The 60,948-nt window shown below is 41.8% G+C and overlaps 1 protein-coding gene across 1 annotated transcript; it reads left to right on the forward strand.

Moving 5' to 3' along the window:
- Positions 1 to 48,077: 48,077 nt before the first annotated feature.
- On the forward strand, positions 48,078 to 58,823 carry LOC139309936 (vomeronasal type-2 receptor 26-like). The gene is made up of 3 exons (XM_070934117.1): positions 48,078 to 48,344; positions 48,457 to 48,574; positions 57,913 to 58,823. Exons 1-3 carry the CDS (start codon positions 48,078 to 48,080, stop codon positions 58,821 to 58,823), a joined length of 1,296 nt encoding a protein of 431 aa, XP_070790218.1.
- Positions 58,824 to 60,948: the final 2,125 nt, after the last annotated feature.

Here is a 60,948-nt window from a genome sequence, read left to right on the forward strand (position 1 = left end):
TGCAAGAAAACAGTTGATCTCACAAAGCAATAAGGACTCATTCACAGCAACCCCACTCATTTTGCCAGATAGAGAAACACACACGAACCTGTGGGACTTTGTGGGATCCTACTAATGTTGACATCTGAATGGAGATGTCCCTCTTAGCTCCATCCACAAGAGCCAAAAGGTTCTCCTTCCTTCCACAGCTGTAGTTTGGAACATTGGCTTCTCCAGTAGAGAGCATGTCCATCAAGGCTTCTGAAGTGCCAATGGTGTTTAAATAGTTGTCATGGATGTTGTAGCCAAGTGTGAGATTGTGCAGCAACTGGGGATCCTTGTTGACCATTTGAATGGCAAAAATCAGGATTCGCAGTTTAAAATTATTTACTGCACTGTAATGAATGTTCATGTTATTATCATCATCATCAACAGGAACACTGTTTTTTTTTTTTACAGTTTCAATTTTTAACCCTCTTTGTCTCCACAAACTTACTGAGGGTTAACACAATACAAATCAACAGCCAAAGGCAAATAATAGCTACCCATGAGCATGCAATTCCTATGAACATGGAGAAGATGGGATGAACATTGAGAAGATGGGATAGAGATAGTCCTCCACCATGGTTAAGAATCACATCATTATTTGTAGCAGTCCTAATTTTCATTTGCCCAGTAACCTGTATGCAAAATCTTTCAATCATTAAAGTAGAATAACCATCGAAAGAAGAGAATGTTTCATAAGTGACCCAGAAAAGCAAATCTAAGGATCAGACATTTAATATCAGTATCAGCAGTTATATAAATATGGAAGTGGGCTGGGCAGATACATCTATAACTCTTTCGATCACTGCTTTAAACCAAACTCAGAATTCAAGTGATGAGCTCAGCATTGCAGGGAATTGGTTAATAATGTGAACTCCTTTCAGGTTTTATTTGCTTCATGTTTGGATTTGAATCTATTCTACAAAGGAGGAAAGCTTAGAAATCCAGACATTTCAAGAAATTAGACAGGTCCTGCAATATAGGAATAAGTGAAATAAAAAGAAAATAAGTTTAGTATAACCGCAAATGGAGGGAATGCAACTCCATCACACTGAATAACTTACGAAAGAGACTGACTAGTAGGAGCCATGTTGAAAGGCAACATTTTATGTGATACTTTTGTCATAGAGGTGACTATGCCAATGAGATGGTCTCCTGGCCTGTAAAAGCTCCATGGTTTTTTCCCATCCCGGATCTCAAAATTCAGCGGGCACTTCATTCTAAGCTTCACAGTGACTCCCTGAGACGCCAGCACCATCAAAAGCAGAAGATCCATAGTTTATAGGGCTGAATCAATCCCCTTCCTGTTTCTAAACAAAAGCAACAAGAAGGATTAGAAGATTTCACAGCACTCTCACTTTCCTGATTCAGACAAACCAATATACACCTGAATAGGAGAGAAAGGTACACTCAAGAACACAATCTCTGGCTGTCCTTAAATTCGTGCCACACAAAATATGACCTGAAGCATTTATCCTTTTATACTTTTCTGAGCCTGCAAGAGCCTTTCATATTGTTTCAGTCTTGATGTTTATACGGAGAAGTAGCATATTGAGATCTCAAAAACCAGGATGATGATAATTACAGTGAGAAGCAACATTTCCTCTGGGGATCCTGAAGTTCTTTCATGACTCCATGTGCAGAAGTTCAGCTGGGCAATAGCAGGTAAGTGAAAAGTCACAAATATATCCCTGGGGGAGTTGTGGTCCTTCTTGTCAGGACATGTGGCAGAAAGTGATCCTGGAGGAAAACAGTTCAACCCCCAGAGTATTGACTTCTGCTGTCCTTCAATGTGGTATCACCAGAGTGCTGAGGAAGGTCACCTCCAATGTGGCATGGTGCGAGAAGGAGGTTGCGGGGCTTTTTAACCAAATTTTTAGGTAAAATTTTAAGGGGTTCTGGGAGGGATAATTTATGGGGGATTGGGACCAGCCTGGTGGGGGGCAGTGTGATAGGGGGTGCGGGGTCAGGGGTTAAGGAGGGGGCCAGTGTCCATATTGTGGAGGGTTGTTCCATCGGTACCGTGGTTGGGAGGGGCAGATATGGTGGGAGCAGGGGGCCATATCATGTTCGGGGAGTGCGCACTCGCCATCTCCAGGCGATTGCGTGCTCCAGCCCTCAAGGCTTTTCTTGTTCCCTGGGTAGTCCAGACCCTCAGGGCCCAGGTTTTCGGCTAATGTTATGCAACGCCAGGTCCATGGTAAATAAAGCCCCCCTCATTTGCGATCTTATACAGGAGGGGGTGCAGACCTGGCGGGTGTTACAGAGACCTGGTTGGGGCAGTACGGAGGGTCCCCCTTGCTGAACTGTGTCCACCGGGTTTCTGTGCGTTCCATCGGCCGAGGGCTCAGGGTAGGGGCGGTGGGTGGCGGTCATTATTAAAGAAGATCTAAGTCCGAGAGAGGCCACTGTTCCTCAGATAGCCAGATGTGAGTCCCTTTTTGTGAAGTGGGGTCATGGGGTTCAGATGGGCCTGCTGACTGTGTACCTGGCTCCCTGCCATGTAGCAGTGGCCCTGTCCGAGCTGCTTGATGTGATAGCCGGGGTGGTGGTGGAGACCCCCAGACTTTTGGTCATGGGGGATTTCAACCTGCCATCTGTCGGCGAGACATCGGAAGCAGCTCGGGAGTTCATGGCTTCCATGACGGCTTTGGACCTGACCCAGGTAGTTCATGGCCCAACACACATCGGGGGACACGCTCTGGACTTGATTTTTGTCTCAGATCAGTGCCTGAATGATCTAGATATAGGGGATGTAGTCATTGAACCCCATGTAGTCATGGTCTGATCATTCGCTCCACCGACTGGACTTCTGTACCACTGCCCCCCGCCGCAGGGAGGCGGAACCGGTCAGGTGGTTCTGCCCCAGGCAGCTGATGGATTCCAGAGGAGCTTAGGCCATTTCCTGGCTCACGACTCAACCGAGGACCTGATGGCTGCCTGGGATAGGGCGGCCGCCAGAGCCTTGGATCGGGTCATGCCTTTGCGGCCTCTGACCCGATGCCGATCCCGTGTGGCTCCCTGGTTCTCCGAGGAGCTTAGGGAAATGAAGCGCCGGAAAAGATGCCTAGAGAGCGGTTGGAGGGCCAGCCGATCCGAATCTGACCGAACACTGGTGAGGTCTTATATTAAGACCTACCTAGTAGCGATAAAAGCGGCAAAATCGGAGTATTTTTCCGCTTTTATTGTGTCATCAGATAATCGCCCAGCCACCCTGTTTAGGGTGACCCACTACCTTCACCATCAGGGAGCAAGGGAAGACCCCTTGCAGGGCAGAGCTGAGGACTTTGGTCAATATCTGTATGACAAAATCGCTCAGATTCGGGAAGGATTGGACTCTGACTGGGTAGTTTCAGACGGGGTGACAGAGGCGGGCCTTGAGAATGTCATTTGGAAGGAGTTTGACCCTGTGGCTCCTGAAGACGTGGACAGGATTCTGGGTAGACTTAGTGCGGCCACATGTTTAATGGACCCGTGTCCCTCCTGGTTGGTACTGGCCTCCCGGGAGGTTACACAAGGCTGGCTCCAGGGGATTATCAATCCTTGTTTGAGTGAGGGTAACTTCCCCGCCGCCTTGAAGGAGGCGGTGGTGAGGCCCCTCCTTAAGAAGTCTTCCCTGGACCCGGCTGTATTAGCTAATTACCGTCCTGTCTCCAACCTTCGCTTTGTGGCGAAGGTTGTGGAGAGTGTGGTGGTGTGACAGTTTCCCAGGTACCTGGAGGAAGCGGTTTATCTAGATCTGTTCCAGTCGGGTTTCAGGCCTGGGCACAGCACAGAAACGGCATTGGTTGCATTGGTTGATGATCTCTGGAGGGCTCAGGACAGGAGTTGTTCCTCTCTCCTGGTCCTATTAGATCTCTTGGCGGCTTTTGATACCATCGACCATGGTATCATGTTGCGCCGATTGGAGGGGTTGGGGATAAGGGGCACCGTTTTATGGTGGTTCTCCTCCTTCCTTTCTGACCGGTCGCAGTTCGTGTTGACAGGGGGACAGAGATCGACATCGAAGCACCTTGTGTGTGGGGTGCCGCAAGGGTCGGTTCTCTCGCCCCTCCTGTTCAACATTTATGTGAAGCCGCTGGGTGAGATCATCCGTGGTTTCGGGGTGAATTGTCATCTGTACGCTGATGATACTCAGCTGTACATCTCCATCCCGGACCACCACAACGATGCCCTTGATGTGATGTCCCGGTGCCTGGAAGCCGTACGGATCTGGATGGGGAGAAACAGGCTCAGGCTCAACCCGTCCAAGACCGAGTGGCTGTGGCTTCCAGCATCCCGATATAGTCAGTTGGTACCAGCACTGACTTTTGGGGGCGAGTCGCTGGCCCCCACAGAGAGGGATCGCAACTTGGGTGTCCTCCTGGATTCACGGCTGTCCTTAGAAGAACATATGATGGCTGTGGCCAGGGGGCCTTCTATCAGGTTTGCCTGATTCACCAGTTGCAGCCATTTCTGGATCGGGATGCCTTATGCACAGTCACTCATCCCCTCGTCACATCCCGCCTGAACAACTGTAATGCTCTCTGCATGGGGCTCTCCTTGAGGAGCACCCAGAGGCTCCAACTGGTCCAGAATGCGGCTGTGTGGGTGGTTATGGGGGCGACTCAGTGCTCCCATGTAACACCTCTCCTGCGCAAGCTGCACTGGCTCCTGGTGGTCTTCCGGGTGCGCTTCAAGGTGTTGGTTACCACCTTTAGAGCACTCCATGGCTTAGGACCCGGGTACTTACAAGACCATCTTCTGCCACCGGTAGCCTCCCACCGACCAGTACACTCCCACAGAGAGGGCCTCCTTAGGGTGCCGTCGGCCAGACAATGCCGGCTGGTGGCCCCCAGGGGGAGAGCATTCTCTGTGGGGGCACCTACCCTCTGGAACGAGTTGCCCCCAGAGATATGACGGATCCCTGACCTTTGTGCTTTCCGAACTGCCCTAAAGACGTTTTTGTTTCATCAAGCCGGGCTGGCCTGACCTACTCTTTTTAAAAAGAATTGTTTTAAAAAATTAGGGGTTTTAATATAGGGTTTTTAACTATGGGCCAAATTGATTTAATTGGATTTTAATATTGTTTTAAATTTTGTTTCTGTGTATTTTATTTGCTGGCTGTTCACCGCCCCGAGTCCCTCGGGAGAGGGGGCGGTATATAAATATAATAAACTAACTAACTAACTAACCTAGAGTAATGAAGTTTGATTAAACTCTACGTTGATGACACAACCCTAGTCTTTCCTGTCTTCTAATGCAAAGGAGGCACTCAGTATCCTTGAACCCTCCCTAATGTTAAGAGTAGGATCTTTTTATGCTGTTCTTTTCAATGAGGTCTCCATATATTAACCCTAAATTGGAGCTTAGTTTATAATTCTTGGTGTCAGAAGTAAAATTTCATTTCCCATCTGTTCTAGAAATATATTATTATTATTATTATTATTATTATTATTATTATTATTATTATTATTATTATCAACCAAGACAGCCTGATACAGAGAACCTGGACAAGAATTACCCTTCTAAGCCTCCCAGAAAAGAAGACTGACATCCTGCATAGAATATTTCCATTAATCACTGCCTGGATGGCAAACCTCAGGGCCAGGGAAATGACAAATGCCCCTGCTGCACCATTTCAGACAAATGGTTATCCAAAATCTTCTTAAAAACGTCCAGTGTGGAAGCATTCACAACTTCTGGAGGCAAGTTGTTCCACTGATTAATTGTTCTAACTGTCAGGAAATTTCTCCTTAGTTCTAAATTGTTTCTCTCCTTGATTAGTTTCCACCCATTGCTTCTTGTCCTACCCTCAGGTGCTTTGAAGAATAGCTAAACTGCCTCTTCTTTATGGCAACCGCTAAGATATTGGAACACCGCTATCATGTCTCCCCTAGTCCTTCTTTTCATTAAACTAGACATACCCAGTTCCTGCAAATGTTCTTCATGTGTTTTAGCCTCCAGTCCTCATCTTTGTTTGTTTGTTTGTTTGTTTATTTAGTCATATTTCTATGCCGCCCACTCTCCGTGGACTCTGATGTTGCTCTTCTCTGCACTCTTTCTAGAGTCTCCACATCTTTTTTACATCGTGGTGACCAAACTTAATGCAATATTCCTAGTGTGGCCTTACCAAGGCAGTTTCAGTTAACTTTTATTAATCAGCCTATAGGCCATATCAAAGCACAAGGTGCAAACACATCTTACCAAGGCCTTATAAAGTGGTCTTAACACTTCACGTGATCTTGATTTTCTCTTTTTGTTTATGCAGCCTAGAACTGTGTTGGCTTTTTTGGCAGCTGCTGCACATTTCTGGCTCATATTTAAATGGTTGTCCACTAGGACTCCAAGATCCCTCTCACAGTTACTACTATAGAACGAGGTGCCACCTATACTGTATCTGTGCATTTTGTTTTTCTTGCCTAAATGTAGAACCTTACTTTTTTCACCAGTGAATTTCATTTTGTTCGATAGCGCCCAATGTTTAAGTCTGTCAAGATCCTTTTGTGTCTTGAGCCTATCTTCTGAAGTGTTGGCTATTCCTGCCAGTTTGGTGTCATCTGCAAATTTGATGAGTTCCCCATCTATCCCCTCATCCAAGTCCTTGACAAAGATGTTGAAGAGTACTGGGCCTAAAACAGAGCCTCGTGTGCCCCACCTGGTGTGCCATGCCCAACGAAACACAAACTGAGGTGGAGATTGCAAAGACTTTATTCTGGACAGAAGAAAGGACACAGGGGTATCACTACCACGAGGCCACTCCTTCAACCGTACAGTTTTCATAGTTATGTCTCCATAAGTCTACCTTGAGCCAACCCTTTTAGGCAGTGGTGGGTTCCTCCCGGTTCGGTCCGATTCGGCCGAGCTGGTAGCGGTGACGATATGACATCACCGAGCCGGTTCTCCCCCCCGCCCTCCCACCCCCCCACGTTATTCTTACCTTTTATTTGGTCAAAACCCCCAATCTATTGCTGCCTCCTGAGTCCCAGCTGATGACTAGAGGGAAAAAAACTGTTTAAACTCTTGCCGCGGGGCTTCAAAGGGCCATCGTACAGCTGATCAGTGTTAAAAGCAAACAAATGAGTTGGGTTGTAAGTGCGAGGGCTGGTCGTAAGTGCGAGGACCTTCCAGAAATGACTCTGACCAGCTAGCCACGCCCACCTAGTCACATGACCTCCAAACCACACCCACAAAATAAGCCACACCCACAGAACCGGTAGTAAAAAAAATTAGAACCCACCCCTGCTTTTAGGTCATTCTATGACTTCATCCATATTACCTGAGTTCAGCCAATATTGCTTAGCTAGCATCAGCATTATCTAGTAACAATCAGCACATATGTCCCAAATTTCCAGTAACACTTAGCCCACCACACCATAATTATTACACTGACCCCATGTTCCTTTTTCCCAAAACTGTTGCCCTTTCCTGCGATTTGTTTGGGGTTTCACTTGAACAAGCATTCTCAATGACTTTTCTTTTGTAAGCATTCTTGCTAGCAAATTACTAAGTATCAATTAGAAAGTATCTAGGAGCAAATCATGATTAGCAGGTCTCTTGTTCACCTTGTTTCAGCTGGATATGATGAGGTGCAGATCTGTTGGGTTGCTACAATTTAATATCGAGGTTTATCCATTTATTTTCTATGCGTTTTGTTCTCAGTGTTCCTCACCTGCTTTTTGTACTCTGTATTTGGCCCTCAATGCTTTTAATCTTCCTATTTAGCCCTTTCCCAAATCCAGGTGTGTGGAAGGTTGCCCAGTAGGATTCTTCAAGGTGTCTCAAGGAGGAGACCACACCTTTTCAATTTCCTGTTTTATTTTTGCTATTTATATCCCCCTCTCCAATTCCAAAAAACCAAGGACCTTGGAAACAATCCTTCCCTGTCACACCACATGCCCTCTAGAACAGGGGTCAGCAACCTGCGGCTCTGGAGCCGCATGTGGCTCTTTCATCCCTCTGCTGTGGCTCCTTGTTGCTGGTCGGCTCCACAATTGATAGGACTTTCATTTAGGACTGGCTGAGGAAAAAGGACGCTGCATTAGGGGGAGACTCTATAGTGGAGGAACTGGACTTCCGGTCGGCTCCAGAATTGAATGGGGAGCTTCTGGTTAGGACCTTTGTGGCTCTTTGAGTGTTTAAGGTTGCCGACCCCTGCTAGAACAACATCCTCCCTGAGACTTGTTGAACTCCAATCCTGATCTTCTTTAAAAGATCATTTAAATGTTGGCTGTATCCCCAGGCATTGCATTAGAGTGGATCTGAACCCTTATGTATACTATGGCTCTTTTAAAGCATTGTGGATTTTAATTAGAAATCTGCTAGTCTTTTCAAATTATTTTAAGAAAATAGGCTGGGTATTGTCATAAGGGAGTCAGATAGATTTATAAGATCATTATTTTTATTTATGTTGTTAAATGTACATGCTGCCCATCACCCAATGACTCTACATACTTCATAAATTCAGACATTGAAAACAAGGATCAGTATAATATGAAGAAGATTGCAAGGATAACACAATCCAGGGTAGAAACCAAACAGAAAGCCACGTATTCCAGGAATGGTGATCACTTATCTCCCCAATGTCCTCTTGTACTAAAAACCACAATCAAAATAATGGAATTTGAGCCCCTTCCCCCATTATATATTTCTGGCATAATAACAAGATTCCCATTGCACAGGTGTTATGATTAAAAAAAAATCTGGATGTGCCATCTCAGACCTTGATCTGCATTGGCAGATATTCTGCCTTAAGGATTCAAGAAAGCTCAGTGGAGAACATTGAATTATACTTTATAGAGTTGGGGACATTATCTTCTAAACAAACTTTAAAAATATTAAAAATATCGGTTTACTTATGTATAGAGAACAGTTTGGACCATCTTTTTGGTGTAGAGTTGGAAAAACCTAAGTTCTCCTGTCTCACATTTCTACATTTCTTCTGGTTGTAAGCTGCTCCTTTGTGTTCAGATTTGGCCTCAGAATGATAATGTAGCACTTGGGGATGAAGATGCAGCCCAGCAGAGCAGCATTGGAGGACAAGATGGAGAAGATCTGAACAGTCACCATGTATTTCCCTTTGGTGCTCAGGTAGGTGGGTACAAAACTCACCCAGACACTGCAGAAGACCAGCATGCTGAAGGTGATCAGCTTGGCTTCATTGAAGGCCCCAGGGAGATTTCTGGCTAGAAAAGCCACGGTGAAGCAGATGGCAGCCAGGAAGCCCAGGTAGCTGAGGGTGATGTAGAACATGACAACAGAACCTTCATTGCATTGCAGAATGATCACTCCAGGCTGGGAGTGAAGGTCAAAATCAGGGAATGGTGGAGAAACTCCCAGCCAGATGGAGCAGATGATAATCTGGACAGCAGAACAAGAAAGGATGATGGAGTAGGCCAAACTCTTGCCCAACCATCTCTTCACTCGGTTTCCTGGTTTTGTGGCCAAGAAAGCCAGCACCACTGTGATTGTTTTGGCCAAGAGAGAAGAAATGGCAACTGAGAAAGTGATGCTGAAAAGTGTTTGTCGGAGAAAGCAGGTGACTTTCTTTGGTTGACCAATGAAGAGAAAAGGAGACAAAAGGCAAAACAGGAGGGAGACCAGGAGGATGTAAGAGAGGTTCCGGTTGTTGGCTTTCACAATATGTGTTTCCTGGTATTGAAGGAATAGGATTAACACAAATCCTGTTATTAAGAACAAGAGGAGGGCAAAAGAGACCAGGAGGATGCCCAGATGTTCTTCATATAACAGGAAGGTTATAACTTTGGGGATGCAGAGAACTCGAGCCTCATTTGGATATTTATCATCAGGACATTTGGTGCATTTTTCTGTATCTGAGAAAACCACAAAGCAACATTTCCTCAACATTCTGTCCTTTTAAATTTCAAGAATTCTTGGAGCAACAGCTGATACCACAAGCACTTTCAAAGAAGTATTGGTTAACATTTGAAGTAAAAAAAATATGAAAAGTAAAATTGTCTGTATCTGTCTGTCTGTCTGTCTCTGTCTGTCTGTCTTTCTGTCTGTCTATTTAGTCTGTCTATCCACCCACCCACCCACCCACCCACCTATCTATCTATCTATCTATCTATCTATCTATCTATCTATCTATCTATCTATCTATCTCCTGTGAAATATGAAGAACCTCCAAGGGAACCTACAGAATTATAAATTAATAATGAATCAGCTAATCTTTGTAGACACTCCTGAATCCTGCACTATGGCACTTCCTACTATAATGGACTCAAGTGATGTGTATCTTGTGAACGTTACTAAACTGGCAGAGAAAGTTGGTCATGGAAATAATCTGGAATGGCTAATGAGAGCAATGGTAATATGGGTGCAATGAGGTGTAACTGTCTAGAGCACCTCACTGTGGATGAGTGGTGCCTTCCTAGTGATCCTCATAGGGAGGCCCATATTGAATACATAGCAATAATCCTTCCCATAATTATCCTAACACAATTCCTCAAGTTTCAAAGAAATCAGATGTTGTCACGCCCTCTTGGAACTTGCACTTCCATTGAAATGCTCTGGATGAATTCATCTCCTCAAGGCCTGACCTTTTCTATGGTGTCACCCACCTTCCTGAGTGGAGATGGTCCCCTCTGGACAAGGAACACAATCATAGCAGCAAATTGGCTCTCCTTCTCGAGCCCTCTTGACAAATCCAGGATGACATTTTTCCACACATTTTGATTCAGGTAGAGACTAAAGAAAAAACAAACAAGAAACGACAAAGAAAATATGTTAGGGCAAACCATCTATAGAAAATAAAGGTCAAGATGAAGATTAACCAAAGATCCGTGATGGCGAACCTTATGGCACATATGCCACAGGTGGCACGCGTAGCCATATCTGTGGGTACGTGAGCATTGCCCTAGGTCAGATCCAGTGCACATGCATGCGCCGGCCAGCTAATTTTTGAGCCTTCGGGGCCCACCGGAAGTTGGGAAATTGGCTGTTTCCAGCCTCTGAAGGGCCTCAAGGGAGGTGAGGAAGGCTGTTTTTGCCCTCCCCAGGCTCCAAAAAAGCCTCTGGAGCCTGGGGAGGGTGAAAAACAGGCCTACTGGCCCCACCGGTAACTTTTTTGCCAAAAGCAGTGGAAGCATGGGGGAGAGGGAACACGCACATATGCAGAGGAGGGGGCAGGGGGTTGAGCATTGACTTATGGGTGTGGGCACACACAAGTGTAACCCTCCTGCACTCCCCCCGCTTTTGGCACACAACGGCGAAAAGGTTAACCATCACTGCCATAGAGTTTCTGGCTTTCAGTTAGAGAAGTATGAACTCTCTAACGAGTTCCAGATAGTTTCAGGAGATACAACTACTGACAGATTCTTTGTTTAGTCCATCTCTTTTGCTTTTGGAATATTTCATTTCAATAAGAGACTTTTCTGGAGGGATGGAGAGATGGAAAGTCTGGAGGGATGGAATTAAGAAAATATTTAAGCATTAATTGGCAACCAGTAGGTTCCTTCTCATGGCTCTATGAACATAAATTCTTATATATCCCTGATTTTAAACAACATTAAATTCTCAAAGGTATATTAAAGTTTTATTCTATTAGATTTATGAAAATAGAATAAAACTGTGATGAAGAAAGAAACTGGCGACTGGTAGGAACTGCAAAGGTTTTTTAAAGACAACATAAAACATTACAAACCTTGGAAAATAGTCAAACATAGTCTCCCGGGTAAGATACATAGGGAAAAAATTCCTTACAAACCAAGGCTGTCAACTTTAAAGGAGTTGTCACTGCGTTAAGTCTTTGCCAGCTGAGCTTCCATTCTAAGACTTACAGTAGATGCTGAGAGTCTTATCTCTAAGCTACTGGGCATGTCCACATTTTTTTCTTTCTTCTAACTTTCTTTTTTTGTCTGTCAGAACTTCTGCTGGCAAGGCAGGGAAGTTTGCCAAGATGTAATTAATAGCTAGTAAGATTGTTTTTACTTCTTTATAATAAAATGTGTTTTATTAGAATGTATCTCGGGTTTATTTTCTTTTAGGGTATGCACCATGGAAAACAAGATCCAGTCACCTCTAATTAATTACAGTTTTCCCAAGGGGGGAAACGAAGCTGATTCACGCTTCGACATCTTTGTTTCATTGTATTTCTTTTCTTTAATTTATATGACTGTCACCTTGGTCAAATGAGATTAAAACTGATGGCCTAAATTTTAGAACCATAGTTAGATGACATGGAGGTAAAGTCATAAGAACATGTCCCTCAAAAAGTTAAACATCTTGAGCCCTTTGCTGAGAAAAGTTATTTCTATGGCCCCAAGAAAATGTCAGAGGTGGTATTCAACCAGTTCAGACCAGTTTGTCTGAACTGGTAATGAAAATCATGGGTGGGCCCACCTGCCCACCTGTCTCAGCTCTATGCCAGCCTATTTAGGCAATTTTTTGAGGCTGGGTGTATGCACAGAAGGCACACGTGTGAGGAAAGCATGTGCGCAGAAGGCCAGTGCATGCACAGAAGGCAAATGTGTGTGCCGCGAACCGCTAGTAACATAATTACAAGCGGTGAAACCCACCGCTGGAAAAGGTCCTTTCTGTCGAAGAACTACAATTAGATGACATCAATTGCCATGAAAAAACAGAACCATATATGCCATAATCTGAATCCCAAGATATTTATTTATTTATTTATTTATTTATTTATTTATTTATTTATTTATTTATTTATTTATTTATTTATTTATTTATTTATTTATTTATTTTATTAAATTTCTATACCACTGTACTCCCGAAGGACTCAGGGCGGTGAACAGCCAGAGGATAAAACACATATATATTTGCCATAGGGACCAAGAGGGTACATATTTAATTTAATTTAATTTAATTTAATTTAATTTAATTTAATTATTTAATTTATTATTTATTTATTTATTTTCGTAAGCATGTAACAGATAAGAGATATAAGTATAAGCATGATTATGAATACATGAAATGGATACTAATAAAATGAAACATTAGGACAGGGACAGTAGCCACGCTAGTACGCTTATGCACGCCCGTTAAAGACCTCTTAGGAATGGGGTGAGGTTGACAGTAGACAGTCTAAGGTTAAAATTTGGGGGGTTTGGGAAGAAACCACAGAGTCAGGTAGTGTATTCCAGGCATTGACCACTCTGTTACTGAAGTCGTATTTTCTGCAAACAAGTTTGGATCAGTTTACCAAGAGTTTGTATCTATTGTGTGCTCGTGTGTTGTTGTGATTGAAGCTGAAGTAGTCATTGACAGGTAGGATTCAGTCTAATTCAGTCTAAACCTGAACTTGGGAACTGTTTAATAGAATTGCTTTCTCCTTTGCTATTTTAGAACAAGGAACAAGTAAAGTTGAGTCTATCAATACCACAATGGTTGGCTTTTGAGGGTCTCTCTCACCAGTTTTATGGAGATACCAGATTGCACAGGATGTACAAAAGGGTCATTTCACTTGGATCCTAAAAATTTGCCACCCAGCATTCCAAGTTGAACAGTGCAGAATCAGCTTAAAAAACAGTGCTCCCTATTTTAGCATGTAGAGGTCAACTTGATTAATAACATTAAAGCCTTCCAGATGTCTATGGAGATTCTCAGTCACCCAGGTCATGGTTGTCCTAAAAGTGCTTTTTCAAGAGGCAGCTGGACTTTTTGGTTTAAGCCAGAAAATCCAGTTGCCTCTTGAAAGAGAACTTTTGGGATTAAGTTTTCCAAGCAATCTAAGTAAATTGGGAGATTTCCACTCCTCATATTCAGTACTCAGTGAAGGCCAACCACCTCGGTGATGGGGCATAGCTGACTTGAAATGACTCCTCAGGCTTTAGGAAGTAGAGAAAGGACATCAATATTTCTCCTACCTTGTTGTGCAAGTTTAGCCATAATAGAGTAGCTTTATTGATAATAAATTTCTGCCTTTCAAAACTCCCCATTTCTTTGTCGATGGGATCCCTTCTTGGAAGGAGCACCCAGTTTATGGCATTTAGATCTGCTGCTACATCTCCATTTTGATCCAAATGCAATTTCTGATGGGAAATATTGGAAAATTCATTCTTCTCCAGAAATGGATGGAACTAGAATAGAAACATTGAGGAATCTTAAAACCAGAAATCTTAGTTGTTTCACACTTGAGTCTTCCTTCTACAGTTGTCTAACTTGCAAACATTGTGAGTTAGGAAAAGTTACTGTCACATCAGGGTTGTGTTTGACCTTGGGGGGCTGGGGTAGGCATGGCCAGGGTGGGCATGGCCAGCTCAACATCACTCGTGTCAGGGGCACCTGTGGTGGTCCAAGCAATCTGCCAGATTAAATGGACCTCAGGAGGGCTGCGTGCTGAAACACTGCTGGCCGGTCCTTCATTGTTTATAGGGCGGACCTGTGGGCCAGATCTAAGCACCCTGTGGGCAAAATACAACCTGCAGGTCGAGTTTGACACCCCTGCTCTAAAGGCCCCAGGAACTGCCTGTGCCACTTCCTTCTCCATCAATTGTAGCATGCAAGTGCTCTTCAAGGGTAACGTCATGTAGAATTCATTCAACAGTCTGAATGGGAGGGCTTGAGTGCTTGAACATAAAGTCTCGTGATCCAAGAAAAGGCCCTGCTGATGCAGAACATGAAGTTGTGCAAAGGCTATCCTAACTGTGACTGTCACCTGCTCCTTGAGCAGGAATTGCAAGTCCAGGAGATACCCAAAGTTGTGGGCCAGGTCTTTCAAAGTTAGTGCAACCCCATCCAGAATTAAATATGTTAAATTATGGTATTCCTACAACCCTTGCAGCTAAGGCCATTTGCTTTTGCCAGGGTTCAGCCAAAACCTCTTGCCCCTCCATCCCCACAACATTATTCCCTGAGTGATTAAATTGGCTCTTCTCTGTCTCCTGTGGTGCTTCATGGATCCTGGTAGGGACTCCCTACCTGCCACGGCTGCAGCCTTGGTGCCCCCAACCACTCTTCACCCTTCTTGCTTCCCCTCCTGGATCTGGAGGAATACGCAGCATTCAAGGCATAGGCCAGAGTCTTAATAACACTGTGTAAATGAAGATGAAAAGGAATCCATATCCTCCTCCATTCCTCCTCAGACTTCAGTGGTGCTTTCTGGGTGCATATTTTCTGACCTTTGACAGAAAAAACATGCTTTGAAAAAGAACACTGAAAACACCGATCCTCAAATTTTCCAAGGAGTTTGGTTCCAAAAGCAGCATCTGTTGCCTTTTTTCTCCCCTGAAAAGCAAAAGTCCAAATACTATGCACATATTTGTAAAGTCTCTCCTGTCTCATTATCAAATGCTCGATGGTTCCCATGATCCAAACTTTCCCTTCAGTAGGTCCTGGAACAGCATTAAATGTTACCTGTAAAGTATGAACTCTGTCCCAAATGTTAGTATATTCTACATAGTGCACAAAGACATTGACTTGTCTCCACTTAGAGATGGCATCTCTGAGTGGTGTTGTATGTCCAGTCTCTGAGAATCGTTGTGATACAACAACACAAATCCCATTCCTGACAAGCATAGGAGTAATAATCCTCATGAAAATCTCTCCATTTTCTGTGTCTGAAGTAAAAAGAAAAATCAATGTCCATCTGAAATGGAGGAGCAGTTGGACAATTGCTGGATACATAATCTCTTCTTTGGGGAGCATCCGGTGGAAAAACGGGAATTGACTTTTATCATTCAGAGCCTCTGAAACAATTGTATCACTGATCTGAAAAAGCGATGAAGAATGCTATGCGATGTTTGGGATCGGATCAAGGCCAAAATACTAGATTTTAATAAATCCAACTTGTTTTCTCATAAGCATATTAGAATAGTTTATTGTTGATTACTCATGAAATCACATCAAGATGCAGAATATAAAGTACAGAACTTTTAAATATCTAAGATATTTATAGCTCTCTTCTTTATACATTGGAATACAATGTCTTCTTTCTCTAGAGCTCTGCAAATATAAGCATGCTCTGTAAAAGGGATTTGGCTAAATCTTCTATTACTAACCATTGTGTTCAGCTGCTCAAATCTTACTCAAATAAATATCATAATTCATGTCTGTATATTTTTGCATTGAAATTCTTGGTAATTCGAACGGTCCATTTGTAGCAATTTATCCATTTCATTGGGAGGCACGGTTGCTCAATACCTTAAGGACGCTGGGTCTGCTAACCCGAAATGGTCAACACTTTGGTGGTTCAATCCCTGGTAGCACTGTGGGATGGGTTGAGCTCCCATCACCTGCCTCTAGCTCCTGTCTTGCCCACCCACTTACACTGACAGAGCAAACCAAGAGAATTGCAGCTGCCTGCAATTACTGCGAGTTCAAATCTCACCAGGCTCAACGTTGACTAAGCTTTCCATCCCTCCGAGGTAGGAAAAATGAGGACCCGGATTATGGGGGCAAGAAGCTGATTTTGTATAAAAAAGAACACCTCTTAGAGAGGGCCAAAAGCCCTACTAAGCAGGTATATACAAAAATATGAAGGCTATTGCTTAATGCATTGAAAACCGCCCTGAGTCTCCGGAGAAGGGCAGCATATAAATCGAACCAATAAATAAATAAATAAATAAATAAATAAATAAATAAATAAATAAATAGGCAGCAAACCCCACTTCCTACTAGAATTGAAGATGTTACTTAGTCTGCAAGAAAACAGTTGATCTCAGAAAGCAATAAGGACTCATTCACAGCAACCCCACTCATTTTGCCAGATAGAGAAACACACACGAACCTGTGGGACTTTGTGGGATCCTACTAATGTTGACATCTGAATGGAGATGTCCCTCTTAGCTCCATCCACAAGAGCCAAAAGGTTCTCCTTCCTTCCACAGCTGTAGTTTGGAACATTAGCTTCTCCAGTAGAGAGCATGTCCATCAAGGCTTCTGAAGTGCCAAGAGCATTGACATAGTTGTCATGGATGTTGTAGCCAAGTGTGAGATTGTGCAGCAACTGGGGATCCTTGTTGACCATTTGAATGGCAAAAATCAGGATTCGCAGTTTAAAATTATTTACTGTACTGTAAAGAATGTTCATATTATTATCTTTACTATCAACAGGAACACCAGGTTTTTTTTCAGTTTCAATTTTTAACCCTCTTTGTCTCCACAAACTTACTGAGGGTTAACACAATACAAATCAACAGCCAAAGACAAATAATAGCTACCCATGAGCATGCAATTCCTATGAACATGGAGAAGATGGGATAGAGATAGTCCTCCCCCATGGTTAAGAATCACATCATTATTTGTAGCAGTCCTAATTTTCATTTGCCCAGTAACCTGTATGCAAAATCTTTCAATCATTAAAGTAGAATAAACATCGAAAGAAGAGAATGTTTCATAAGTGACCCAGAAAAGCAAATCTAAGGATCAGACATTTAATATCAGTATCAGCAGTTATATAAATATGGAAGTGGGCTGGGCAGATACATCTATAACTCTTTCGATCACTGCTTTAAACCAAACTCAGAATTCAAGTGATGAGCTCAGCATTGCAGGGAATTGGTTAATAATGTGAACTCCTTTCAGGTTTTATTTGCTTCATGTTTGGATTTGAATCTATTCTACAAAGGAGGAAAGCTTAGAAATCCAGACATTTCAAGAAATTAGACAGGTCCTGCAATATAGGAATAAGTGAAATAAAAAGAAAATAAGTTTAGTATAACCGCAAATGGAGGGAATGCAACTCCATCACACTGAATAACTTACGAAAGAGACTGACTAGTAGGAGCCATGTTGAAAGGCAACATTTTATGTGATACTTTTGTCATAGAGGTGACTATGCCAATGAGATGGTCTCCTGGCCTGTAAAAGCTCCATGGTTTTTTCCCATCCCGGATCTCAAAATTCAGCGGGCACTTCATTCTAAGCTTCACAGTGACTCCCTGAGACGCCAGCACCATCAAAAGCAGAAGATCCATAGTTTATAGGGCTGAATCAATCCCCTTCCTGTTTCTAAACAAAAGCAACAAGAAGGATTAGAAGATTTCACAGCACTCTCACTTTCCTGATTCAGACAAACCAATATACACCTGAATAGGAGAGAAAGGTACACTCAAGAACACAATCTCTGGCTGTCCTTAAATTCGTGCCACACAAAATATGACCTGAAGCATTTATCCTTTTATACTTTTCTGAGCCTGCAAGAGCCTTTCATATTGTTTCAGTCTTGATGTTTATACGGAGAAGTAGCATATTGAGATCTCAAAAACCAGGATGATGATAATTACAGTGAGAAGCAACATTTCCTCTGGGGATCCTGAAGTTCTTTCATGACTCCATGTGCAGGTAAGTGAAAAGTCACAAATATATCCCTGGGGGAGTTGTGGTCCTTCTTGTCAGGACATGTGGCAGAAAGTGATCCTGGAGGAAAACAGTTCAACCCCCAGAGTATTGACTTCTGCTGTCCTTCAATGTGGTATCACCAGAGTGCTGAGGAAGGTCACCTCCAATGTGGCATGGTGCGAGAAGGAGGTTGCGGGGCTTTTTAACCAAATTTTTAGGTAAAATTTTAAGGGGTTCTGGGAGGGATAATTTATGGGGGATTGGGACCAGCCTGGTGGGGGGCAGTGTGATAGGGGGTGCGGGGTCAGGGGTTAAGGAGGGGGCCAGTGTCCATATTGTGGAGGGTTGTTCCATCGGTACCGTGGTTGGGAGGGGCAGATATGGTGGGAGCAGGGGGCCATATCATGTTCGGGGAGTGCGCACTCGCCATCTCCAGGCGATTGCGTGCTCCAGCCCTCAAGGCTTTTCTTGTTCCCTGGGTAGTCCAGACCCTCAGGGCCCAGGTTTTCGGCTAATGTTATGCAACGCCAGGTCCATGGTAAATAAAGCCCCCCTCATTTGCGATCTTATACAGGAGGGGGTGCAGACCTGGCGGGTGTTACAGAGACCTGGTTGGGGCAGTACGGGGGGTCCCCCTTGCTGAACTGTGTCCACCGGGTTTCTGTGCGTTCCATCGGCCGAGGGCTCAGGGTAGGGGCGGTGGGTGGCGGTCATTATTAAAGAAGATCTAAGTCCGAGAGAGGCCACTGTTCCTCAGATAGCCAGATGTGAGTCCCTTTTTGTGAAGTGGGGTCATGGGGTTCAGATGGGCCTGCTGACTGTGTACCTGGCTCCCTGCCATGTAGCAGTGGCCCTGTCCGAGCTGCTTGATGTGATAGCCGGGGTGGTGGTGGAGACCCCCAGACTTTTGGTCATGGGGGATTTCAACCTGCCATCTGTCGGCGAGACATCGGAAGCAGCTCGGGAGTTCATGGCTTCCATGACGGCTTTGGACCTGACCCAGGTAGTTCATGGCCCAACACACATCGGGGGACACGCTCTGGACTTGATTTTTGTCTCAGATCAGTGCCTGAATGATCTAGATATAGGGGATGTAGTCATTGAACCCCATGTAGTCATGGTCTGATCATTCGCTCCACCGACTGGACTTCTGTACCACTGCCCCCCGCCGCAGGGAGGCGGAACCGGTCAGGTGGTTCTGCCCCAGGCAGCTGATGGATTCCAGAGGAGCTTAGGCCATTTCCTGGCTCACGACTCAACCGAGGACCTGATGGCTGCCTGGGATAGGGCGGCCGCCGGAGCCTTGGATCGGGTCATGCCTTTGCGGCCTCTGACCCGATGCCGATCCCGTGTGGCTCCCTGGTTCTCCGAGGAGCTTAGGGAAATGAAGCGCCGGAAAAGATGCCTAGAGAGCGGTTGGAGGGCCAGCCGATCCGAATCTGATCGAACACTGGTGAGGTCTTATATTAAGACCTACCTAGTAGCGATAAAAGCGGCAAAATCGGAGTATTTTTCCGCTTTTATTGTGTCATCAGATAATCGCCCAGCCACCCTGTTTAGGGTGACCCACTACCTTCACCATCAGGGAGCAAGGGAAGACCCCTTGCAGGGCAGAGCTGAGGACTTTGGTCAATATCTGTATGACAAAATCGCTCAGATTCGGGAAGGATTGGACTCTGACTGGGTAGTTTCAGACGGGGTGACAGAGGCGGGCCTTGAGAATGTCATTTGGAAGGAGTTTGACCCTGTGGCTCCTGAAGACGTGGACAGGATTCTGGGTAGACTTAGTGCGGCCACATGTTTAATGGACCCGTGTCCCTCCTGGTTGGTACTGGCCTCCCGGGAGGTTACACAAGGCTGGCTCCAGGGGATTATCAATCCTTGTTTGAGCGAGGGTAACTTCCCCGCCACCTTGAAGGAGGCGGTGGTGAGGCCCCTCCTTAAGAAGTCTTCCCTGGACCCGGCTGTATTAGCTAATTACCGTCCTGTCTCCAACCTTCGCTTTGTGGCGAAGGTTGTGGAGAGTGTGGTGGTGTGACAGTTTCCCAGGTACCTGGAGGAAGCGGTTTATCTAGATCTGTTCCAGTCGGGTTTCAGGCCTGGGCACAGCACAGAAACGGCATTGGTTGCATTGGTTGATGATCTCTGGAGGGCTCGGGACAGGAGTTGTTCCTCTCTCCTGGTCCTATTAGATCTCTTGGCGGCTTTTGATACCATCGACCATGGTATCATGTTGCGCCGATTGGAGGGGTTGGGGATAAGGGGCACCGTTTTATGGTGGTTCTCCTCCTTCCTTTCTGACCGGTCGCAGTTCGTGTTGACAGGGGGACAGAGATCGACATCGAAGCACCTTGTGTGTGGGGTGCCGCAAGGGTCGGTTCTCTCGCCCCTCCTGTTCAACATTTATGTGAAGCCGCTGGATGAGATCATCCGTGGTTTCGGGGTGAATTGTCATCTGTACGCTGATGATACTCAGCTGTACATCTCCATCCCGGACCACCACAACGATGCCCTTGATGTGATGTCCCGGTGCCTGGAAGCCGTACGGATCTGGATGGGGAGAAACAGGCTCAGGCTCAACCCGTCCAAGACCGAGTGGCTGTGGCTTCCAGCATCCCGATATAGTCAGTTGGTACCAGCACTGACTTTTGGGGGCGAGTCGCTGGCCCCCACAGAGAGGGATCGCAACTTGGGTGTCCTCCTGGATTCACGGCTGTCCTTAGAAGAACATATGATGGCTGTGGCCAGGGGGCCTTCTATCAGGTTTGCCTGATTCACCAGTTGCAGCCATTTCTGGATCGGGATGCCTTATGCACAGTCACTCATCCCCTCGTCACATCCCGCCTGAACAACTGTAATGCTCTCTGCATGGGGCTCTCCTTGAGGAGCACCCAGAGGCTCCAACTGGTCCAGAATGCGGCTGTGTGGGTGGTTATGGGGGCGACTCAGTGCTCCCATGTAACACCTCTCCTGCGCAAGCTGCACTGGCTCCTGGTGGTCTTCCGGGTGCGCTTCAAGGTGTTGGTTACCACCTTTAGAGCACTCCATGGCTTAGGACCCGGGTACTTACAAGACCATCTTCTGCCACCGGTAGCCTCCCACCGACCAGTACACTCCCACAGAGAGGGCCTCCTTAGGGTGCCGTCGGCCAGACAATGCCGGCTGGTGGCCCCCAGGGGGAGAGCATTCTCTGTGGGGGCACCTACCCTCTGGAACGAGTTGCCCCCAGAGATATGACGGATCCCTGACCTTTGTGCTTTCCGAACTGCCCTAAAGACGTTTTTGTTTCATCAAGCCGGGCTGGCCTGACCTACTCTTTTTAAAAAGAATTGTTTTAAAAAATTAGGGGTTTTAATATAGGGTTTTTAACTATGGGCCAAATTGATTTAATTGGATTTTAATATTGTTTTAAATTTTGTTTCTGTGTATTTTATTTGCTGGCTGTTCACCGCCCCGAGTCCCTCGGGAGAGGGGGCGGTATATAAATATAATAAACTAACTAACTAACTAACCTAGAGTAATGAAGTTTGATTAAACTCTACGTTGATGACACAACCCTAGTCTTTCCTGTCTTCTAATGCAAAGGAGGCACTCAGTATCCTTGAACCCTCCCTAATGTTAAGAGTAGGATCTTTTTATGCTGTTCTTTTCAATGAGGTCTCCATATATTAACCCTAAATTGGAGCTTAGTTTATAATTCTTGGTGTCAGAAGTAAAATTTCATTTCCCATCTGTTCTAGAAATATATTATTATTATTATTATTATTATTATTATTATTATTATTATTATTATTATTATTATTATTATTATTATTATTAGCAACCAAGACAGCCTGATACAGAGAACCTGGACAAGAATTACCCTTCTAAGCCTCCCAGAAAAGAAGACTGACATCCTGCATAGGATATTTCCATTAATCACTGCCTGGATGGCAAACCTCAGGGCCAGGGAAATGACAAATGCCCCTGCTGCACCATTTCAGACAAATGGTTATCCAAAATCTTCTTAAAAACGTCCAGTGTGGAAGCATTCACAACTTCTGGAGGCAAGTTGTTCCACTGATTAATTGTTCTAACTGTCAGGAAATTTCTCCTTAGTTCTAAATTGTTTCTCTCCTAGATTAGTTTCCACCCATTGCTTCTTGTCCTACCCTCAGGTGCTTTGAAGAATAGCTAAACTGCCTCTTCTTTATGGCAACCGCTAAGATATTGGAACACCGCTATCATGTCTCCCCTAGTCCTTCTTTTCATTAAACTAGACATGCCCAGTTCCTGCAACCGTTCTTCATGTGTTTTAGCCTCCAGTCCTCATGTTTGTTTGTTTGTTTGTTTGTTTGTTTGTTTGTTTGCTTGCTTTTTTGTTTGTTTGTTTGTTTAGTCATATTTCTATGCCGCCCACTCTCCGAGGACTCTGTTGTTGCTCTTCTCTGCACTCTTTCTAGAGTCTCCACATCTTTTTTACATCGTGGTGACCAAAACTTAATGCAATATTCCTAGTGTGGCCTTACCAAGGCAGTTTCAGTTAACTTTTATGAATTAGCCTATAGGCCATATCAAAGCACAAGGTGCAAACACATCTTACCAAGGCCTTATAAAGTGGTCTTAACACTTCACGTGATCTTGATTTTCTCTTTTTGTTTATGCAGCCTAGAACTGTGTTGGCTTTTTTGGCAGCTGCTGCACATTTCTGGCTCATATTTAAATGGTTGTCCACTAGGACTCCAAGATCCCTCTCACAGTTACTACTATTGAACGAGGTGCCACCTATACTGTATCTGTGCATTTTGTTTTTCTTGCCTAAATGTAGAACCTTACTTTTTTCACCAGTGAATTTCATTTTGTTCGATAGCGCCCAATGTCAAGATCCTTTTGTGTCTTGAGCCTATCTTCTGAAGTGTTGGCTATTCCTGCCAGTTTGGTGTCATCTGCAAATTTGATGAGTTCCCCATCTATCCCCTCATCCAAGTCCTTGACAAAGATGTTGAAGAGTACTGGGCCTAAAACAGAGCCTCGTGTGCCCCACCTGGTGTGCCATGCCCAACGAAACACAAACTGAGGTGGAGATTGCAAAGACTTTATTCTGGACAGAAGAAAGGACACAGGGGTATCACTACCACGAGGCCACTCTTTCAACCGTACAGTTTTCATAGTTATGTCTCCATAAGTCTACCTTGAGCCAACCGTTTTAGGCAGTGGTGGGTTCCTCCTGGTTCGGTCCGATTCGGCCGAGCCGGTAGCGGTGACGATATGACATCACCGAACCGGTTCTCCCCCCCGCCCTCCCACCCCCCCACCCCTCCACCACCCCCACGTTATTCTTACCTTTTATTTGGTCAAAAACCCCAATCTATTGCTGCCTCCTGAGTCCCAGCTGATGACTAGAGGGAAAAAAACTGTTTAAACTCTTGCTGCGGGGCTTCAAAGGGCTGTCCTACAGCTGATCAGTGTTAAAAGCAAACAAAAAAGTCGGGTTGTAAGTGCGAGGGCTGGTCGTAAGTGCGAGGACCTTCCAGAAATGACTCTGACCAGCTAGCCACGCCCACCTAGTCACATGACCTCCAAACCACACCCACAAAATAAGCCACACCCACAGAACCGGTAGTAAAAAAAATTAGAACCCACCCCTGCTTTTAGGTCATTCTATGACTTCATCCATATTACATGAGTTCAGCCAATATTGCTTAGCTAGCATCAGCATTATCTAGTAACAATCAGCACATATGTCCCAAATTTCCAGTAACACTTAGCCCACCACACCATAATTATTACACTGACCCCATGTTCCTTTTTCCCAAAACTGTTGCCCTTTCCTGTGATTTGTTTGGGGTTTCACTTGAACAAGCATTCTCAATGACTTTTCTTTTGTAAGCATTCTTGCTAGCAAATTACTAAGTATCAATTAGAAAGTATCTAGGAGCAAATCATGATTAGCAGGTCTCTTGTTCACCTTGTTTCAGCTGGATATGATGAGGTTCAGATCTCTTGGGTTGCTACAATTTATTTTCTATGCGTTTTGTTCTCAGTGTTCCTCACCTGTGTTTTGTACACTGTATTTGGCCCTCAATGCTTTTAATCTTCCTATTTAGCCCTTTCCCAAATCCAGGTGTGTGGAAGGTTGCCCAGTAGGATTCTTCAAGGTATCTCAAGGAGGAGACCACACATTTTCAATTTCCTGTTTTATTTTTGCTATTTATATCCCCCTCTCCAATTCCAAAAAACCAAGGACCTTGGAAACAATCCTTCCCTGTCACACCACATGCCCTCTAGAACAGGGGTCAGCAACCTGCGGCTCTGGAGCCGCATGTGGCTCTTTCATCCCTCTGCTGTGACTCCTTGTTGCTGGTCGGCTCCACAATTGATAGGACTTTCATTTAGGACTGGCTGAGGAAAAAGGACGCTGCATTAGGGGGAGACTCTATAGTGGAGGAACTGGACTTCCGGTCGGCTCCAGAATTGAATGGGGGGCTTCTGGTTAGGACCTTTGCGGCTCTTTGAGTGTTTAAGGTTGCCGACCCCTGCTCTAGAACAACATCCTCCCTGAGACTTGTTGAACTCCAATCCTGATCTTCTTTAAAAGATCATTTAAATGTTGGCTGTATCCCCAGGCATTGCATTAGAGTGGATCTGAACCCTTATGTATACTATGGCTCTTTTAAAGCATTGTGGATTTTAATTAGAAATCTGCTAGTCTTTTCAAATTATTTTAAGAAAATAGGCTGGGTATTGTCATAAGGGAGTCAGATAGATTTATAAGATCATTATTTTTATTTATGTTGTTAAATGTACATGCTGCCCATCACCCAATGACTCTACATACTTCATAAATTCAGACATTGAAAACAAGGATCAGTATAATATGAAGAAGATTGCAAGGATAACACAATCCAGGGTAGAAACCAAACAGAAAGCCACGTATTCCAGGGATGGTGATCACTTATCTCTCCAATGTCCTCTTGTACTAAAAACCACAATCAAAATAATGGAATTTGAGCCCCTTCCCCCATTATATATTTCTGGCATAATAACAAGATTCCCATTGCACAGGTGTTATGATTAAAAAAAAATCTGGGTGTGCCATCTCAGACCTTGATCTGCATTGGCAGATATTCTGCCTTAAGGATTCAAGAAAGCTCAGTGGAGAACATTGAATTATACTTTATAGAGTTGGGGACATTATCTTCTAAACAAACTTTAAAAATATTAAAAATATCGGTTTACTTATGTATAGAGAACAGTTTGGACCATCTTTTTGGTGTAGAGTTGGAAAAACTTAAGTTCTCCTGTCTCACATTTCTACATTTCTTCTGGTTGTAAGCTGCTCCTTTGTGTTCAGATTTGGCCTCAGAATGATAATGTAGCACTTGGGGATGAAGATGCAGCCCAGCAGAGCAGCATTGGAGGACAAGATGGAGAAGATCTGAACAGTCACCATGTATTTCCCTTTGGTGCTCAGGTAGGTGGGTACAAAACTCACCCAGACACTGCAGAAGACCAGCATGCTGAAGGTGATCAGCTTGGCTTCATTGAAGGCCCCAGGGAGATTCCTGGCTAGAAAAGCCACGGTAAAGCAGATGACAGCCAGGAAGCCCAGGTAGCTGAGGGTGATGTAGAACATGACAACAGAACCTTCATTGCATTGCAGAATGATCACTCCAGGCTGGGAGTGAAGATCAAAATCAGGGAATGGTGGAGAAACTCCCAGCCAGATGGAGCAGATAATAATCTGGACAGCAGAACAAGAAAGGATGATGGAGTAGGCCAAACTCTTGCCCAACCATCTCTTCACTCGGTTTCCTGGTTTTGTGGCCAGGAAAGCCAGCACCACTGTGATTGTTTTGGCCAAGAGAGAAGAAATGGCAACTGAGAATGTGATGCTGAAAACAGTTTGTCGGAGAAGGCAGGTGGCTTTCCTTGGTTGACCCATGAAGAGAAAAGGAGACAAAAAGCAAAACAGGAGGGAGACCAGGAGGATGTAAGAGAGGTTCCGGTTGTTGGCTTTCACAATATGTGTTTCCTGGTATTGAAGGAATAGCATTAACACAAATCCTGTTATTAAGAACAAGAGGAGGGCAAAAGAGACCAGGAGGATGCCCAGATGTTCTTCATATAACAGGAAGGTTATAACTTTGGGGATGCAGAGAACTCGAGCCTCATTTGGATATTTATCATCAGGACATTTGGTGCATTTTTCTGTATCTGAGAAAACCACAAAGCAACATTTCCTCAACATTCTGTCCTTTTAAATTTCAAGAATTCTTGGAGCAACAGCTGATACCACAAGCACTTTCAAAGAAGTATTGGTTAACATTTGAAGTAAAAAAAATATGAAAAGTATAATTGTCTGTATCTGTCTGTCTGTCTGTCTGTCTGTCTGTCTGTCTATTTAGTCTGTCTATCCACCCACCCATCTATCTATCTATCTATCAATCTATCTATCTATCTATCTATCTATCTATCATGTATCTATCTCCTGTGAAATATGAAGAACCTCCAAGGGAACCTACAGAATTATAAGTTAATAATGAATCAGCTAATCTTTGTAGACACTCCTGAATCCTGCACTATGGCACTTCCTAATATAATGGACTCAAGTGATGTGTATCTTGTGAACGTTACTAAACTGGCAGAGAAAGTTGGTCATGGAAATAATCTGGAATGGCTAATGAGAGCAATGGTAATATGGGTGCAATGAGGTGTAACTGTCTAGAGCACCTCACTGTGGATGAGTGGTGCCTTCCTAGTGATCCTCATAGGGAGGCCCATACGGAATACATAGCAATAATCCTTCCCATAATTATCCTAACACAATTCCTCATGTTTCAAAGAAATCAGATGTTGTCACACCCTCTTGGAACTTGCACTTCCATTGAAATGCTCTGGATGAATTCATCTCCTCCAGGCCTGCCCTTTTCTACAGTGTCACCCACCTTCTTGAGTGGAGATTGTCCCTTCTGGACAAGGAACACAATCATAGCAGCAAATTGGCTCTCCTTCTCGAGCCCTCTTGACAAATCCAGGATGACATTTTTCCACACATTTTGATTCAGGTAGAGACTAAAGAAAAAACAAACAAGAAACAACAAAGAAAATATGTTAGGACAAACCATCTATAGAAAATAAATGTCAAGATGAATATTAACCAAAGAGCCATGATGGCGAACCTATGGCACACATGCCACAGGTGGCACGCGTAGCCATATCTGAGGGTACGTGAGCATTACCCTAGGTCAGATCCAGTGCACATGCACGCGCCGGCCAGCTAATTTTTGAGCCTTCGGGACCCACTGGAAGTTGGGAAATTGGCTGTTTCCAGCCTCTTAAGGGCCTCAAGGGAGGTGGGGAAGGCTGTTTTTGCCCTTCCCAGGCTCCAAAAATGCCTCTGGAGCCTGGGGAGGGTGAAAAACGGGCCTACTGGGCCCACTGGTAACTTTTTTGCCATTGTGTGCCAAAAGCAGTGGAAGCATGGGGGAGAGGGATCACGCACACATGCAGAGGAGTGGGCAGGGGGGTTGAACATTGACTTATGGGTGTGGGCACACACAAGTGTAACCCTCCTGCACTCCCCCCGCTTTTGGCACACAACGGCGAAAAGGTTAACCATCACTGCCATAGAGTTTCTGGCTTTCAGTTAGATAAGTATGAACTCTCTAACGAGTTCCAGATAGTTTCAGGAGATACAACTACTGACAGATTCTTTGTTTAGTCCATCTCTTTTGCTTTTGGAATATTTCATTTCAATAAGAGACTTTTCTGGAGGGATGGAGAGATGGAAAGTCTGGAGGGATGGAATTAAGAAAATATTTAAGCATTAATTGGCAACCAGTAGGTTCCTTCTCATGGCTCTATGAACATAAATTCTTATATATCCCTGATTTTAAACAACATTAAATTCTCAAAGGTATATTAAAGTTTTATTCTATTAGATTTATGAAAATAGAATAAAACTGTGATGAAGAAAGAAACTGGCGACTGCTAGGAACTGCAAAGGTTTTTTAAAGACTACATAAAACATTACAAACCTTGGAAAATAGTCAAACATAGTCTCCCGGGTAAGATACATAGGGAAAAAATTCCTTACAAACCAAGGTTGTCAACTTTAAAGGAGTTGTCACTGCGTTAAGTCTTTGCCAGCTGAGCTTCCATTCTAAGACTTACAGTAGATGCTGAGAGTCTTATCTCTAAGCTACTGGGCATGTCCACATTTTTTTCTTTCTTCTAACTTTCTTTTTTTGTCTGTCAGAACTTCTGCTGGCAAGGCAGGGAAGTTTGCCAAGATGTAATTAATAGCTAGTAAGATTGTTTTTACTTCTTTATAATAAAATGTGTTTTATTAGAATGTATCTCGGGTTTATTTTCTTTTAGGGTATGCACCATGGAAAACAAGATCCAGTCACCTCTAATTAATTACAGTTTTCCCAAGGGGGGAAACGAAGCTGATTCACGCTTCGACATCTTTGTTTCATTGTATTTCTTTTCTTTAATTTATATGACTGTCACCTTGGTCAAATGAGATTAAAACTGATTGCCTAAGTTTTAGAACCATAGTTAGATGACATGGAGGTAAAGTCATGAGAACATGTCCCTCAAAAAGTTAAACATCTTGAGCCCTTTGCTGAGAAAAGTTATTTCTATGGCCCCAAGAAAATGTCAGAGGTGGTATTCAACCAGTTCAGACCAGTTTGTCTGAACTGGTAATGAAAATCATGGGTGGGCCCACCTGCCCACCTGTCTCAGCTCTATGCCAGCCTATTTAGGCAATTTTTTGAGGCTGGGTGTATGCACAGAAGGCACACGTGTGAGGAAAGCATGTGCGCAGAAGGCCAGTGCATGCGCAGAAGGCAAATGTGTGTGCCGCGAACCGCTAGTAACATAATTACAAGCGGTGAAACCCACCGCTGGAAAAGGTCCTTTCTGTCGAAGAACTACAATTAGATGACATTAATTGCCATGAAAAAACAGAACCGTATATGCCATAATCTGAATCCCAAGATATTTATTTATTTATTTATTTATTTATTTATTTATTTATTTATTTATTTATTTAATTAATTAAATTTCTATACCGCCCTTCTCCCGAAGGACTCAGGGCGGTGAACAGCCAGAGGATAAAACACATATATATTTGCCATAGGGACCAAGAGGGTACATATTTAATTTAATTTAATTTAATTTAATTTAATTTAATTTAATTTAATTTAATTTAATTTAATTTAATTTAATTTAATTTAATTTAATTTAATTTAATTTAATTATTTAATTTAATTTAATTTAATTTAATTTAATTTAATTTTATTATTATTTATTTATTTTCATAAGCATGTAATAGATAAGAGATATAAGTATAAGCATGATTATGAATACATGAAATGGATACTAATAAAATGAAACATTAGGACAGGGACAGTAGCCACGCTAGTACGCTTATGCACGCCCGTTAAAGACCTCTTAGGAATGGGGTGAGGTTGACAGTAGACAGTCTAAGGTTAAAATTTGGGGGGTTTGGGAAGAAACCACAGAGTCAGGTAGTGTATTCCAGGCATTGACCACTCTGTTACTGAAGTCGTATTTTCTGTAAACAAGTTTGGATCAGTTTACCAAGAGTTTGTATCTATTGTGTGCTCATGTGTTGTTGTGATTGAAGCTGAAGTAGTCATTGACAGGTAGGATTCAGTCTAATTCAGTCTAAACCTGAACTTGGGAACTGTTTAATAGAATTGCTTTCTCCTTTGCTATTTTAGAACAAGGAACAAGTAAAGTTGAGTCTATCAATACCACAATGGTTGGCTTTTGAGGGTCTCTCTCACCAGTTTTAGGGAGATACCAGATTGCACAGGATGTACAAAAGGGTCATTTCACTTGGATCCTAAAAATTTGCCACCCAGCATTCCAAGTTGAACAGTGCAGAATCAGCTTAAAAAACAGTGCTCCCTATTTTAGCATGTAGAGGTCAACTTGATTAATAACATTAAAGTCTTCCCGATGTCTATGGAGATTCTCAGTCATCCAGGTCACGGCTGTCTTAAAGGTGCTTTTTCAAGAGGCAGCTAGACTTTTTGGTTTAAGCCAGAAGATCCAGTTGCCTCTTGAAAGAGAACTTTTGGGATAAAGTTTTCCAAGCAATCTAAGTAAATTGGGAGATTTCCACTCCTCATATTCAGTACTCAGTGAAGGCCAACCATCTTGGTGATGGGGCATAGCTGACTTGAAATGACTCCTCAGGCTTTAGGAAGTAGAGAAAGGACATCAATATTTCTCCTACCTTGTTGTGCAAGTTTAGCCATAATAGAGTAGCTTTATTGATAATAAATTTCTGCCTTTCAAAACTCCCCATTTCTTTGTCGATGGGATCCCTTCTTGGAAGGAGCACCCAGCTTATGGCATTCAGATCTGCTGCTACATCTCCATTTTGATCCAAATGCAATTTCTGATGGGAAATATTGGAAAATTCATTCTTCTCCAGAAATGGATGGAACTAGAATAGGAAAACTTGCTGTCACATCAGGGTTGTGTTTGACCTCGGGGGGCCAGGGTGGGCATGGCCAGCTCAACATCACTCATGTCAGGGGCACCTGTGGTGGTCCAAGCAATCTGCCAGTGAAAATGGAGCTCAGGAGGGCTGCGTGCAGAAACACCGCAGGCCAGTCCTTCACTGTTTATAGGGTGGCCCTGCAGGCCAAATCTAAGCACCCTGTGGGCCGAATACAATCTGCAGGTCTTGAGTTTGACACCTCTGCTCTAAAGGCCCCAGAAACTGCCTGTGCCATTTCCTTCTCCACCAATTGTAGCATGCAAGTGCTCTTCAAGGGTAACCTCATGTAGAATTCATTCAACAGTCTGAATGGGAGGGCTTGAGTGCTTGAACATAAAGTCTCGTGATCCAAGAAAAGGCCCAGCTGATGCAGAACATGAAGTTGTGCAAAGGCTATCCTAACCGTGACTGTCACCTGCTCCTTGAGCAGGAATTGCAAGTCCAGGAGATACCCAAAGTTGTGGGCCAGGTCTTTTAAGGTAGTGCAACCCCATCCAGAATTAAATATGTTAAATTATGGCATTCCTACAACCCTTGCAGCTAAGGCCATTTGCTTTTGCTAGGGTTCAGCCAAAACCTCTTCCCCCTTCATCCCCACAAGATTATTCCCTGAGTGGGCTTCCGGTTGGCGCCGCCATCGTCACTAGACGGTCTCTTTAAGACAGACCGCCCCGCCGCCCGTAAAGAGCCGCCTCTACAGCTGAGAGGCGGCTTGAAAAACTCCATGTTCCTAAGAAAAGGAGATCCAGCGAGACCAGGTAGAGCCCCCTGCGAAGCCCCCAGATTGTCTTTTTTGCTTCTGGGGAGGAAGTAGGGTGAGGCTCCCTATGCAGCTCGCCGAGGCTCCGGACTCTGGGGACAACTCTGTATCCAGCAGAGCCAGACAACGCGACCAACATAACCAGCGAAAGCCAAGAGAATTATTAAAAATAAACAGGGTGGAATCTGGATTTGAAACTTAAAACTGCAAGTATTTGTATTAACCCTGTGATTGAATTTAAGAACGGAGAAAAAGTGAAAGTTTGCTAAAATGGCATCCAGCTTCAGCGCTAGGAAAAAAGCTGAAAGCGAAAGTGGATTTGCCTGAGTGTTTTAATATGCTACAAAGTATTTAAAGCAACAGCACTGGCTAGAAGAAAAGGGAAAAGGTTTTTTTTTAAAGTGATTTTGATCTGTTCCTCCTCCCTTAGAGACTTGATTAAAGCTGGGGAAATTTCTGAGAGGATTCTGTGGTGGTGAAAAGGCAGGGAAGACTTCCTTCTTAGAAAGAGTCAGATGTGGTAGAATGGCTTCAAAGCAGACAAAGCCAGCCACTAAACCTGCAGAGGTGGGGGGGCTCCCCCACTCATAAGTCACAAGAGCAGCTATCAAGTTTGCAGACTCAGCGCCAAGCACAGGAGACTGGTTTTAAAGATTTAAAGGAATTTATTGCTGCGGCTCTGATGAATCAAAATGAAGTTTTGGACCAGAAATTTGAAAAATCTCAACAGGAAATTAAGGAGGTGGTTCAAGAAAAGTATGACAAGATGAAGTGAGATATACTGACAGGGGTGACTGGCTTGTCAGAAGTAGTTGTCCAGATTGATAAAAAAGTGGAAGAACTCAGTTCAGAAGTAGAATCTAAAATGAAGGAAGCTGATTATAAAATTTCTAATGTTGATAATAAAATGCAAAGGATTGAAAATGAAGTGACAATGATGCAACTTAGATTCATGGAGTTTGCTGTAAGACTGAGAGGAATAAAAGAAAATAACAGAGAGGATTTGAGAAGGGTTTGTGCTGATGCCCTGGCTGTGAAGCTAAAGGTCAACCCTGAGGAGATTTTGTGCAAGATGGACAAGGTCTACAGAGGGAATTCTTGGGTGGCAAGGGAAAGGCAATTACCTAGAGATGTGGTGATCTACTTTACAGATAGAAGAATAAGAAATGATATCTTGCAAAAGTCTTTTGTTTCTACTATTCAAGTGGATGGAAGGGAGATTGGGATTTATAAAGAGTTGCCGCCTAAGATGCTAAGAGACAGAAAGGATTTTGGATTTTTGGTGACTGACTTAAAGAAACAACAAATTCCATTCAGATGGGACGCTCCAGTTGGCATAATATTGAGGTATCAAGGAGAGAGATATCGATTAAATACTGTTGAAAAAGCAGAAGAATTTTACTTTAATGTTTTTAAACCTGGCTCAACATCTCCATGTACATCCTCAGTGTTAGGTATAGAGGAGGGCGATAAAGACAAGCAATTTGAACAAGAGCTTGCAAAGCAGCGGAAACAGATGGAGGTGAAGGCAATGGAAACTCAAGGAGCAACAGGGGGTTTTTTTTGGATGAACCGTTGTTGGATCTTCCCTTAGAGGCTATAGCTGGACCACCCAAAAATACAAGAGAAGTGGCAGTGGATCTCTAGTTGATGTCGTATAAAGCTAAAGATCAGCGTATAACTCGAGCAGTTTATAAACAAATTCTAGAGAAACAACAACAGCAGAGGTCTAAGCCACCACAAGATAAGAAGGGAGCCAATGGTAAAACACAAAAATCTGAAGCTATGGGAGGAGCCAAGCCGAAGACTATCAGTCTGGAACAGAAACTTCAGCAAATGCTCTTAACGCTTCAGGAGACTACAAATGACAATTAAGTTTTTATCCTGGAATGTGAATGGATTGAACTCACCACAGAAAAGAAGAAAAATATTTCATTATCTGAGACAATTTAATAATGATGTTATTTGTTTACAAGAAACTCATATTAGAATACAAGATCAAAAATATTTGATAAACTCTAGATTAGGAGCACAGTTTATAGCCTCAAATCCAGAGAAAAAGAATGGTGTGGTGATTTATACAAATAAAAGATTGCCAGCTAAAATTATAGAAGCAGATGACTGTGGAAGATATATAGCAATTGAACTTTATACACATAATGGTCCAATTTTGGTGATTGGAATTTACGCTCCTAATCAGCAACAAGAAAATTTTTACAAAATATTGTACTCTAAAATATTACAATGGGACTATAGATCTATTTTACTTACGGGAGATTGGAATGGAGTAATAGATCTCAAAAAAGATAAAAAGAGTTTGGCAAAGTCATGTGTTAAATTACCACAGATCTTTTTTGATATGAAAGAAGATTTGGAATTGAAAGATATATGGAGAGTGCATAACCCAAAAGAATTGGACTTTACCTTTTTCTCAGACAGACATAGATCCTTCTCTAGGATTGATTTTATTCTACTTACGGCTGATTTACTTCTAAAAACAAAGAAAACAAAGATATTTCTGAGGACTTTAACTGATCATAGCCCGGTATGGATAGAAATAAAAATGGGAAAGAATGAGAGAAGATCGTGGAGAGTAAATGAAAATTTGTTTAGATATGAAAAGAATGTAAATGAACTCAAAAAACAAATGAAGGAATTTTTTGAAATGAACTTGAATAAGGGTACCTCTATTGAAATTGTTTGGGACACGAGCAAGGCGTATATGAAGGGGGTACTGATCTACATGAATTCTAAACATAAATTAAATTGACAAAGAAAAAGATTAGAATTGGAAGGAGAGATAAAGAAAAAAGAACAGTTACTCATAAAAAATCCAACAGATGAAAAACTACAAGGAATTATAAAACTTTTGAAAGATCAATTTCAAATGCTTACAGCGGAACAAGCAGCAACTAATTTACAATTTGCGAAACATAATACATTTTGTAACGCTAACAAACTGGACAGGTGGTTGGCTTACACACTGAGGAAGCAGCAGAGTACTCGGACTATTGGCAGTATTGAGTATGGAGGGAAGGAAGTTTTTCAACAAAGATCAATCAAAGAAGCCTTCTTAGATTACTATACTAAACTATATGCCAAAGATGATATACAGAATGAACTTATAAATAAATATATAGAAGAAAGGAGAGTTATGAAAATTTCTAGTGATCAAAAGGAAAGAATGAGTCAACCAATAACAGCTGAGGAGATTATCATTGCTATCAAACAACTGAAAACAGCTAAAGCTCCAGGGACGGATGGTTTAACTGCGGTGTATTATAAAACTTTACAAGTAGAAATGATTGAACATCTTAAAGATTTATTTTGTAGCATACAACAAGGGGGTAAAATACCCCCTTCATGGAAAGCAGCTTTTGTTTCATTGATACCGAAAGAGGAAGCAGGGTCTACAAAACCGGAAAATTTTAGAACAATATCTCTCCTGAATACGGATTATAAAATTTTTGCAAAAGTATTAGCCAACAGATTAATGCCAGTTATTCAAGAGGTGATTCATCATGATCAAGCAGGATTTATAGGAGGCAGATACATGAAGGATAATGTGAGGCAAATTATAGATTTATTTGAATATCTTGAGAAGAATAAACAGATCTCTGCAGTGCTGGTGTTTTTGGATGCGGAGAAGGCCTTTGATCGAGTGAATTGGAACTTTCTATTAAAGACTTTAAGAAAGATGGATTTTGGGGATCAGTTTGTGCAGGCGGTATCAGCAATTTATCAAGAGCAAACAGCACAAATTATCATTAATGGAAGTTTAACTACAAATTTCAGTATAGAAAAAGGTACAAGACAAGGTTGTCCGTTATCCCCGTTGTTGTTTATTTTAACTCTAGAAATCTCGTTGAATACAATACGGGACTCGAGTACTTTGAATGGAATAGTTATAAGGCAAGAGGATCACAGAACAAGGGCATTTGCAGACAATCTGGTTGTTACCCTAACACGGCCGATGGAATCAATAATTCAGATGAAAGACATTATAGAAGAGTATGGTATGGTATCAGGATTTAGATTGAATCAGAAAAAAACCAAGATGATAGTTAAAAACATGATGAGGAGATCAAAAGAAGGAATTTGAAAGCAAGGCAGGCTTTGAAATAGTACCAAAGGTGAGATATCTAGGAGTCCAAGTTGCAGATTGAAATATAAAATTGTTCCAAAATAATTATGAGGTGTTGTGGTGAAAGGTACAAAAGGATATGGAAACCTGGAAAAAACTGCAGCTGTCCTTACTTGGAAGAATAGCAGCAGTTAAAATGAATGTTCTACCTAGATTTTTATTTTTGTTTCAAATGATTCCGGTGCTTAAAAGTGATAAGCAGCTGATGGAATGGCAAAAAGGAGTGAATAAGTTTGTTTGGAATGAGAAAAAGCTGAGAGTTAAACTGAAAATTATGCAAGATGTTCGTGAAAGGGGTGGCCTTAAACTTCCAAACCTACGACTGTACTATGAAGCAGCAGCGTTGACACAAACAAGTGATTGGTTTGGAAGGACAAAGACTGGAATATTGAATATAGAAAGTCATGACCTTGAATTTGGTTGGCATGCATATTTATTTTACGAAAATAAAGTGGATAAAGTATTCAACAGCCATATACTTAGAAACTCCTTGATGAGAGTATGGAAGAAGCACCAGTTCAAATGGGATTATAAAATACCGTTGTGGTTGGATCTTGGTCATATTATACAGAATATAAATATAAAGTCACTCGGGGGGGGGGGGTTATACAAAGAAGTACTTTTTAATGATGGGGGCAGATGGCAACTAAAGACATTAAATACACTGCTGGAAGAAGGGATTAATTTAACTTGGTTACAGTATAATCAACTTCAATTGAGATGGAGAGAAGATCAAAAAACTGGTTTAATGTTGCATGAAGAAGAATTGGTAAGACAGATAAAAGAGAAAGGCCCAATGCATATTAAGAGGGTCTATAACGTTTTGCTAGAAAGAGATTCAGAAAATGAATTGGTTAAAGATTGTATGATAAAATGGGCGCAAAACTTTGCAGAACCAGTTATGATGGAAACGTGGGAAAAAATATGGGTTCAGAATGTTAAATTTACACAGTCACAGAATTTGAGGGGAAATTTTTACAAAATGTTTTATAGGTGGCATTTAGATCCTAAGAAATTGTCGTGCATGTATCCTAATGTTCAACCAAAATGTTGGAGATGTGATTGTTTAGATGCTACATATTATCATATATGGTGGACTTGTAAGAAAGTCTTTTTGGATAAAAATTTGGTGGGTTATGCAAAATGTTTTCAAGAAAAAACTTCAATTTTCTCCTCAATCGATTTTATTGGGTATAGTTAAGGACTTTTCACTGGGAGAAACAAAATTGATATTGTATATGGTGACAGCAGCTAGGTTACTGATTGGTCAATATTGGAAAAGGGATGTTATGCCTACTATTGAAGAATGGACTTTGAAGGTGGCCAGTTTTGCAGAAATGGCGAAGATATCAGCATACTTAAAAGAACAGACTCAAGAGACTTATGCATGGGAGTGGAAGAAATGGATAGATTATGTGCAGAATAAATATCAAACTAGGAAGTATCAGATAGCTTTTAGCTGAATGTTGTGTAGAAATGTATAGTATACAGGGGGTAGAATAGTTGAATGTCATGTAGAAATGTATAGTACACAGGGGGTAAAATAGATGGGCGGTAAAGTATGATACAATATGATTTGGATTTGGATTTCATCTTGGGGAAGTCATGGGGGGAGGGGAGGTTTAGGGAGGGAAAAGGGGGGGGGAATGGGAAAATTTGTATTTGTAAAACTTTTTCAATTAAAAAAAAAAAGATTATTCCCTGAGTGATTAAATTGGCTCTTCTCTGTCTCCTGTGGTGCTTCATGGATCCTGGTAGGGACTCCCTACCTGCCACGGCTGCAGCCTTGGTGTCCCCAACCACTCTTCACCCTTCTTGCTTCCCCTCCTGGATCTGGAGGAATACGCAGCATTCAAGGCATAGGCCAGAGTCTTAATAACACTGTGTAAATGGAGGTGAATAGGAATCCATATCCTCCTCCATTCCTCTTCAGACTCCAGTGGTGCTTTCTGGGTGCATCTTTTCTGGCCTTTGACAGAAAAAACATGCTTTGAAAACGAACACTGAAAACACCGATCTTCAAATTTTCCAAGGAGTTTGGTTCCAAAAGCAGCATCTGTTGTCTTTTTTTCCCCCTGAAAAGCAAAAGTCCAAATACTATGAACATATTTGTAAAGTCTCTCCTGTCTCATTATCAAATGCTCGATGGTTCCCATGATCCAAACTTTCCCTTCAAGGGATCCTGGCAAACGTCTAAGTGTTAAGTGAAAAGTAAGAACTCTGTCCCAAATGTTAGTATATTCTACGTAGTGAACATAGACATTGACTTGTCTCCACTTAGAGACAGCATCCCTGAGAGTTGTTGTATGTCCAGTCACTGAGAATCGTTGTGATACAAGAACACAAATCCCATTCCTGACAAGCATAGGAGTAATAATCCTCATGAAATTCTCTCCATTTTCTGTGTTTGAAGTAAAGAGAAAAATCAGTGTCCATCTGAAATGGAGGAGCAGTTGGACAATTGCTGGATACATAATCTCTTCTTTGGGGAGCATCCAGTGGAAAAACGGGAATTGACTTTTATCATTCAGAGCCTCTGAAACAATTGCATCACTGATCTGAAAAAGCAACGAAGAATGCTATTCAATGTTTGGGATCAGATCAAGACCAAAATACTAGATTTTAATAAATCCAACTTGCGTTTTCATAAGCATATTGGAATAGTTCATTGTTGATTATTCATGACATCATATCAAGATACAGAATATAAAGTACAGAACAGATAAATATCTAAGATATTTATATCTCTCTTCTTTATACATTGGAATACTATGTCTTCTATCTCTGGAGCTCTGCAAATATAAGCATATGAGTCCAGAGATATTCCACAAGAAGAGTCCTCCTCTCCTCTGCTCGCAACAGAATACCTTATGCCACCACGTTTGAAATTTTGGGCTTAGATAACTTAGAACTACTCTGCCTTTGGTCTGACCTAAATTATCTGCTCCAACGTCCTGTCAATGACTATTTCACCTTCAATCGCAACAATACATGAGCACACAATAGATACAAACTTAAGGTAAACCGCTCCAAACACAATTGCAGAAAATACGACTTCAACAACAGAGTGGTCAATGCCTGGAATGCACTACCTGACTCTATGGTTTCATCCCCAAACCCCCAACACTTTAACCTTAGACTGTCTGCTGTAGATGTCACTCCATTCCTAAGAGGTCTGTAAAGGGCGTGCATAAGCACATCAACATGCCTACCATCCCTGTCCTACCATCCCCATTTATTTCTACCCATTTCCTGTATTCATAATCGTCTTTATACTTATATCTATTATCTTATATCTATTATCTTATACATGCTTGACAAATAAATAAATAATAATAATAATAATAATAATAATAATAATAATAATAATAATAATAATAATACTTAGTTGTGCATTGGAATGTCTGCAAGAAAACAGTTGATCTCAGAGAGCAATAAGGACTCATTCACTGCAACCCCACTCACTTTGCCAGATAGAGAAACACACACACAAACCTGTGAGACTTTGTGGGATCCTACTAATGTTGACATCTGGATGGAGATGTCCCTCTTAGCTCCATCCACAAGAGCCAAAAGGTTCTCCTTCCTTCCACAGCTGTAGTTTGGAACATTAGCTTCTCCAGTAGAGAGCATGTCCATCAAGGCTTCTGAAGTGCCAAGAGCATTGACATAGTTGTCATGGATGTTGTAGCCAAGTGTGAGATTGTGCAGCAACTGGGGATCCTTGTTGACCATTTGAATGGCAAAAATCAGGATTCGCAGTTTAAAATTATTTACTGTACTGTAAAGAATGTTCATATTATTATCTTTACTATCAACAGGAACACCGGGTTTTTTTTCAGTTTCAATTTTTAACCCTTTTTGTCTCCACAAACTTACTGAGGGTTAACACAATACAAATCAACAACCAAAGACAAATAATAGCTACCCATGAGCATGCAATTTCTATGAACAATGAGAAGATGGGATGAACATTGAGAAGATGGGATAGAGATAGTCCTCCCCCATGGTTAAGAATCACATCATTATCTGTAGCAGTCCTAATTTTCATTTGCCCAGTAACCTTTATGCAAAATCTTTCAATCATTAAAGTAGAATAACCATCGAAAGAAGAGAATGTTTCATAAGTGACCCAGAAAAACAAATCTAAGGATCAGACATTTAATATCAGTATCAGCAGTTATATAAATATGGAAGTGGGCTGGGCAGATACATCTATAACCCTTTCAATCACTGCTTTAAACCAAACTCAGAATTCAAGTGATGAGCTCAGCATTGCAGGGAATTGGTTAATAATGTAAACTTCTTTCAGGTTTTAATTGCCTCATGTTTGGATTTGAATCTATTCTACAAAGGAGGAAAGCTTAGAAATTAAGACATTTCAAGATATTAGACAGGTCCTGCAATATAGGAATAAGTGAAATAAAAAGAAGAGAAGCATATTAGAACCGCAACTCAATCACACTGAATAACTTACGAATGAGACTGACTAGTAGGTGCCATGTTGAAAGGCAACATTTTATGTGATACTTTTGTCATAGAGGTGACTATGCCAATGAGATGGTCTCCTGGCCTGTAAAAGCTCCATGGTTTTTTCCCATCCCGGATCTCAAAATTCAGCGGGCACTTCATTCTAAGCTTCACAGTGACTCCCTGAGACGCCAGCACCATCAAAAGCAGAAGATCCATAGTTTATAGGGCTGAATCAATCCCCTTCCTGTTTCTAAACAAAAGCAACCAAAAGGATTAGAAGCTTTCAAAACACTCTCACTTTCCTGATTCAGACAAACTAATCTTCATCTGAATAGGAGAGAAAGGTACACTCAAGAACACAATCTCTGGCTGTCCTTAAATTTGTGCCACACAAAATGTGACCTGAAGCATTTATCCTTTTATACTTTTCTGAGCCTGCAAGAGCCTTTCATATTGTTTCAGTCTTGATGTTTATATGGAGAAGTAGCAGATGAGATCTCAAAAACCAGGATGATGATAATTACAGTGAGAAGCAACATTTCCTCTGGGGATCCTGAAGTTCTTCCATCAGCTGGGCAATAGCATGTAACTGAAAAATCACAAATATACCCCTGAAGATGTTGTGGTCCTTCCTGTCAAGACATGCCCAGAAAGTGATGCTGGAGGAAAACAGTTCAACATAAAGATAATTGACTTTTGTTGTCCTTCATTGTGGTGTGTTATCTCCAGGGCCTATTAGGAAAGCTCACCAAGAACTATAGAGTTTTGTTAAACTCTGTGTGGATAACACAACTCTAATCCTGCCCTGTCTTCTAATGCAAAGGAGGCAATCAGTATCCTTGAACTCCCCCCCACCCCGTAATATTAAGGGTAGAGTCTGTTTGTGATTTTCTTCTCTTTGAGATCCCCATTTTTCAATCCCAAATTGGAGCTGATTTTAAAATTCCTTATGCCTGAAATGGAAATTTCATTTCTCATCAGTTCTGGAAATGTCAATTGTTGGATAAGAGCCAACTAAGGGGCAGGAAAGTGACAGCCTGTGGACCTTATTATTGGGTAGACCATAGTATAATAGGGTTTCAATGGAATTTAGAGGCCTTATAGTCCAACCCACTACCAAGGGAAGGAGATCCCATATCATTCCAGAGTTACTTTGGCCTTGATGGGATGGATACATGTGATCATAGAAAAAAAATAATAGAATGACAAAACAGAATGAAACCGCAAGTCCTCCAATCCATCCCCCCCCCCCCCCGCATGCAGTAAACACTACACAATTTCAGACAAATGGCTGTCCAATGTTTTTACTGGAGATTTCTTAAAAAATTCCAGTGAAGGAGCACCACAGTCTCTGGAGGCAACTCATTCTACTGGTTAATTGTTCTCACTGTCAGGAAGCTTCTCCTTAGTTCCAAGTTGCTTCTCTCCTTGATTAGTTCCCATTCATTGCTTTTTGTTCTATCCCCAGGTGCCCTGAAGAATAGCTTGACTCCCTCTTCTTTGTGGCAGCCCCTGAGATATTGGAACACTGCTATCATGTCTCCCCTAGTCCTTCTCTTCATTAAACTAGACATACCCAGTTCCTGCAACTGTTCTTCATATGTTTTAGCCTCCAGTCCCCTCATCATGTTTGTTGCTCTTCTCTGCACTCTTTCTAGAGTCTCAACATTTTTTAAGGTTCTGGTAGCCAAATCTAGATGCAATATTCCAAGTGTGGTTTTACCAAGGCATTATAAAGTATGATCTTGAATCTATCCCTCTGTTAATGCAGCCTAGGTCTTCAATGGCTTTTTTGGCAGCTGCAGCATACTGTTAGTTCATATTTAAGTGGTTTTCCACTAGGATGCCTACATCCCTCTCACAATTACTGCTAGTGAGCCAGGTTCCATCTCTTCTATGGACATTTTTCTTGCCTAAGTATAAAACCTTCCTCTTTACCATTGAATTTCATTTTAACAGAATAATGGAGTTGGAAGGGACATTGGAGGTCTTCTAGTCCAATCCCCTACTCAGACAGGAGACCCTATAACAGGGGTCAGCAACCTGCGGCTCTGGAGCCGCATGTGGCTCTTTCATCCCTGTGCTGCAGCTCCTTGTCGCTGGTCGGTGCCACAATTTTGAGAAGAGCTTCTGGTTAGGAGTGGGGGGAAACATGGCATACCAGGAGGAGATTCTATGGTAAGGGGCAGGCTTTCCGGTCAGCTCCACAATTGATAGGGCTTTTGGTTAGGACAGGTAGAGGAAAAAGAACACAGCACTAGGAGGAGACTCTATAGTGTGGGAACCAGACATCCGGTCGGCTCCAGAATTGAACAGGGGGTTTCCGATTAGGAAGGTTAGGACCTTTGTGGCTCTTTGAGGGTTTAAAGAGCCTTGGTGGTGCAGCAGACTAAAGCACTGTTAAGATGACACCAGCTGCCTGCAATTATTGCAAGTTCAAATCTCACCAGGCTCAAGGTTGACTCAGCCTTCCATCTTTTCGAAGGTAGGTAAAATGAGGACCCGGTTTGTGGGGGCAATAAGCTGACTTTGTATAAAAAAGAACACCGCTTTGGGGGGGGGTCGAAAGCCCTACTAAGCAGGTATATACAAAAGTATGAAGGCTATTGCTTAACACATTGTAAGCCGCCCTGAGTCTCCGGAAAAGGGCAGCATATAAATCGAACCAATAAATAAATAAATAAAGTTGCTGACCCCTGCCCTATAACATTTCAGACAAATGGTTGTCAAGCTCTTCTTAAAAACTTCCAGTATGCAGGTGTGCAGAGCAGTGGTGGGTTCCAACCGGTGTTACTACCAGTTCTCTTCGTGCACAAGCTTTGCCCGCGATCACCTTCAGCATGCTGGTCTTTTGCAGTGTTTGGGTCTCCTTCCTGCCCACCTACCTGAGCACCAAAGGAAAGTCCATGGTAGTTGTGCAGATCTTCTCCATCTTGGCCTCCAGTGCTGGGGCAACAATTGAGCCAGGTTTCATCTAATCTGTACCTGTACATTTGTTGTTGTTGTTGTTGTTGTTGTTGTTGTTGTTGTTGTTGTTGTTGTTGTTGTTGTTGTTGTTGTTGTTGTTGTTGTTTTTAACCTAAGTGTAAAACCTTACTTTTCTCTACATTGAATTTCATTTTGCTAGATAGGGCCCAGTGTTCAAGATCATATGAAATATTAGTACCACTTTATAAAGCCTCAGTAGGATCATACTTGGAATACTTCATCCAGTTTTGGTCTCCATATTATAAAAAAGAAGTTAAGACTCTGAAAAGAGTGCAGAGAAGAGGAATAAAGATGATTAGAGGCCTGGAGGGTAAAGCATATGAAGAATGGTTGTAGGAATTGGATATGTCTAGTCTAGTGAAAACCATAGTTATGGTTTCCCCAGTTGCAATGTATGGCTGTGAAAGTTGGACTATAAGGAAGGCTGAGCACCAAAGAAATGAGGCCTTTGAACTATGGTGCTGGAGAAGGCTCCTGCGAGTCCCTTGGACTGCAAGGTGATCAAACTGGTCAGTCCTAGAGGAGATCAACCCTGACTGCTCTTTAGAAGGCCAGATCCTGAAGATGAAACTCAAATACTTTGGCCACCTAATGAGAAGGAAGGACTCACTGGAGGAGAGCCTAATGTTGGGAAAGATAGAGCAAAAGAAGAAGGGGATGACAGAGAATGAGGTGGCTGGATGGAGTCACTGAAGCAGTAGGCGTGAGCTTAAATGGACTCTATAGGATGGTAGAGGACAGGAAGGTCTGGAGGAACATTGTCCATGGGGTCGTGATGGATCGGACACAACTTCGCAACTAACAACAACAACAGTCTAGTGAAAAAAAGGATTAGATTGATAGGATAGCAATGCTCTAATATTTGAGGGGCTGTCACAGAGAAGAGTCCCTGTCAAACTGAGAACGGATCTGCCTACTTCCCCCATATCTCAACTCCAGATACATCAGGAACCCAGTGATTCCCAAATGCAAATGTTCCAAGTGTTTTGTGGTCTTTGGGGAAGAGGGTCATACACAGCATCAGTAATGGAAAGGCCAAAGGGATCTCACTCCACTTAGTGTGCTCAGGAAACAAGAAGAATGTCAGGCCTGGAAGCCATTTTTTTCATTGGACCTTCAGGCCTGCCACATTTACTGCTGTGGGAAACTGGGAGGAAGGATTGTATGGAGCCAGGGTGATATATAGTCATAATAGCATTCCTTTCTCAGAAAGGCAAGGACATCTTGCCCTGCACCTGGACAGCTGAAACTGGGAGGCATCTCCAGTTGGGATGGTACTTTGATTGGACCATATGATGGACATGTGGGTGTTGGGAAGGGACTTAAACTTTCCTTTCCGTGGGGAAAACCTGGAAGCTTTCATATTCGGGTTTTCCTAGATTTCCCAATATGACATCTGTAATAAAATGGAACTTTGAGGAAACTCAAGACTCGGAGTTTTTTTTTGTTGGGGGTATTATTTGGAACCCTGAGAAAGAAGGGCCATAAGGTACCATAAAACCAGTTTCTGGGTTGATGCAAGAAATCAGGTCACATCCTCCATCATGTTGTGGGCATTGCCATTATCTCAGAGGCAGGCCTCATAGCTCACTGTTTATTTAATAAACAGACTCTTCCAAATATAAAATTACTCAATGTCTTCTATAAATACGGAAGGACAACACACAAGAGTTTAATGAAAAAAATATCTATCCACTCTATAACTTTATTCATATCTACCCAATAATATAGTCCACAGGCTTTGACTTTCCTGACCATCAGTCCCAAATATTGCTCCAACACTGATATTTTCAAATTCAGATAGGAAATGAAATTTCACTTCAGACATAAGCAATTTTAAATTGACCTCCAAGTTAGGATTACTATATGGAGATCTAATATATATAAAAACAAGCCCTACCCCATTAGGCAAGATTCAAAGTTATCAAATAGCTTCCTTAGCATTAGAAGACAAGCAGCACTAGAGTTAATTGTCGTCAATCTACAGTTGCACAAAACTCCATAACTCTAGGTGACCTTCCCCAGCTTCAATGTTGTCTCTTGTCAAAGGAGGCAAGTCAATTCCTGGGAGTTGAACTATCTTGCTCCAGCATTATTTTCTAGACATGTCCTGACAGAAAGAACCATAACAACCACAGAACACTGTCCCAAGGGTATATCTGTGATTTTTTTTCACTATGTTTTTCTCCAGACACCTCTCTACACACGGAACCTCAAAGAACCTCAGGATCCCCAGAGGAGAAGTTGTTTTAACCATACCAGTCTTTGAGAAATCTTCTCCTACTTCTCCATTGAGTGCCTTTGGTGTAAACATCAGACTGGAGCAACATGGAACAGATCTTAAATCAGAAAAGGATAAATACCTTGGGTCACTCTTTGTATGTGACAGACAGTGGCTGTGCTCCTGAGTGCACCTTTCTCTCCTTTCCCTGGGAAGCTCAGTTTATCTCTGTCTGAATCAGGAAAGCTAATAATCGCTTTTCCATCTTGCAAGAGTGCTTTGAATTCTTTTAACTCTTCCAGTTGTTCTTTCAAACCAAGGATTATGAAACAAAATCTCTTGTTTCTGCTTCTAATACTGTTGTTGCCCCAGCACATCTCTGGGAAGCTAAGAACGAAATGCCCACTCAGGGTGAGGATGGAAAAAAAACCATGGAGTTTTTACAGGACAGGAGACCATCACATAAACGTAGTCGTCTCTGCAACAACAGTATCACATCTAACATTACCTTTCAACATAGCTCCTCACGGTCAGCCGAGATAGTAAGTCATTCAGTTTGATAGAGTTGCATTCCTTCCATTTGCAGTTCTACCATTTTCCTTCTTTCCTTCTTAGCCACTTACTCTAATTTACTCCACTGTCTCATTTCCTGAAGGGTTTTGATTTCAATGGCTTTTCTCTTTTGTCTTATTTTGTGGAAGAGACTCAGATACAAAGATGAGGCAGAAAAATACTTGAAAAAAATCCAGATTATTTTCTCCCCCCCCAATCCAGTTCCCAGTTCATCATTTGAATACACAGTTTTGTTTAAGGTAGTTATTGAAATGGTTGTAGTTGCCTCTTTTCAATTATATTCCATAGTATTGTAACTGCTGATTGATATTCAACATGGAATTCTTATAGAAATAGAGGAGTATTTGTTTCATTTTGTTTTCAGTTGCTTTTCTGGGTTACTTTTGAAACATTCTCTTCCTTTGATGATGATGGTAATGATGATGTTAACAGTGATAGCCATTGTCATCGGGGCACTTGGTACCATGTCCAAGAATTTTATAAAACACATCAAGAAATTGCAGCTTCCTGCAATAACACCAGCGGAACTGCAAAAAACTGCACTATTCGGAACATCATATATTTTAAGAAGATATTTGGTTGATACCTAGGACGCTGGCAGCAACCCGTATCAACCATTAGCACCAGTCAATCGTATTTGTAATACATTTTTAAATGTTCAGTTGACTTAGTTTCATGTTTAATGAATAAAAGAGATGATAATAATAATAGCCTTTATTGTCATTGTACATCATGTATACAACGAAATTGGTTTTGCTTCTACTGGTCCAATCCATAACAGAAAATACAAGACAAGACAATTCCCAATTTATACAAGTAATTGGGGAAGAAAAAAAACTAGTCATACGTTTCCATCTGTCCGTGGAGTGATTGTGATTGTGTTTAGGAGTCTGACAGTCCATTGGGTAGAAGCTGTTTTTAAACCTGTTTGTTTGGCTGGCTATACTTCGATGTCTTCTGCCCGATGGTAAAAGTGAGGACAGACACTGGCCAGGGTGTGAATCATCCCTAAGTATCTTCCTTACTCTGCTGAAACAGCGAAACCTCGCGATGTCATCCAGTGGTGTTAGAGGGTAACCAATGGTTTCTTGTGCCAAATTGATCACTTTCTGTTGTGCCTTCCTGTCCTATTTCTATTAGTATTCTTTATTGGCCAGGTGTGATTGGACATACAAGGAATTTGTCTTTGGTGCATATGCTCTCAGTGTACAAAAAAAAGAAAAGATACATTCGTTAAGAATCATAAGGTACAACACTTAATCATAGTCATAGGGTACAAATGAGGAGCCTGAGTGGCGTAGGAGGCTAATGCCTCCTACTAAGGCAGCATTTAACATCCAGCTGCCTGCAATTACTGCGAGTTCAATTCTCACCAGGCTCAAGGTCTACTCAGCCTTCCATCCTTTCTAAGGTGGGTAAAATGAGGACCCAGTTTGTGGGGGCAATAAGCTGACTTTGTATAAAATATACAAAAGTATGAAAGCTATTGCTTAACGCATTGTAAGCTGCCCTGTGTCTCCGGAGAAGGGCGGCACATAAATAAATAAATAAATAAATAAATAAATAAATAAATAAATAAATAAATAAAATATGCAATCAAATCATACTAAGAAACAATATCAATATAGATCATAAGGATACAGCAACAAGTTACAGACATATAGTAGTAAGTGGAAGGAGATGGGTGATGGGAACGATGAGAATAGTAATGCAGACTTGGTGAATAGTTTGACAGTGTTGAGGGAATTATTAGTTTAGCAGAGTGATGACATTCGGGAAAAAAACTGTTCTATTTCACAATTGTATTATTTTGCACTCTGATTACTGGGCTGATGGAAATCAATAGTGTATTTGTGATTAGTGGAGCATGAATAGTGTATTTGGGACTTTAACACTGGTGGAGGACTATGCAAAACTATCTCCTTCCCATCTTCCCAACACTCATTAAAATGAAATGGGGAAGGGTGACTATCATTTGCCTCTGGTTTTGTATCAATATCGGTTTAAGATTCACTAGGCCTATACAGACAAAGTAAATTAAATATTTTGTTGTTGCTGTTGTTCAAGATGGTGATAATAACATGAACATTTTTTTTACACTAGTAAACCTTTTGATACATCAGGAATGATATATGTAATTTTCGCTGTTCAAGTAATTAACAAGAATTCCCAGCTCCTGCACAATCTCACACTTGGCTACAACATCTATGATAACTATTTGAGCACACTTGGTACTTCTGATGCCTTGATGGACATGCTCTCTACTGGAGAAGACAATGTTCCCAACTACAGCTGTGGAAGAAAGGACAACCTTTTGGCTCTTGTTGATGGAACCCACAGAGACATCTCCATCCAGATGTCAACATTCGTAGGCACCTACAAAGTTGCACAGGTTTGTTTTTGTATTTCTTGAGAGGTAGAGCGAATTGGATGATGGCACCTGAATGATAAATTCAATGATATCTTCTCTTATGGAATTTAAGAGCTGCTTTTTAGGATTGTAGGTGTCATTTTTAGTGATTGAGATCCACAGTGGGAAGGGGAAAAGGATCAAAGCAGACATATCCTCTCGTGACAACATCCTCATTTCTTTGAGGGCTTCTGTTTTGCACACTTGGGAAGGTGAAGAGAGGCTCTGTGTCCAATCAATGGGTCTTCTGTACAAAAAGTTGAAACAGTGATGGGAAGCTCATATTTTTATTTTTACATGATCATAGCCTAAATCACATGTGGCTCTTTCACCCCTCTGCTGCAGTTCCCTGTTACTCAAAATATGCATCACAACTGCCAATGTGTGACACCTACTGGCACACAATTTATTGAGCTTTTCAATCCCCGGTAGGCCAACCATGGATAAATCTAAGAAAAGAAAAATTTCCGAAGAAAACAGAACGTTTAATTCAACTACATATGCTCAAGAAATAGTCAGGCACAGGAAGGGTTTTGTGGCTCCCGGTGTTTTCTTTTCTGTGGGAAATGGGTCCAAATGGCTCTTTTGAGTGTTTAAGGTTGCAGACCCCTGGCCTAAATAAAGACCTGTTCAATGGTGAAAAAAATCCTAGATTTGTGAAAAGAATCCCAAAGGATTATTTTATCTGCTGTTGAATATATGTGTATGCCTTAGGGACTTTTAGCAATCACTAGCATTTATTACCCAATTTATTTTAAAAATTACAAGCATGTTAACCAAGGTATTAACTATTTTTACCCTAAACCAATGGTGGAATTCAAATTTTTCTACTACCGGTTCTGTGGGGGTGACTTGGTGGCCATGGTGTGGCTTGGTGGGCATGGCAGGGGAAGGATACTGCAAAAACTCCATTCCCTCCCCGCTCCTGGGGGAAGGATGTTGTAAAATCTCCATTCCCACCCCACTCTGGGGCCAGCCAGATTATAGATTAGCATAATGTTAAAGATATAGAATCTGAAACACTCCCAAAATTCTGTCTTTTAGAGCAGACAAAATATCAATAAAGACCTCTTGGATTGTACAACTGAAAAAATACTTTAAGAGTTGTGGTCTCCATGTCTCTTGTACACCTGGAAAAGCTAAAAATGTTGCTTCCCAAGGAATCCAGGATGTGAAAGCAGAAAAAGATACAGCTAACCTCAAGAATTACATGTAATGTGGCCCTTCATTTGAGGGAAAAAAAAACACAATTCTATTGAGAACTATATGTATATGTACGTATGTGTGTGTGTGTGTGTGTGTGTGTGTGTGTGTGTGTGTGTGTGTAAAAAACTGCTGCTCTCCAATCAGGATGCAGAGTTGTAGGCTAACCAGCATACGTCAGCAGCAGCGAAGACAGAAAAGCGACAACTCCGATCTCTCAGCATACTCACAGCTTCTAAACTGAAAGTAGGGGCCCGATGATGACAAGTTAGAGAGCTTGTCGAAACGTTGCCAAAAAGAAAACTTTTAAAGTGTTGGTTAGGATTTTAGCCAGAGTTTCAAAAGACCTTACAAAGCATTTTGTTGGGATTTTGGAGGATTTTAAGATGGGATTTTAGCCAAGATTTTAAGTATTTCAACTAACAAAGTTTTAATGATGTGGGAAAACACCCGAGATTTTAACTTTTTATATATACATATACATATACATATACATATACATATACATATACATATACATATACATATACATATACATATACATATACATTATATCTATATATCTATATCTATATCTATATCTATATCTATATCTATATCTATATCTATATCTATATCTATATCTATATCTATATATCTATATCTATATCTATCTATCTATCTATCTATCTATCTATCTATCTATCTATCTATCTATTGCAGTAAATTTAATGATAAAAGAAATGCAATTTGCATTCTTCACTCTTATTCTTTTTTTTTTTTTTTTACTTGCTTGGTTTCTTTTATTCCATTTTGTTATATAGTCTTCACAATTTTCTTTGCATTATATTCTGTATCTCGATAGGGCCTGATGACTAATAAACAATAAATTATTCTCATATATTCAGCAGAACAAAGTTTGGATTTATTAAAAGTTTATATTTGGGGCATGATTTGACCCCAAATATAGCACAGCACTTTTCATTGCTTTTTCAGATTGGTTATATAAATCCCCCAGCGGCTCTGAGTGACAAAAGTCAATTCCCCTTTTTCTACCGGATGTTCCCAAAACGAGGGTCCCACTACCCAGGAATTGTTCAACTTCTCCTCCATTTCAAATGGAACTTGATCGGTCTCTTTGCTTCAGATACAGAAAATGGGGAGAATTTCATGAGGATTTTTATTCCGATGCTGGTCAGGAATGGAATTTGTATTGTTATCTCAGAACTATTTTCAACAACCACAGCTACACCAGCCCTCAGGGACGCCATCTCTAAGTGGAGACAAGTCAACGTCTTTGTTCACTTCATTGAACTGGTTTCTATTTCGGAGAGAGTTCTTCCTTTCCATTTAACATTTACACAGTTGCAAGAACCCATTGAAGGGAAAGTCTGGATCACCACAACTTTGGGAACATATTCAATAAAAAAGGACAAACTTCTCAAATATGTCCACAGTATTTGGTCCTTTGGTTTTCTGGAGAGAAATAGGCCAAAAGATGAAGCCTTTGAAACCTATTATTTATTTATACATCCCAAGTTTAAAGTTCACACTTTTGATTGTTATTTTTCATATAATAGATTTTCTATCAAGGCCCGGAAAAGATGCACCCAGAAAACATTGCTGGAGACCAAACAAAAAAGAAACATTGTCCCAATGATGAATAGTGACTTTATGTACAGTATCATTTTGACTCTGGCACATGTTTTGAAGGCTGCATATTCCTCCAAATCCAGGAGGAGAAACAAGAAGGTTGAGGAGAATTTGGGGGCTCCAAGGCTTCAGCCATGGCAGGTATAGGGTCTGTGCACCAATTAAATGTTTCTTTAGAGAGAATATTTTTGAAATAGTCTTCTTAAGTTTGGTCACCCTTCTTCCAGTAGATCATTAATGCTCTTATATTATCAAGTCTTAGTTGCTGAAAATCAGATATTTTTATTGGATTTTACTCATGCACCTCTCTGCATCAGAAAATCATATTGTTTTTTCCTGACACTTGATAATTTTAAACAAGATCAATCAAGTATGTGTTGTTGTTAGTTGCGAAGTCTTGTCTGACCCATTGCGACCCTATAGACAACGCTCCTCCAAGCCTTCCTGTCCTCTACCATCCCCCAGAGTCTATTTACGCGCACGCCTACTGCTTCAGTGATTCCATCCAGCCATCTCATTCTCTGTCATCCCTTTCTTCTTTTGCCCTCAATCTTTCCCAGCATTAGGCTCTTCTCCAGGGAGTTCTTCCTTCTCATTAGGTGGCCAAAGTATTTGAGTTTCATCTTCAGGATCTGGCCCTCTAAAGAGCAGTCAGGGTTGATCTCTTCTAGGACTGACCACCTTGCAATCCAAGAAACTCACAGGAATCTTCTCCAGCACCGTAGTTCAAAGGCCTCAATTCTTTGGTGCTCAGCCTTTCTTATGGTGCAACTTTCACAGTCATACATTGCAACTGGGAAAACCATAGCCTTGACTATACACATTTTTGTTGGCAGGGTAATGTCTCTGCTTTTTAGTAAGCTATCTAGAGTTGCCATAGCTTTCCTCCCCCAAGAGCAAGCATCTTTTAATTTCTTGGCTGCTGTCCCTATCTGCAGTGATCTTGGAGCCCAGGAAAATAAAATCTGTCACTATTTCCATTTCTTCCCCATCTATTTGCCAGGACAAGTATGTGTAAGAATTGATAAAAATCTTGGAGCACAGAATCATGAGTTATCAATTCTATTCTAGCAATTGCAATATAGAAAAATAGATGTCTAATTTTGATTCATAGTTACCCAGTTTTATGACAATGTTTAAAAAGATTAAATATTATTTTACAATGTATATGACAGTTTTTGTCCATTTAATTATCATACCATCCAGCCCTTGCTTAACTAGCTTCCTAATCATCACATTACAAAATAGTTTAACACTTTGCCTAAATCATGTTGTATCACCAGCATTCCCATAATCAAATAAGGAAGTCTAAAAATGTATGAAAATAACTTTTGGAAGGAGAAGAGATGCTGCCTAGGGAAGCTAAGAAGAAGAAGCTGCATAACAAGCAGAGAAAGAAACTCAGAAACTTAGAAAGGAATCTCCATAACTTTTCAGATTGAAAATAAAGTTGGTGGTAGATTTCTACTCTCAGACTTTCAAGATTTTTTAATGTAGCCTTCAATAAAGTAGAATTAGCTTATCTGCTTGTGTTTCCCAGCTGATCTACCTGGGAGGTGATGAGGCTGGCAACTCGCTTCCTGACAAATCCATGCTTTCTGGTAATCACATGTTGTTTTCAAGGAGTTTATAAATAATCTCTCCCCCACCCCCTGTTGCTCAATTTATTTGTCAGCTGGTCTAGAATTGTCCCAATAATATATTTTGATGTTTTATCAAAGTAGGACTGATATTTTTTCCCTGAACCTTTCTTGTTAATTAATGACATTAATGGTAACATTTCCTAATTAAGCATTATTTCACATTAAAAAAAGAAAAAACTGTAGAAGAAGTATTCAAATGTGAAAAGACCACATTGAACAAGAACCAAGGTTTCTGCTTGTAAACTTTTTTGATGTTTCCATTCTAGTTTCATCCATTTCTGGAGAAGAATGAGTTCTACAATCTTTCCCAGACAATACTCTACATGGACCAAAATGGAGAGGTAGCAGCACATCTGGGAATCACCAGTTTGTTGGTTTTCCCCAAGAAGGATAATATTCACTATCAATTTGGGAGTTTTGGAAGACAGAGACTGATTATCAACCAAGATGCTCCATTACGTTTCAAGTTGCTCAATAAGGTGGGATGAAAATGGCTGTGTTGTCTGTTTTCCAAAGCTTTATGACCTGTTCTGTCCCCTTCGCATGCAAACACACAAACAGACAGCCAGGAGTTAATGAATCAAACAGTCAGGAATTCCTTTAAGATAACAGTCTTGGCAGCAAACCATGAACTTCCTGCCAAGAGACTTTACTCACCAACGGAGGTTTTTTCTCCTCAGTCCGATATACCAAATTAATTCCTCAAAGCAAAGAATTGTCAAAGTCCAGTCCGAAAAAATCCAAAAAGAGATTCTAACAGGGTTCTAGAAACACGATATGACTTCTGAGCTTTTCAATTTGTCCGTCACAAGGCCTGAATAGCCGACACACCCCCTTTTATCCCTTGTGGGGTGTGGTCCAGTGACTCAGCTCAATCTCTGGCCCGCCCACGCCTCTTTCTCTGCTGTGTGCGCTTATCCTTCCGACGCTGTCTGGGATCCAGCCAAAATTCATCCCCCTCGCTCTCTATCTGCGGCTGCTCCTAAGTGCCTTGCTCCTGGCATATCTCTTGGCCTTCAGAGGAAACCTGAGGCATTGCCAGAGAGGAGGGTCCTGGAGAGGGAGGCCTTGCCAAATCCTCTCCTTCACCTTCTGAGTCCTCTCCCTCTGTTAGGACAGGCTCGGGGGTCAGAGTCACAACAATGACCCATTGCAACTGGGTTAAGCCTAGTCACCAAGGTGGATGAGAAAATAATATGGGGAGTAAAACCCTTATTGCTATATCAGACTGCTTGGGAGGCCTCAGTATTATTTTCAAAGCAGTGGTGAAATCTAAATTTCTTTCCTACTGGTTCTGTGGGCATGGCTTGGTGGGCATGGCTTGGGGGAGTCATGTGACTGGGTGGGCCTGGCTATGTAGCCATGTGACTGGGGGATCAAAAGACAGAAACTCACTAAGAATGTCCTTCTGGAGCAGGGTTGGACTGGATGACCTCCAGGTCCCTTCCAGCTCTGGATTATCCTCTGAAGCTGCGTCTAGTGCCAGGTTTGTAGTCCTTCCTTCCTCTTTCCTTCCTTCCTTCCTTCCCTCCGTTCTTTCTTTCTTTCTTTCTTTCTTTCTTTCCTTCTTTCTTTCTTTCTTTCTTTCTTTCTTTCTTTCTTTCTTTCTTTCTCTCTCTCTCTCTTTACTTTTCTTTTTTCCTTCCTTCTTTCCTTCCTTCCCTCCTTTCTTTCTTTCTTTCTTTCTTTCTTTCTTTCTTTCTTTCTTTCTTTCTTTCTTTCTTTTTCTTTCTCCCCCCCTCCTCTCTCTCTCTCTCTCTCTCTCTCTCTCTCTCTCTTTCTTTCAAAAACGCACCCCCCCCACCTCCCATTTTTGGCCTAGTAGACTTCAGGGAAGCCTACTGGGAGCAAAAGCGGACCCCACCCCCACCCCACCCTGTAAAAAAAAGATTCTGATGATCATGCGCCACAGCTGTGATCCTTGGAGCCTTTTTTTAAAAACCTTTTAAAAGCATTTTTTTACTAACGGCTCGGGCGAATAGGTATTTTTAAAATGCTTTTAAAAAGAAAACAAAAAGGCTCTGAGGATCAGCTGAACAATGTTGGAACTTTTTTTTTTTTTACTTTTTAAAGCATTTTTAACAACCGTTTCTGGCATGTACCCCTGCATGTGCAGAGGATACAAAACATTACTTCCTGGTTAAATCCGGGTGGGTGGGCGGAGCCTTGCACCAGGATCGCTACCGGTTCTCCGAACCACCCGCCAGGATCGCTACCAGATCAGGCAATCCGGTCCGAATCGGGAGCATTTCATCTCTGTTCCAAAGGTGTTCTTCAGATGCTATAATATGGAATACTGCTTTAAACTGATTCAGCCATGTCCAACATTGGATGCTGGACAGTGGTGAAATCCAAATTTTTCTACTACACTCTGTGAGTGTGGCTTGGTGGGCGTGGCAGGGGAAGGATACTGCAAAATCTCCATTCCCACCCCACTCAAGGGGAAGGATACTACAAAACCCCATTCCCTCCCCTCCTGGGGAAAGATATTGCAAAATCTCTATTCCCACTCCACTCTGGGATCAGCCAGAGGTGCTATTTGCTAGTTCTCCAAACTACTCAAAATTTCTGCTACCGGTTCTCCAGAACCTGTCAGAACCTGCTGGATTTCACCCCTGATGCTGGATGATCATTCCTTAGAATGCAGACCATGACCCCTTTGTGTCCCCTTTTACAATTTAGCATCTCCATCAAACTGGTGAGAAATCCTGAGGTGCTGGGAATTGTGTTTTTTATAGCCTCAGGTTCATTTGGTCCTTGTTCTCAAATAGCAAAGGAGGCAATTTGCTGATTAGTGCCTGAATTCAGTTTCATCCCAGTGGGAAACAAGCTTCATCTTTTCCAGGTTGGAGTCAGTGTCTCCTAAAAATGCAGGTCCTTAATCTGGGATGCTTTTAAGTAGCCCAAACCAGGTCCATGCCTCTCTTTAATTTCACTGAGATAGAGTAGTTTAGTTCACATGAAATCAGTGGTAGTATTCAGCCAGTTCTATCCGGTTCGGGCGAATCAATAGCGGCGGCTGCGGGAGACTCTGCCCATCACTAGGACATCTTCATGTTCCATTTTTGATGCTCTGCACATGCGCGGAAGGCCCTGCGCATGCATGGAAGTGGCGCACACTCACATTTGCAAACCGGTAGCAAAGGTAAATGAATACCACCCCTGCATGAAATCATAAAGAATGTTTTAATGTCAAATAACGTGCTTACTCAAAAAACTGAAGCACTGAAACAAGACTTTGATCCAAAGAAAAGCCTTTCCTCATATCAGAAGTAACTAGGGAGAATGAGAAAGGAAATGCTACCTAGATTTGGCATTTGAATGTGTAAGAGGGCACTTCATCTGAAAAACCCCTGAACAGCTTTTTTTATCTTGATTGTTGGCTACCCCAAGTCTCTCTGCATAAAAAGGAGGCTCCACATTTAACTATATGACTAGGTGACTGTCTTTCTATGCCAGTTGGTGTCATCAAGTTGAAGTTCTCCAATAGAAAACATCCAGATACCTAGAATATATATTATATTATATATATTAGAATTATTCCATTTTAACACAAGGCTCATTATCCTGTCCCATCTACTACAGCAAGATCTATAACAACAACCTATCTAACAGGTAGGTTAAAAGGCCAAAATCAAAGCTTCATTTTTTTCCACCTCAAGCACAAAGTCCAGAAGTAATTATGTTTTTTTAAGAAAATCAAAGTAGTCAGTTTAGCCATCTAGACTAACTCCATTAACATTTTCCTGCTTAGTCTCTGCCTCAGTCCAAATGTGTGGAAAATTGTCATCCTGGATTTGTCAAGAGGATCCGAGAAGGAGAGCCATTTTGCTGCTATGACTGTGTACCTTGTCCGGAGGGGACCATTTCCATTCAGGAAGGTGGGTGACACCAAAGAAAATGACAGGCCTTGTGGAAATGGATCCATGCAAAATAATTTGATAAAAGGGCAAGTTAAAAGACACATTGAAGCTCAACTTATTTTCAAACTGCACAATTTCTTACCTAAAGGGAAAAGTAACAAAAAGACTTTGAAGGAGGGGCTGAGAAAAGATAGGAGGATGTGGTAGCTTAACCAAACTTTACTTCTGCAGAGAAAATATCTCTTCTGCTTTTCAGTTTGGATGTGTCCTTCCACATTTACCTCTCTGGGAACATCTGAGTTCTTTGAGACTTGAGTTCCTGTTTTATGTCTCCCTCTTAAAAGGATTCTTGCTGTACCTGAGATTCACTGAAAAGGTGTCACTGGTTCACAATGAGGTGGTGTTGACAGTTTGAGGTGAACGTCATTGAGGACTAGCTGTCAGGCCTGGAAGCCATCTTTTACATTTGGGCCTTCAGGCCTGCCCCATAGTCTTCTGTGGGAAAATGGGAGGGGGGATTGCATAGAGTATGGGTGATATGTAGTCAAAATAACATTGCTTTCTCAAAGAGTCAAGAACGCAGTGCCCTGGCACCTGGAGTCAGATGACTGGGAGGTGTCTCCAGTTTGGACTGTGGATGATTGGACCATGTGATGGACATGAGGGTGCTGGGCAGGGACTTGAACTTTCACTTGGGTGGGGAAAACCTGGAAAATTTCAGATTCAGGTTTTCCCAGATGTACCAATATGGCATCTTTAATAAAAAGGAACTTTGAGGAAACTCAAGCCTCAGAGTCTTCTTTTGTTGAGGGTGTTATTTGGAACCCTGACATTAGCATTGTCTGTCAGCCAAATGGTATTGCACAAGATAGGTATTCTCTGAGTCCAATATATTAAGAAGTGCCATTGGGCAGGACTCAGGATGTTTGCCTAGAAAGATTAACTGATTCATTATTTATCTCTAATATTGTAAGTTCTTATGAAGTTTCTGCACATCACACCAGAAGTCATTCGAGTCCTAAGACCTATCTCAATTTCATAGACAATTTCAAAATATAGCTTGTTTTTATTAAGAAAAAAAAATATTCCTATCCTCTTTCTGCACAGATGTTAAGAAATACTCTTTAAAAATGCTCATGTTATTTGTTGTTTTCCCATGAAGGTATTTCTTGAAAATAAAAAGGAGTTATTGCTTTTTGGTTTTCTCAGATACGGAAAAATGCACCAAGTGCCCAGATGATAAATATCCAAATGAAGACCGGGTCCACTGTATCCCAAAAGTTATAACCTTCCTCTCTTATGAAAAACATCTGGGCATCATTTTGGCCTCTTTTGCCCTTCTCCTGTTCTTAACCACAGTGTTTGTATTAATCATATTCATTAAATACCTAGAAACTCCCATTGTCAAAGCCAACAACCGAGATCTCTCTTACATCCTCCTGGTCTCCCTCCTGCTTTGCTTCTTGTCTTCTTTCCTCTTCATTGGTCAACCAAGAAAAGCCACTTGCTTACTTCGTCAAACAGTTTTCAGCATCATTTTCTCAGTTGCCATTTCTTCTCTCTTGGCCAAGACAATTACTGTGGTGCTGGCTTTCCTAGCCACAAAACCAGGAAACCGAGTGAAGAGATGGTTGGGGAAGAGCTTGGCCAACTCCATCATCCTTTCTTCTTCTGCTGTCCAAATTATCATCTGCTCCATCTGGCTGGGAGTTTCTCCCGCTTTCCCTGACACTGACCTCCACTCCCAGTCTGGAGAGATCATCCTGCAATGCAATGAAGGCTCTGTCCTCATGTTCTACATCACCCTCAGCTACATGGGCTTCCTGGCTGCCATCTGCTTCACAGTGGCTTTTTTTGCCAGGAATCTCCCTGGGGCCTTTAATGAAGCCAAGCTGATCACCTTCAGCATGCTGGTCTTCTGCAGTGTCTGGGTGTCTTTTGTACCTACCTACTTGAGCACCAAAGGGAAATACATGGTGGCTGTTCAGGTCTTTTCCATCTTGGCTTCCAGTGCTGGTTTGCTGGGCTGCATCTTCATCCCTAAGTGCTACATTATCATTCTGAGGCCAGATCTGAATACAAAGGAACAACTTACAACCAGAAGAAATGTAGGGATGTGAGACAGAGGAAAATTCCACTGTCAACATGTTCTAACAGTCCAAAAGTAGAAAATGGTCAAAGCTTGACCATTTGTGGCCAATGTTTTTGCTGGAAAACATTAAAGGGTGGCTGAAAGGTAGTGTCCCCCATCCTTGTTCAATAGAACTGCAAGATCGTCACTGAGCTCTTTTGAGCAGTTGAATTAGGATATCTGTCCTGTGTCCTTAACCTACGTGAAATGCCACGCCCCAAATATTTGAAACCTTGTACTTTTGCAATAGGAATCTTGTGGACATGTTAATAATATTAGTAGTAACATGTTAGTAATTTTTTTACTATTTTAATGTAATCAGAGTTGATCTGCTATTGGAGTTCTTTGCACTATTTGGGTTAACCATCAGGGTTAAGAATAAAAAAAAAATGCCCCGTTATTTGTAGCAATACTAATTTTCATCTGTCCAGCAACCAGAATTCAAAATAATTCAATCATTAAAGAAGAACCACCAAGAGGAGGAATATTAAACCACTGACCCAGAAAAAGTTATTAACAACAACTCATCCTCTATTCCTACAAGGATCAGACATTGGATATCAAGATCATATTATGAATGAATGAATGAATGGGCTGATCTACTAAAATGCTTTCAATAAATACTTTAAACAAAAGATGGTATCCAAGTGATGAATGGAAGACTGGATGGGAAGATGAAATTATCTGAACTTCTTTCAGGTTCTTTTCTACCCCATCTTTGGATCTGAATCTCTACCACAAAATAAGACAAAACCAAAAAGTCATGGAAATCAAAAGGATTCAGGGGACAAGTACTCCAATATAGGACTCAGTGAAATAAGAATAAAAGAAAAAAAATTGAGGAGACCGGTTCGCATCGTGGCTGGAAATAGCAGAGCTCCACTGAGCTCTGTGAAAACTAGCCAGAATGCTGGGAGACCCTACAGGGTCAAAGCCACCCTGGAGGGATGGTGAAGGAAGGAGAGGTGCTTAATAGGCAGAAATAGCTATCTGAGTCTCCCAGAGAGCAACACAGAGTTGCAGTTTGTCAGCAGAAAAAAAGGCCCAGAAACTTGTGAATGAGATTTCACAGAACCAGGGCTGTAGAACAACTTAGTTTACGTAGGTAAAACCTGGCTAGAAAAATATGCACATAAAAGCCTACGAAAAAGGAAAAAAGACACATTGTACCTTTACAGGAAGGATATCTGAGAAGTGGGTGGGGCTCACTGATGACGCCTTAATAGGCAGAAATAGCTATCTGAGTCTCCCAGACAGCAACACAGAGTTGCAGTTTGTCAGCAGAAAAAAAGGCCCAGAAACTTGTGAATGAGATTTCACAGAACCAGGGCTGTAGAACAACTTAGTTTAGGTAGGTAAAACCTGGCTAGAAAGAATATGCACATAAAAGCCTACGAAAAAGGAAAAAAGACATATATATATGTGTGTGTGTGTGTGTGTGTGTGTGTGTGTGTGTGTGTGTAGGTCTTTGGTTATTCAGGTTTTCTCCCGCGTAAAATTGGAGATGTCTTGGCAACGTTTTGACGAAGTCTCATTTGTCACGAAACGTCGCCAAGACACTTCCAATTTTACGTGGGAGAAGACCCGAATAACCAAAGACCTACATACAAACACCCGCGAAAACCTGAGAAAACAAATATATATGTGTGTGTGTGTGTGTGTGTGTGTGTGTGTGTGAATATATACCATAAGCAATAGTACTATTGGACAGTACGTGATTATATATTAAAACATAGAGTGATATATGTATAGAGTGCTATGGTAAGGTAAAGGTAAAGGTTCCCCTCGCACTTATGTGCTAGTTATTCCCGACTCTAGGGGACGGTGCTTATCTCCGTTTCAAAGCTGAAGAGCCAGCACTGTCTGAAGACATCTCTGTGGTCATGTGGCCAGCATGACTAAATGCCAAAGGCACACGGAACACTATTATCTTCCCACAAAAGTAGTCCCTATTTTTTTACTTGCATTTTTTACGTGCTTTTGAACTGCTAGGTTGGTAAAAGCTGGGAAAAGCTTAGCTTTTACCATCATAGCTACTGAGCTACTTAGCGTCTTAGCTACTGAGCCACTGTGTGTCCCCCCCAGAGTGTTATGGTACAATTATGAAAATAATG

The sequence above is a fragment of the Pituophis catenifer genome, unplaced genomic scaffold, assembly GCF_029215685.1.
Source record: "Pituophis catenifer annectens isolate HBS135680 unplaced genomic scaffold, rPitCat1.0.hap2 SCAF_2, whole genome shotgun sequence".
Taxonomy (NCBI): Eukaryota; Metazoa; Chordata; class Lepidosauria; order Squamata; family Colubridae; genus Pituophis; species Pituophis catenifer.

Excerpts from the sequence above, each read along its gene's own strand:
- LOC139309936 (XM_070934117.1), top strand. The coding sequence starts at position 48,078 with ATGATATATGTAATTTTCGCTGTTCAAGTAATTAACAAGAATTCCCAG. Across the intron at positions 48,345-48,456 it reads GCACCTACAAAGTTGCACAG|GTGTCATTTTTAGTGATTGA; the intron begins GTTTGTTTTTGT and ends TTAGGATTGTAG. Across the intron at positions 48,575-57,912 it reads TGTTTTGCACACTTGGGAAG|ATACGGAAAAATGCACCAAG; the intron begins GTGAAGAGAGGC and ends TGGTTTTCTCAG.